Below are 64425 nucleotides of genomic sequence, written 5' to 3' on the forward strand. Positions count from 1 at the left end.
GGTGCACCCCTGCAGGGAAGTTAATCTATTCGAATAGCCGTGATCTTCGGTAACAGGACGACTTGGAGTTGTACCTTGACCTTATGACAACTAGAACCGGATACTTAATAAAACACACCCTTCCAAGTTCCACAGACAACCCGGTGATCGCTTTTCCACAGGGCGACGAGGGGAGGATCGCCGGGTAGGATTATGCTATGCGATGCTACTTGGAGATGCTACTTGGAGATGCTACTTGGAGGACTTCAATCTACTCTCTTCTACATGCTGCGAGACGGAGGCTGCCAGAAGCGTAGTCTTCGATAGGACTAGCTATCCCCCTCTTATTCTGGCATTCTGCAATTCAGTCCACCGATATGGCCTCCTTACACATATACCCATACATATGTAGTGTAGTTCCTTGCTTGCGAGTACTTTGGATGAGTACTCACGGTTGCTTTTCTCCCTCTTTTCCCCTTTCCCTTCTACCTGGTTGTCGCAACCAGATGCTGGAGCCCTGGAGCCAGACGCCACCGTCGACGATGATCCCTACTACCCTGGAGGTGCCTACTACTACGTGCAGGCCGCTGACGACGACCAGGAGTAGTTTAGGAGGATCCCAGGCAGGAGGCCTGCGCCTCTTTCGATCTGTATCCCAGTTTTGTGCTAGCCTTCTTAAGGCAAACTTGTTTAACTTATGTCTGTACTCAGATATTGTTGCTTCCGCTGACTCGTCTATGATCGAGCACTTGTATTCGAGCCCTCGAGGCCCCTGGCTTGTATTATGATGTTTGTATGACTTATTTTTGTTTTAGAGTTGTGTTGTGATATCTTCCCGTGAGTCCCTGATCTTGATCGTACACATTTGCATGCATGATTAGTGTACGATTGAATCGGGGGCGTCACAGTTCCCTAGATGCATAGACATCATCACCCTGCAGGCAAACATGACTTACCAAAGCGGATCAGTCAACATCCATACTTACCAATAAATCCAGGAAATGTGAAAACATCTGCGCTGTGACAGCAAGCACGACAACCACTTTAGAAATTTGAGCTTTAGTCATGTCATAGTATTTGGAACATTATAATGTTATTCGTACTGAACCTTGTGTCAGCCATTTGAATAATTACAACTAAAATGATATGTGACCTTCTATATTCCTTCTGTAAATGCAATGTTTTTACGAAATTTATATCTGGCTAAATTGACTGCCTAATGTCCATGCTTACATAGCACAAAAAGTGAACTCGATTAATGTCCGTGCTTATACAGCCCACCTTTCCCCCATACAAGGATGTACACGATTACTTTGTTTCTCGAAATATTGTTGACAGTGTACACGCACAACCTCAAATTCTCAGCTGGGAAAAAACAAACCTAATCATCACTGAAGCAGAAGATGCGGCTTGGGCTGGGCCTTGGCTTGATGCCGCGCCGGCTGGGGCGGCGGCCCATGCAGTGCTGCGCGCGTGCGGGACGAGCGTCGTCCTCGTACAGATGCTGGCAGGGACATGCAGCGACGGCGCTCCAGTGGCGGCGATGGCGGGGCCTGGTCGGATCCGGGCGTATCTGGCAGGGGTGGATCCATTTCCGGAGGATTTGGCGTGGAGGCGGCCGGATCCGGCGAGATTGAAGGTCGGCGGCGCCATGGCCATTCAGCGAGCAAGAGGGAGAGAGTTGAGAGGAGATCTAGAAGGAGGAGGAGAAGGGAGAGGGGCGAGGCGGCGGAGCGGCCGGAGGTCCAGCGGGGAAGGTCGCCGGCGGCGAGGCGTGGCGGAGATGTGGGGTCGCCGGCGAGGCGGTTTGCCGGTGAGAGGGGAGCGGGGTAAGATGGAGCTGCGGGCGGCGGTGCGGTCTGGTTCGGGCCTGGGGTTTACAGGGGCTTTTTTGTAAAAGGGAAACGTTATATAGAGACCCACTAAAAACAGGGACTGCGGGTTAATTTCTTACTTTTACGCAAAAAAATCGCTAGCGACAACGGACGATAGAAACCCAATTTTCTTTATAGATAAAGATATGTGTTCCTTTTAGAGTGATGATCTAAGCAATATTCAAAAGGGACAGTGCATTTTTCTAGATGCACTGGATTACTAAATCAGATGTGAGTTTGCCTTTGTCATTCACTTCACCGGAACTATCAATGATGTACACCAGATCATAGAGTATAAATGAAAAAATAGTTTGTGTAATTTCGGATCGAATTTGCTACCTGTTTCCTTAAATCTAATTGCACAACTCAGTGAACAGACTCGTTTTCCTGAAACTTGACTTTCTTGCCCACGGGGCAACATATAATGGTGCTTAAGAGAAATGCTAATCTACACTTACACTGCAATGTGGTGATTCATTCTTAGTTTTTATTACGGGTACCGTTCTTAATTATTTTACAGGCTATAAGAACTAAATTTTGGCTTTAGTGTTATAGCAGTGTAGTTGGTGGAATAGAATAGTTCATCGAGATGATAATTGACAAAACCAAATTATGGAATAATTATTTAGAATATGGTTTACTCCAGTAGTATTAGCTCTTATCCTTTGGCATGCTAACTAATTTGTTATACTCCCTCCGTCACGGTTTAGAAGGCACAGTTAGATTTACGTGTGTTTCCAAAATAGACAAGATTTAAGGCGCCAATGCAATTACTCCTACTAGTACTGTATGCATGCGTGTAAAAGCTAGTTCTGCATGCAAGGGAAAAATACCCGTGGAATTGGTCTCCACCAATGCATGCGTGAGGGCTGCTCGTTTAGTGGCCATTGGGGTTACTGTGCATTGATTTTTCAAGCAATTAGGCACTGTGCTATTAACTACGTTGCTATTTTTCAATCACATGCAAAGGAAACTAGAGCCAATCGTGAAACACCTTGGTCTGAGAGATTTCTGATGTACGCCTTCTAAACCGTGACGGAGGGAGTACTGTGTGTTGTTTCACATATACTTTAGCGGTGATGTGCCTTGCATGAGATTAAAATTTGTTTGACCATGCTCATGCCAACAATTTGACTATTGTATTTCTAGAAGTAAAGAAAAACATCTCTATTGTTTTTATGTCCACAATCTATGTCAATTAATAGTGACATCATGTCAAAAATCATTATGTCCTCAGCTAACATTGAACAGACGAGCATACCTTTATTATTGGCTGCTATTTTTGGTTCTTGAGCCATGCTTATTGAGTTATTAGGGGCTTGTGATAGGAAAAAAGATCTTCCGTTGCAACGCACGGGCATATTTGATCTCAGTAGCTTGATTTGAACCCCGTTGCAACGCACGGGCCCTTTTGCTAGTAATAATAAAGCACGAGTTGAGTATGTAAGGTTCACCGTCACGGCATTTTTATAAAAAGATCCCTATGTATTTATAGTATTCAACCCGCAATCCATGTTATAAGTCAATGCGAACCGGTAAAGGCGAAATAAAAAAACGCAGGCACCCGCACGACCCTGCCTGGCTGCCTCCCAACCCCATGTCCGCCTCCTGCGAGAGACCGCCCTGCCTGACCACGCGTCGCCGCACCACATCCGCGGCCTAGCCGTGATTGCCAAAGAGCGAGAGGGAGAGCACGACGTTCGATCTCGGCGCCCCAGCCCCCCTTCCCACACAGCCCTGATGCTCTCCGCGACCTCCTTGGACCTTGGGGACGAAGCCGCTTCTTCCACGACATCCGCGCAGATCGAAGTCAGGTCCTCCCCGCGGCTCTCCTTCAGTTCCCACTGGACTCAGGCCCAAGCCGCCGACGAAGGCTGTTGTGCGGCGAGCACGAGGCGGCTGGACGATGGCTACCACAATGATGCACGAGGAGGCTAGCCCAAGGCTGCAGGACGACGACAACCACGGAGATGCAAGAGGAGGCATGCCTGAGGCGGTCGAACGACAGCGATATGTCGTCCTCGACCACGGCTGGTTCCTTCTGATGGTGGGCGGCGCCATATCCAGTCTTTCTCCTCCTTGAGCTCCCCGTCGTCGTGCTACCATGGACGTCTACGCCAACATCTCGCGCCGGTGTGGCGTGTCCTGCCGGTGGTTCCTCCTGCTGTCATGACGTAAACAAGCAGAGCATGCGCGCACGGCGGAAGATGCTCTCGCTCCCGCGGAACGCACGCCTCCCCTATGGTCACGGACAAGGTAGACATCTTCCTGGTGCGTGATGTTTTTACTTCCCTGGTGTTTGCCGCGTGATGCTCCTGCTTCCCTGCTTTTTGATGCGTGTTGTTGCTGCTACTAGTACTTTACTACTGTTGCTAATTTGCCCCTTGGAACTCAAAAGGAACATATGAATTTTGCGACCGAAGCATATGTGATCAGCTGTCCTGTTATAAAAGTAGTTTTTTTTCTAGCATCGGGCAAAGAATCATAATGTGCACTCACTTCACCCCAGCATACAATCATTTTATTTGGGGAAACATATACGGAAATTGAATATACAAAAAGACACATATTTGTAAATTTCCAATAGAGACGCAATATGCAAAAACTTCAAAGCGGCCTCAAAGTATAGGCCTGTACTGCAGGTGGATTGTGTTCAGAACATATAAAACAAGTTGATATAATGGGTAAATCATGCTCAAAACATTTAAAACGAAGTGGGCATCAACAACCTTCACATGATTCGCCATATGCTTTAAGTCTGAATTAATGGAAATTGCTTGTTTCATAAAGCCATGCTGATAGCCAATTTCAACATTGGATCACCTCAACTGTGCTTTCATTTTAGAAGCATCAGATTTTATAGGAGTGGACTGAACCTCTGATTTGCCTTCTTGCAGATACATATGGAAATTTAAATATTTCCTCATGCCCAGTGTAGAGTATGCAAACTTCATAGTGGAAATAAAAGACTGACGACACTGACATTAGTTTTGTTAGTGGAAAGAGGAAAGAGTGATGCGCGCAGTCCGAATGCTGGATTCCGAAGGAATTGGCCTACTATTGGTACACTATCCAAAACATAAATGCTAACCCCTCATTTTCTTTACTGGAAAATCATTAGTCTTCATTAATATTGTTATCCATCTTTGTTGTTTCTCCAATTCAACAAATTCAAATTATGGCCTTATGCTTAGCCATCCATTCTTTATTATTTGTCTGCTATGTTAGGGTGTTAATTCAATTTAACATTATTTTGAGGCACTTCAGTTCAGTTTCCCTTTCATTTGCCAAGGCTACATCAATTTGATTGTCACTGTAGAGCATATTTTAACTGACTACAGTTTGTTTCCCATGCTGTTTTATGATAAATGTTTCCCCGTTTCATTGAAAATCCCCTACCCACTCCCACAGTTTGATGCTTACTCTTTTTCCGTACAGCCGAGATGGTCATAAATCAGGCTCTTTTCTGTGGCACAACTCTGAGTTACATCGACTGCTTCATATTTTTAGCGTTTTCCCTCTCCTGCTTCTCATGAGTACTGAGAATGTGCGTATATCAACTTATCGGCCTACTTTACTTAGTTGCAAGCATAGCATGCCAGTACTTTTAGAACAATCTTATTAGTTGTCCTGGTCCGTTGAAAAGTATGTTTTGTTTTCCATGAGGTGATATTTGCCATAATAATCTGGAAATAGACGAGCGTGGAGAAGGACTAGAAGGGCACAAAGGAGGACCGGCGGTACAGTGGATTGAACATTATTTTCGGTGATTATTTGTCAGGAACGGTCACTTGACTGATTGCAGTAAAGATACAGATAGACTGACATTTCTTCATAAATGTTGTCTTGAAGTTATGTACTCCCTCCTTCCCAAAATCTTAGGCGCTTAACCTTTTTTGTAAAATCCCACAATATTAGGCGCATAAGCCTCCCAACCCTTGTTTTTCTCACGTACAGGTAGTTTCTGCTAACTATCGCTAGTACTAGACCGGTCATATTCTCTCACGCCCGTTTGCTATTTTCCTGGATCACCAATCACTTCTGTTAGAGGAGAACATTTAGCTGTACGCTAATTTTCGTGCAAAAGTTTAGGCGCCTTAGAAAATGGGAAGGAGGGAGTACTAAAGACTACAGGCCTGCACATGGTCATTCAGCACTGAAGGTCAATGTTGCACTTAAGCCGGTTGGGTTCTGAACATGCAAGAAAAGGAGGGAAAATTAGTAAAATACAGATCTTGCTTCAACAAAAATGTTGACAATATGCTTTGTCGGATCATTAGCTCTGACAGGAAAAATAATCTGTCAGAATTGCAGGATTTCTTCAATCACACCATTAGCAAATGCCAAAGCCTTGAGGCTACCACTACGAATGAACCAAAATTGTGAAGAATGACTGGTTAAGCAAAGAGCAAGACTACACCATTGACTTTGCTTGCTATTGGCGAGAGTTTAACATGCTAGTTTCGGCCTTCCAGTTAATGCGCGACTCAGGTGTTAGAAATTGACTAGGAATAACGATGGCAAGTGAAAGAAATCATCACAGTGAGGATGAGCTTGAGGTTGCAGCGGCAGAGCCAAGAGTGAGTGCAACCTAATAGGCCCCAAGTTGGTGATGCTTGCACTAGAAACCGCCATGCATCAGCAGATCTCCTGCAAATATCGTCGTCAGTTCCCATCACTTTCAGTTCCATAAGAACACCAAATCCATCCGCATGAAGGAGAAATGGATGATCACTAGCCTGAGTATTTCTGATTTTTAAGTGCAGCCCATTGGCAATTTTATTTGATTCCAATTAATAATGTTGGTTGTACATTATTTATAATCATGACATGTATTATGTTATGCTATCAATGACTTGATTTCAAGGCCGCAATTCATAATTTTATTATCCATTGCAACGCACGGGCCTTTTTGCTATTTATATAAAACCATCATAAACAAACAAACAAACAGAGAATATAAGAAAATTATTTCATGAATGGGAGAAGGACTAATGCCATTGGGGTTCTACCAAGGTTTTGGTTACCGAATGGTGCATTTTTACCGAGGGGGGCCGGTAAACGTGGTTACCACGTTTACCATAAAATTTCGAGCAAATTTCGAACCAAAGATATAATTAAATTTTGAATTTAAATTCTTTCAAAATAGATATAGATAGCACTTAAACTTATATTTATCATAAAAGAGCTACTAGGTCACTGGAACATTGTCTACACGCGTGTTGTCAAGTGCTGCCATACTTTACTATACATTGAGAGTTTAAATTTAAAAAAAAATAAAAATTTCAAAAAAAATTGCTCAAAATACCCATTTACCGAGGGGGACTGAAATATGCGGTAACCGTGGTAAATCTCGAAATTTCGAGCGGTAACCAAAACCCTGGGTTCTACAACAAAAATGGTTTTTTTTTCAAGCTTTTATATGTTTTGACAAGAAATGTGAGCCATTTTTTGTCATTTCTGCTTACTTCAGTAGACTGCTTGGTTGATTTGTTCTACTAGGCCATGACTTCAGAAATATCCATTATTTATAGTAAATGTGCTAAGTTATCTTTATATGACTATATCATATAAATATAGTTCAATCGGTGGCAGCAATCTTTAAAGTGTGGTGTTGGAGAATTTTTTTAGATTTGGTTCAACACCTGACAAGTGATTAAACTCCATGTTGATTGCACTTTGCACATTTTGAATATTGTTAGATCTAAGTATGGGGAGAAGTCTCTAGGTTGCCACATTTACATGTATGAGCGGTCGACATGGTCAATGTTCAACCCGTAGCAACGCACGGGCACATTTACTAGTAATAAGAAAGCACGGATTGACTCCGTGGGTTCACCGTCGTCTACTTTTTTTCGAGTTGGCTTTGCCTAAGCAAAGATTGTGCACATGTTTGTGTGGCTTGGTCACGTTAATTTTCCCTCAAAATAAAAAGTTTGGTCTGTTCTGGACTCAAACCGGAGATCTCTTCTTGCGTCAGAGATTGAACGCAATGACCAACCGCAACAGGTAAATGTTGTGAACAAATTCGAGTTGTCCTATAATTCTATGAGCTCTGGAACGTGTAATTAAACTATACTGGGCGTAGGCCAGCGCTCCACCTGCTGGGCCAGTTGCACCAGCGCGCCCACACGTAAACCATCAACGTACAAAAAATAGAGCCCACCCCACGATATTAATGTTTGTGGATATTTCATGTTGAATAATCACATGGATCAAATCAAATAATTCTCATGTTGAATAATCATATATGTTTAACAAGATTGTCTGGTGTGAGCTAATTAGACGGGGTCTTACATGCAGGATGAGAGGTGCACAAGCTGCATGACACAGTGGGCTGGGATATATTGCAAAGTGGCCTAGGAAGTTGTGGCGCACATGTGCGCATGCATGCAATAATGAACAGATAGAAACTACAAGGAGGCTTAAGTAGCTGTGGTGCTGACGGGAGTGTGGAATGGAAGGGCCTGATCGAGAGAATAAAAGAAGTTGTAGGATATTGTAAGTGGCCTAGGAAGGTTGATCGTAGGTTGATCGTAGGGATGCTTGAACAAGACAACAAAGTTGGGGCTTTGTTGGGAATGGAATGGCAGGGGTGATCCATGCACGCACACAATAGTGCAAAAGAAAGATAAGCTATAAATAAATTAGTAAGGATCTCAAGAATCTCTATTCATTAAAAATAGAAGCCCAGTTCACATACGAAAAACCCGACTATCATTTTTTATCTTCTCCACTATTTAAAAAATGTACAACAGATCTGAATTTTTTGTAGAATTTAGCATGTCACAGGATGACACAGTCCGGATGCTGCACTGTTGGGCGTTTGCGGCCAATCATGATTCATGTCAACCGGAGATATATCATGCATGTTTCAACTTTTGCCCCAGCGCCACACCCATTCGCTTCGACAACACACATAGAGATCAACATCATAGACAATTGTGGATGTCTTTGTGACACGCTTTCAGCATCTCGACTGGAATTCTGCTCTCATACATTCCGGTACAATCGTAGAGCCGCATTCTCACCTGATTCATGGCAACCATGTTTGCTACTCCCTCTGTCTCAAAATAAGTGTCTCAACTTTGTACTAACTCTAATATAAAGTTGTACTAAGCTTGAGACATTTATTTTGGGACGGAGGGAGTACATTATAAACACACTTATGTGTTGCATTCTTTTGCAGGACGATGCAAGGACATCTTTTTCTCCCGTTGCAACACACGGGCATGTTTGCTAGTAAAATAAAGGCTACCAACAATGTTAGGATACCCAATTATGCTTGACCACCGACTATGACCAGTCTGAGGTAAAACTAACATAGGCATTTCGCAAACATAATGCTATTACTAGACAAAAATAATGCTTGTCTATCCAGTTTGCTACAAGGGTCAGGTTTCATGGACCCGCACATGTAAAACTAAGATTCAGCAAGGCAGAACAAGTTAGAAACAGATAAACAAAGGGAACCAAAAGAATTAACATAATACTGAAGCTCAATTATACAGGCTACACTGATGGTCAAAATCGATTGGGATGACCCTGCAGCATTTCATAGCGTTCCACCACTTGACAAACATCAACCTTCAAGTAAATTTTATTCAGACATTATACTGTTAAGCATCGAAGCAATTTTTGCTGTCTTGTAGTCATCCCGGAGTTGAATGAACCTGTAATTCAGATCCCAACTTTAGCCGCAAGTTTATCAAACAGTGGTATAAAAGAGACGTCTCACTATATATGCAGGGAGTCAGGTCCCTACCGTAAAGCATCCTTCCGGATGCTGGGGGTTCCTTCAAACAAGGAAGCTAGACTTTCCGGAGCAACAATAAAGACATTAGCCATGCTGCAAGCACATAATGCAAAGAAACGTCAAGGACAAAATTCAGACAAAACATCAGGGGAAAAAGAACTATAGAAAAACACACTTACATTCCAAGCAGTTCAAACTTCTCGTCTATGGAAGGGGCATTGAAGCTACGGACAAACTCCCCATACTCAGTAATGTCACGTTTCAACCGTAGCCCACCACTGCAAAAACAAACATTGCTCTGTACAATCAGCTCAGCCAAGAAAGACAACCTTTTAGACACCAACCTGGGCTGACCGGGCAATTGGCCAATAGTCCATATGCAGTGAACAACAATATGTTAGACCATATATAAGGATGTTAAGGCATAGCTATCTCGGACTATAGGGTGTCAACTTCATCCACACAAATATAGGTAATTGACTAGTGATTTAGCATGAATTTGTTCAAGCTAATATTACTTGGCATAAGTTTACATACTCAGCTGTATAACCGCTAAAGTTGTATCATTATCCTTTGCAGAGTAAATTTTGTATTTGATGGCAAAATCACCCTAAAACGGATACTACAGATCCTAATTGATGGGATCTAGCAATACAGACAAGTATGGTTATGCCACCCACACATCGTCCACCTTGTCAGACTTCATTAAATTTGGAGGGGTGGGGAGGCATAAATTCTCCTAATGTGTAGTTTGACCCAAGTTTTGACATCGCATAGTGTTATGTTTTTTTTTTGCGAGGATGGTGCTGCGAAATTTGTTGTTGTTGTTCCTGATAGGGCACAAGCCTTCCTGATGTTACAAAATGCAGTACTAAACATAAGAGTCATATGAATAAAAAGATCAAAAGGTAAAGATAATTCATATGATGATAGAAGAGTACCTCGGACTAAATGTGAACTTTTGCCAATGATTAAGCAGACCCTTGTGCAAGCGGTTTCCCTAAGGCACAGCTCAGTTATTTATGGTACATATTTACCATGCCAATATAACATTGAGTAAAGAATTACAAACAGATGAACATTATCAATATTGGAGCACTGTTACATGTGTTTACTCGGTATATTAGATCACAGTATAGTGCTTGCACGAGATGTCTCAGGCACTTACATGCGTTTGCTTGTAATAAAAACTTAAACATCCAGTTGCTATCATAAATTTTGATATGATGACTAGCGCAGAAATTGCAGAGTGAAACATGTTATGTCAACATCTAGATGCCCTTTACCCGAATTTTGATTCAATACATACAACAGATTCAAAGACACATCTAGCATAGTTATGCTAGGGAGTACTGAATATGCACATGGTTTTCAAGGCGTCGCTTCAGTGTTAAGGCGAACTAAGACCTAAGATGATAATGTCTTGCCCTCACTTAGCAGTATATCATATGGCGGCAGCGTAACTACCGCCACACATTCACCGCCGCATTATTAATGTGGCTGCTCCTGGAGCAGAGGTGACACAATAGGAGAAGAGGAAGTCAAGATCCTGCTGCTGCCGCCAGCCATCAAGGTCCTCCCATGGTGACCTCGAGCTTACCGCTGCCAGATCTCAAATCAATCTGAGCCCCCATGAATCCCTCTCAAATCAAAGCCACCATGAGCACTCAAATCCTAGACTGGATCTGAGCCTCCGGGTCGTTTTGTTGCCTTGTGCTGTGTGGTGTGTTTAGTGTTGTGTTTCTGCTCTGCACTGATTTTTTTTTTTTTGAGAAAACGCAAAAGCCTTGTGTTTCGATTCATTGATAGAAGAAGAGTTTGTACAAGCTCACAGACGAGCACCCAATGTCACAACACAATGCCACTAAATGCCAGACGTATCAGCAGCCGGGAGCAACGCAGCTAGGCCGCTCGCGCCCGCAGTCGCCCAATGCTCTGGCTTCCGTCCTAATCGTGTCAAGGAGGCTGGATAGGCTGAGTTGTGCACTGTCAAAAGGTGATCGCATTGCGGTGCTTCCAGATGCACCAAGCAACCAGCAGGATGGCTAGGACGTGCCCTTTCGGACCAAGGTCTGGACCGAGAGGCAAGCAGCCTGCCACCAGTCCACGAAGACATCCCCTGCCTAGGGAGGCCGAGCCGTCAATCAGATCCAGGAAAGCACCTCATGCCGCACCATGCGCGAGAAGGAGCAGCCTGTGAGGAGATGAGCCATCGTCTCCATAGTCTGATCACAGAAGATGCAACAGGGTGCGTGCTGCAGACCACGGCGCGCCAAGCGCTCAGAGGTCCAGCACTGTGCACTGCTTTTTTTGTGTGCGCTCGGTGATGCTCCTTATTTGCTGTTTGGTGCATGATATTTCCTGCTTTGTCCTGCTCTTTTGCTGTTTGGGATTCGCTCCGCTTGCACTCACTGGTTCTTCCCTCATGATTCATCATTAAATTGCCCCTCATCCTGCTAACTGCTCTGCTCCTAGGATTCTAAGGGCATGCTTTAATTGTGCCCAAAAGTGCAATATTTTGGTCCAAAAACTTGGGTATTTGTTTTGAGCATAGCTGATTTTTTGGCAAGCCAATACTATTTTTTCCACACTAGTTCAATTTTCTTTCCAATGTTGGCAGATAATGGGCTAGCAAACTTTCACCAAAATTTTGGCAAGGCAAGGTTGGGCTAAAAGCCAAACACACCCTAAGGCATCACATCGTTTCGCATTCCCACCTTAAAACCATGTGCATGCATCACGATGCAATATGCAAAAACATGTCCTATCCTTATTTCTTGAATCTGTAGTATATTAGTTCTGCATGACCTTGTGAATTTGCATATTCGTAAACAAAAGAAAACCAATTGCTTGAGATTGAAGGATTATCATTTAGTGACATACCAATTCAGTCAAAAAGGACTGTTTGTTTAGACCTTCCAAGGCGCTGAATGCAACCTCGAGAACACGAGAAAGGTAGGCTACAATTCTGGCATAAACCAACAATGATACGTTAGTTAATTTAGTTATCTTGGACCATGCGAAGCACAAATATACAAATGAGCACCTTATGCAAGCATTTGTTGGCCGATGATCTGGTGCAGCTCCATCATCTGGTGACCGATAATCTGTTGCTTTCTGTTCTGAAGATAACAATCTTTCAACCTGGGAAGCAAAGCAAAAGGCATTATGCTTATGAACTAAAAATTGCTGAAAAATACCCTGTGACGCCAGTCAATTATATAAATCATTCAACTATCAAGGCAATTGGGGATTATATTCATCAATTCACCGTATCAACTCATAGCTTCCAACATGAATACAGTTTGACAGATTATGTTACTGGTGCAAGTACTGTAGCATACATGCTGCAGCACAGTCGGCCCTACTCTTGGCAAACCAAATCAACAAAAAAGTGATATTTTTTAGAAGAAAGTTAAACATAAAGATTAAGGTAGCATTGGACATCAATCCCTTAAAGAAAATGTAATTATTTCATTATATTGCAATCACTTAAAGAAGAAATAAAGTACTCCCTCCGTTCCGAAATACTTGTCATGGTTTATTTCGGAACGGAGGGAGTACTTGTTTTCGTTCTGCATATGCCAGCTAGGTCTAATTTCATCATAAATCAAGAAATAAACGGAGTTTTCAAGAGCTCACTCATTTACATGTAGCCCTCTTTAGCTTTGGTTGGAGGCATAGATGACCAATCTAGGGTGAGCGCTCAAATCTCGCACCTCTGAGCCATGCTCGAGTTAATAAAAATAGGGTACACGATCAATTCAAAAAACATTATTAACTGTACCATGAGCATTAGTTTCCTTTCGTTCGTTATTTGCCCATGGTATTGATAATTATTGTCAAGTGTAACTGTTAGCTGTGTAGTTTCTCCTTTCTAGGGTTCTATTTTCGTATGTACTGAAGTGTATATGTGGATTGCCTAGCCCTTTCCATCAGTTCTTTCCATCAGTTCGGACTTTTGGTTGTGTTGGCTATTGCATGAAGCTTAACACGGTATCAGAGTCTAAGGTCTTGAGTTCAAGTCCTAGCTTTCGTAATTTATAATATGTCCACTTATAGGCCTCTTGAGCCATACTCTGAGTCTATTGATGTGTTGACTTCCCGCGTCACACGTGAGGGGTGTTTAAGTGTATATGTGGATTGCCTAGCTCTTTCCATCAGTTTGAACTTTTGGTTGCGTTGGGTATCAGAGCAAGGTCAGGACTAGGGTTACAGCACTGCCCAGCCTCCATCGGCCCACCAAAGATGTGCCACCGTGGCTTCTTGACTCACCCTCCTCTCCACTGATCGCTCCCTGGACCCTCCAATCGTCGCCTCGTGGCTCCACATCAAGCCGCCAGTGCACCCAAGGGAAATCTCGTCACCACCTGCTGCACACTGCAGGGTGTGCCGCCCTTGCTTCTACAATGCAGCAGATATGCTGCCCGGCAGCCACTGTGCTTGACACCCCAGCAGCCATCCATCGTCCTCGAGCTGGCTGCTCCTGGCGGTCGCCTCGGCGGCCTCGTGCTGGACAACACCAAGGTTGCTGCCACAGCGGATGACGGCACCTCAGCTGGCACCTCTCCTCTCTTGACTACCTCTATTCTCTGCTTCCCTGACAACAGCACGTCCTGCAGATCCCAAACCAGCAGCACCAAGTGCTGCCCCCCAGCCTTCTTGGCTCCATGGTGCCTCCCGTACAGGCATGATTACAATTCCGCGACCACTGGCCATCTTCAATGGCAATAACTTCCCAGAGTATTGGCTGCAAATGCAAGTTCACATGGCTGGCCAGCGGCTTCGGCCTTTCTTATGGTCGACCGCCCCTGTCCGCCTTGACCCACTTTGCCACCAGCTGAGCATGTCATCCAGCCGGATGTCGATGATGTCGTCCAGGAGAACATCCTTGTCTTTCAGCGTTGGAGACCTACCAGACGAACCTGGCTGCTTGATAATGCTCAGACGAAGGCCACTGCTGTTACTAGCATGATGATGTTCTTTCGATGCACATTGTGTCCCTTGCTACTTACTAGCTGATGTGGGCTTGTCTTCAGCAACAATGTGAGCCTCACAACGAGGCAATGCTCCGTGCCATTCTCAGGGAGATTCAGTCGCGGCAGCAGATGAATGCTACCATGGGTGACTTCTTTCGCCTGATGTCTACAGCGTGACGTCAGCTTGACTCTCAGGGTGTTGATGTCTGTCACACTTGTCATCGCTGTAAGCTGCAGCGAGCTCAGACAGAGATGATCTGTCTCTACGACGCCTTCATCCTAAATTTGAAGAGAGTTCAGCAGACATTGACCATTGCTTTTGGAGGCTTTACCTGAGCTGGCACTCCTTACGGTCTCTTCTGTGGGTACTGTCATAAACCAGGACACACTTCTCGGAACTGCTACAATGATAAACGGGGTCAGGGAAACATGAAGAGAGGTCAGCAGAGCTCCACTGGCTCTTCTCAGTCAGGCCCTCAACATATCTTCCCCACTGAGCAAGAGATGGTTGCGTTGGTTCGTTGTATGTTTGCCTCTGCACACAGGTCTTCCTCACACCACCACCACCTACAAGTATATCAGCTCCATGGGTTCCAGATTCTGGTGCTTCTTTTCACATAACAACGGACTCCACCTGTCCTCCTAGTTCTCCTGATACTCCTCTCCGTGTTCAGGCAGCAGATGGCACCTCTCTTCATGTTTTCATTGTGTTCAGGATCGACGCACAGGCCTTCTGGTGGGACTGGTCCTAGGCGCCATGAACTTGATTAGTGGCGCATTTCTTCCACTTCCTTGGAAAACCAGTCAACCAGCTCCACCGCCTGTTTCATCCACCATTGGCAGACCTAGAGGGTGTGGAGGGTATGGAGGGTGGGCCATGGCCCACCCAGAATTTTCAGAAAGAAAAATACTACCATATAATATTCTGGCTATTTTGGCCCACAAACCCCCACGTGACCACGTCACTTTGCATCATCCCCATGAGTAAGAGTCTGGCTGCCACCCAGAATTGAAGAAAAAAAATACTACCATATAATAAGCTGGCTATTTTGGCCCACAAACCCCCACGTGACCACGTCTCTTTGCATCATCCCCATGAGTAAGAGTCTGGCGGCGAGAGAGCAAGACCTAAATCACTCGACAACGACTAGTGCAAGCCGCCACTCCCCTCCGCTCGCCGTTCGACCAGTACACGTCATCGCTCCCCTCCCCTCATTACCGCTCGTTCAGTGCACGCGATGCACGACACCCGCCCGACGTGTGCAAGCCACCGCTCACCTGCTCCCCTCCCCTCGCCGATTCTTAGTGTCGCCTACCTCAGCGTCGCCAGAGAACTCATCCAGAGACTTAGTAATCGATGCAGTCGCCCACCCTGAGTCGCAGTTCTACTGCCCCAGTGAGGCAGCGCCCGCCGACTGGTGCACTGCGCTGCCGCCACTACTGGGCCACTCACCACCACCTGGCTACTTGCCACCGCCCGGCTGTAGGGTGGAGCTCGGCAGCTCGGCCTCTCAGCGCTCCGCCACCACCCACCAGAAACCAGTGGCACACGGTGCCACTAGCAGACTAGCATTTAGAAAATGGAAAGGAAGGGAAAGGGGTTAGCAAATACAAAGGGAGAGGTATATTTTCTGAATTTTAGTAGCATTTTAGAATAGCTTGTAATACGCAATGTAGTGATTTGAGTGACAATTTAATGCCGTAAATGTGGTACTAGTTCTAATCCAAGTACTCGTGAAAGTGGCAACGTTTCGGCACAGACCGCTCATCAAGATCAAGTGAATTATGCAGCAGGAGAGAATGCAAATTTTATGCCATATGATGATATGAACAAGTGGAAGAACAGATTACAGATTCTGTTGAAGCTACGGTGGAAGAGACGGTTGCTCAAGGTATAACGACATCTCCAAAGCGGACCCTCAAACCTCCTGTATGTCCGGACCACAGTGTCCGGACCACTTTTGCCATCCAACCGAGTCCCTAAAGTGTCCGCAGACCAGTCCGCATGTCCGAAATCCGGTACACGGGAAGCCTTTGCGGTGGCATGGCATGACACTGATCAAGGTGAGCCCCCTGCCATTACTCCTCAGAACCATACACAAGCAAGTTCTCACACCAAACTACGATACATGCATGGGATCAATTTGAAATAATATCACCCATTGTTCATTAGTCTGTTGATTCAATAGTTTAATCAACTCATAAATAACAGTACGCAAGTTTTCCTCATTATTTGTTTGCAGTACCTTCTTGTTATTCCATAGTTTATTTACAGTACTTATAATTTCCATGGCACCATAAATTTGTTTGGACATGAAAAGGGAAAAGAGAAGGTGCAAACCTCACACATGACTGTATCAATGCATTGTAACAGTCCTATATGAGCAGCAGCCTCCACAACAGACACTGCCGATCCCATATCTTCACAAGCAGATGGATGGGCACCATCGACGGGCAGCAGGAGACGTGATATAGTATTTGAGAAGTACTACACAGGAGAAGGATAAAATCAGCATGGTTCATCGCCTAGCAATCTAGGTTGCATGTTTAGCCAAATTACCTGCTGAAGATAAGCTACACTACTGGCACAACGCTGCACAGCGATCATGAAGGATCTAAAGCTACTCTCACCAGCAGCAGCCGCCGCTTCTGCCTGCAAATAGTTCAAATCTAGCTAACTCCATCCACGGATAATGTCCATGACCAGATGTGCCTCGTGGCCAAAAACTAGAAGTAGATTAAGGAACAGAAAAGAAGGCATACAGCAGAAGCAGCAGCCGCGGCAACCCTTCTACTAACACTTGTCCCGATAACATATCTATCCCTCATAGCTGCAGCCTCGTTCAAACTCTCTCTAGCACCGTCAAGCCCAACAGTTAGATATTGGCTGACCTATATAACAAAACAACGTTGTCATTAGACTAGCATCATACTTTAAAGACTGTCATATGTTATTACTGGCCCATGGTTCTTTACTTACTTGATCAAGCAAACACGCAAATATGGATCTGACATTAGCTGCAACAGTAGTAGGCTGCAAAAGATTATAGCTGTGAGAAAAGTAGAGTAGGTTCAAACAGAAAACAATACATTGGTCTCTTTACGTAATAAAAGAACACAGTTGAACAACTATGAACTTAACCTCCAGATTATAGGAGAAACATGACCTTGCCAATAACAGGCCAGGGCCTTGTGGCTTAAAATAACATGTTTATTCTTTTGCTTTTATAGGTTGTATTATTCTTGAAACTATTTTGGATATCAATTTTCAAAAGTTTAATGCAAACACAGAAATTATTTACCAAGCAACATATTAATAATTAGTACAAGGAAAATTAGTTTCACCTGAGAAAACAACAGTGTGCATCTCGATATTGCTTCCTCATTCCAACGAACAAATTCAGTCACTACAGTAACTGATATCAGCTGCTGGGGTGAGGTATTCAAGGATGCTCCTTTTGCACGGCCAATTGACCCAGTCGATTCAGATTGTTGCTTGGCCTCGGCTCTTAATTCAGCCATCTGCCAAGTACATCAATGTGACCAACTACAATATTCCAAAATAATACAATCTATAAAAGCAAAATTATAACCTTTGATTGATATAGCTGTCTGAGTGATGCATGCTCGAATTCCGTGTACTCGTCTTTGTGGGAAACATATATAGACTCAGTGAGACCTACAAGAAATATGGACATAATCATGATGGTACTACACATATCTGCAAGTGCGCTTCAGATGTAAGAGAATGGTTCTGACTACAGAGAACCTTCAATTAAAGTATGCGGGTAGGAGGAGAAAAAAACTTCTGTCTCCCAGGCGGCTCACGGGCCAACACGTAGGCACCGCTCCTCCTTCCCTCTCATTGCGACCGTCGCCACTGCTGGTGACGGCAGCAGGGCTTCTCCTGCGCTCTCCCATGAGTCCTCTCCTCGTCCTCACACTGCCCCTGCTCCCCGTGATGGTTGTCGCAGGCGCAGTTGGTGTGGCGTGGCGGTGGTGGCAGGGTGGCTCCTCGCCACCTTGCTGCGGGCAGCCACCGAGCTACGGCAGCTCCTGCCCTTCCAGGCGGAAAGCCGCCGGTTGACCACACTCGTGAGTAGCACCTGGGCCACGCCAATGGCATGCCGCAGATTCAGCGTTCCACCACTAAACTGGCCGCGAGCGAACTTCTTCAAAAGCATAAGCAGTTCCTCCAGGCACACTCTGGACACATGAGTGGTGTCCTCTGTCAGCGGTGCGGTGGCCGGTGGGTCGGCAAGGTTTGCCCGCCTCCATGGCTGCAGGCGATCCTGGCGGTCCGCTGCTGTGTCTTGACGTGGTTGTTGCAAATTTGACACCAGCCAGGGAATCGGCAAGGCAAGCTTGCTGCTGCGCCCATGGGGACCACCGTTTGGAGGCTCACTGAATATTGTGGATACCATCGTTGGCTCATGGCTTCGGCGCACATACATTCCAGGGCGCCAGCGCCATGTTGAAACTGCAACCTAGGGTGACATGGTCGACGCCTTGCCGAGGATTACCTACCGTTTGTCATGGGCTCATGGCGGGCGGCATGGCTCAGGAGTCTAGGTGGCCAATGCCTAAACACATCGGCAGTGTAAAGGCGTGGTGTGGATGGGTGGTGTTAAGGCCGGTGATTGTGTTGGTTGCGTCCTTTGTTATACTCGTCTATAACCATGAGTCGTTGTCTTGGGTGTTTGGTTGTGATTGCATATGAAGGGTTTTCTCTCTTGAGAAAACACAAAACTTATCTCTGGGTGCATTGATAGAAAGAACAGTTTGCTAGCCTAAGAAATTGGCATGTTTTAACTTGGTATATTTATTTAGGGCGCCACAACAGACCACACCAAAAGACAAGTTCATTCAGGAATATAGTAGATATTAATGATACTGCATGCGGAAATTAATTAAATCAAATATCCAAGCAATACTAAAGGTATGTACTATCCAACATATTTACCATTGTCCAGGCCAAGATTTTGCGAATAGTCTACTGCTAGCATTTTTGTTGTCAGAAATTTCACCAAAACCTTGGGCTTTCTGGATAGAAACCATTTCTCTGAAACCATAACTCCGAGTCTCCGACTATGTTGTCTCAACGTAGCTGGTCCCAAACCCAGGTAAAGGAGGAGGGTTGTGATAAGCTTGGCGAGCTAACGTCAAAACTCAGCCGTTCTTATGGAGATGAAACCCAGAAGTACATCGTCGGGGCGTAATCCTCTTAGCAACGCGCCATATCGGAACCCAAGTGTGGTGTTAAATAGGCAAGGGCCAGGCCATCACCCCCTTGGTGGCACGCCCGTATCTCAATCTGGATACAGTGATATGTGGTCAAGGATCAGGTCGTCGCATCCTTAGTGGCGCGCTACATTGACATCGCATCCTTAGAGGCGCGCTACATTGACGTCCAAGTGTAGTAAAAAATGAGCTAGGCTCTTCGCATTTGACTCGACGAGTGCGAAGGTTAAGGAAGCTAATCGAGCCTAGTAGGATCTGCATCGGTAGCTGGACGTAGGGTCCACGACGGGTAAGTTATGGGAGTTGGTGGATGCAGCGGTGAGGAGGGGCGTTGATATCCTATGCGTCCAAGAAGCCAAATGGAGGGGACAGACGGCTAAGGAGATAGAGGACACCGGCTTCAAGTTGCGGTATACAGGGACAACTACAAACAGAAATGAAGTAGGCACCTTGATCAACAAGAGCCTCAAGTATGGAGTGGTAGACGTCAAGAGGCAAGGGGGTGGATTATCCAAGCTGGTCGTTGGGGACTTGGTTCTCAATGTTATCAGCGTGTATGCCCCGCAAGGAGTCAGGACCTCTACCCATGATTAAGCACGAAGGAAGACGAAAGGGACATCTATAAGATGGCCAAGATCCGAGTGAGGAAGGCGAGGGATGTCAACCAAGTCAAGTGCATCAAAGACGGAGTAGATCGGCTTCTGGTTAAGGAGGAGATCAAGCATAGATGGCGATAGTAATTTGACAAGTTATTCAATGGAGAGAATGAGAGCTCTACCATTGAGCTGGACAACTCCTTTGATGATACGAAGACATGTTTTGCACGACGAATCCAGGAGCCTGGGGTCAGTGAGGCTTTAAATAGCATGAAAGGAGGCAAGGAATGGGCCCTGATTGTATCCCCATTGAGGTGTGGAGATGCCTTGGAGACACAGCGATGGCATGGCTAATTAAGCTTTTTCAACCTCATTTTTCGGTCAAACAAGATGCCCGAAGAATGGAGGCGGACTATATTAGTACCAATCCTCAAGGACAAGGGGGGTGTTTGAAGTTGTATTAATTACCTAGAATTAAGCTGATGAGCCATACAATGAAGCTATGGGAGAGTCACTGAGCAGCACTTAAGAAGAATGACAAGTGTGGCAAAAAATCAGTTTGAATTCATGCCTGGGAGGTCGACCATGGAAGCCATTTTCTTGGTACGACAACTTATGGAGGGATACAGTGAGCAAAAGGACTTGCTTATGGTGTTCATTGACTTGGAGAAGGCCTACGATAAAATACCGCAAAATATCATGTGGTGGGCCTTGGATAAACACAAAGTCCCAACAAAGTACATTACCCTCATCAAGGACATGTAAGAGAATGTTGTGACAAGTGTTCGAACAAGTGGTGGTGACACTAATGACTTTCCTATTGAAATAAGACCGCACCAAGGGTCAGATTTTAGCCCTTATCTTTTGCTTTGGTGATGGGTGAGGTCACAAGGGATATACAAGGAGATATCCCATGGTGTATGCTCTTTGCGGATGATGTGGTGCTAGTCGACGATAGTCGAACGGGGTTAACAGAAAGTTAGAGCTGTGGAGACAGACTTTAGAATCGAAAGGTTTTAGGCTTTTCACTGAAACTGAGTACATGAGATGCGGTTTCAGTACTACTAAGCACGACGAGGAGGAAGTTAGCCTTGATGGGCAGGTCGTACCTCAGAAGGACGCCTTTCGATATTTGGGGTCAATGCTACAGAAGAACCATGAATTGGTTTCCATATCTGATGGGTTTCGACTCTAGCCTAACCCAACTTGTTTGAGACTGAAAGGCTTTGTTGTTGTTGTTTCAAAAAAGTTTCAGTAATAATGTTAGAACATGCAGTAGAAACTAGCATATAGCTATTTTGATAGCTATGTTTTGCATTTGGGGGTATTAACGGTGAACCAGGCTCCAAAAATAAGTATGTGCCCAGTAGTTTCACGAAAACTGGGCAGTTACTTGCCAGTTCCCAAACCCTGCTTTAGACCCAATATATTAAATGGAACTTGATCTAAAATAGATGTAATCAAGGATCATGGGTCAATATTTCTTTCGCAAGCAAAGGAACAGCAAATTGCTCAAGATGAATATATAGTACTCCCTCCAATCCATAATAAGTGTCGCAGTTTTGAACTAAGGTTGAACTAACCTTAGTTCAAAACTGCGACACTTATTTTGGATCGGAGGGAGTAGGAAACAACTAAGAGATTGCAATACAATGTACCTTCAATATCCAAATCCCCACAGCCGATAGACTGCAACTCTTTGGCAAGTTCTTTTGTCTTGTCATATGCTACTGACAGAACTCTCAGATACTGCCATTACAATTCGACGAGAACAAGATCTCATGCTTCAGTGAATTATGTCAAAAAAAATACAATTTGGAAGTAGATAGTGTACAGAGTGCTTACATGTAGAAGGCCACCTTCTTCTATTGCAGGCAAGCTAGCAAGAGAAGGCCTTATCAAAAGTTTATCAAGAATTGCTGTGACCCTTTGTTCTAACACTCGCTGAAACGGAGTACATTAGTCTTTTGCTTTATGAATAAGCTAAGCAATGTTGGTCACAGAGAGGACTGCTTTGCAAAACATACCTGCACAAGAATTGACATGACCTCATTCGGAGAAGGAAAGACAGCCATTATTGTAGTTGCCTCTTTTCTCACAGTATCTGAAGCAGCAATAGGACAATCAGATTACCATAAATTATCGTCCAAGTACAACTTAGAAACAATAAAGGGCAGCCCGGTGCATGTAGCTCCCGCTTGCACAGGGTCCGACCACTTTGGGTCTATTGTACGCAGCCTTTCCCAACATTTCTGTAAGAGGCTGTTTCCAGGACTTGAGCCAGGGTCACAAGGCAGCAGCTTTTACCACTGCGCCAAGGCTCCCCTTCTACAACTTAGAAACAATAACTGTCAAAATACAATTTGTACATACCAGCAATTTCCTTGTACAAGATAGAGAGACCCTCTGCTATACTACTGGAGTCAGCTTGGGGACCATCGTCACCAAGAACAACTTGAATATCAGTATTCATAATTTCCACATCAATGAACATTGGTCGTGTTGCAACATAGTGTTGCATGGCACTGGTTCCCCGATTGAACTGCATTCAATGTAGCATGATAAAGTATGTTAAATCGAGTAAACTTAAATAATACTTCCTCTGTTCTTAAATATAGGACGTTTTTGCAGTTCAATTTGAACAGCAAAAACGTCTTATATTTAGGAGCAGGGGTGGTATTGTATACCTATGGAATCATCGGGAGAAACCATAACCAGGGGCCAAACAACCAGCTTATTTTCAGGCTTAATAACTCAATAAGCTTAAGCTACTATCCAGAAAGAACTAAAGAAGTTAAAGCTTCAAAGTCGGTGGGGGGTCTACTTATTTGGCTGACATGTTTGCAGTCTTACAGATACTCACAAACTGATATGTTTGCAGATGCTCGCATGCTGGTATGTTTGCAGAGGCTTATAGATACTTTTATCAAGACACCTTTAGGGCATATCTAATAATCAGGTGCCTGAGCTCATCAAGCTCAGTAAGCATTAGGGCATATCAAAGCAACGCTGAACAGGCCAAAAAGGTGCAGAGGTGCTCCCCATAGTCATACACTTAGCAGAAATATCAAATCAAGAATTCAAAACAGTGGTCCTTATCTTAACCTTGACTGGTGCTACATGTGGACACTATCACAATGGTCTAAAAAGGAGTTCTTTGAATCAGCCAAACTGAGCATGAAAAACAGTACCATGTCCCTTGCATCGAGTACAAACCTGAGACAAAATTTTTGCACATTCTGCCATTGTAGACAACTCTCGTCTCTGTGATGCAGTATCAAACCGAGATAATAATCTATTCTCCAGTTCTAAACATAAGATAAAAATTCATAAGTAGATGCAAAAAATAATAGCTAAGGGAAGTGCCAAGGGAACTTATGGGAAGAAAACAGACCATTGCAATATTCTTGAAGATTTGCAACTGCAACCTCCAAACCACGGCTTGCATTAGCAGAACCTACTGCCGACGTGACACCATGCCTTCCAACATCCTCCTCAGCAAACGATCCTACGATATTTTATTAGGATAAACATGAGTGCCGAGAGACCTCAAAAGATAAACAGAAAAACTACTATCTGAAGCTCAACATAGTTTTGCATTTATTTCTAACCGACGCTCTTGCTAAATAACAGAAAAACTACTATCTGAAGTCTACATAAAAATGATGCCCACCAGAAAAGAAGAGGATATTTTCATGGCAACTGAAGTAATTTTGGTAGTTGACCATTGTTGATCCGAGCAGTATAAGGGTAAGCATGTACAAGTGCTAGGAACAAATTGAAAATTCAGCTCCACACTATATGTCAACTTTCCAAGGTGTCTGTGCACGAAAAACGAATCAAGCAAATAAATGCGTAGTACAGATAAGATATGGAACATACTATAAGAGTGTATTACAGTTCCCATGATCTAGGTTTTTATTGTATGTTTCCTATTGGTCTAGGTCTAGTAAATTGACCTGCAGCCCAAGTGTCCTACTGTATAGTTATAGTTGCCATTTGGGCTGTACAATACAACAAGCTCTATTCATAACAACAAAAACATGACATCGCTACTAGATGAACGAAACAATGTGAAGTGCAACAAAAAATTGTACGTAGTTCACTTGATATTAGAAAGAAAGGAACCAAGTTATGAGAGCTTACGCAATTTCTGTGCAATTGAAGCAGCCTCAGCAACACGACTGTCATCGGAAAATAAAGGAGAAAGTTCCATAAGGTCCCCAGGTGTGCTGTTGAATTCCATCAAATACTAAAAAGAAGCATATTTCAATTAATGAAATCAATACCAGTAAACAGAACAACATTTGCCTCAAACTAGATTATGATACCTTGATGAGATCAATCGTCTGACTGGCAGTTTCCCTCTGAGATTCTGCACTCTGAGAGATGAAAAGTATTTTTAACGTTAGGATTGGAGAGAGCAACAGAAAAACAAACCAAAGAGTAAAGTTACGGTCAATGGATATACATAATAACAGAAAGATACTGCATAATATATGATCACCTGTAGATGGTCACCAATTTTGGCAGCAGTTTGCCCGACACTGGAGATTCGAGAATCCAACCTAGCAAAGCTATCAAATAAACCGTCCACACCTTTCTCAAGCTGGAGAACAATAAAACAGTGAACATATAAAATGAACCAGAATCACTAGTTCAGCAAAACTTGCAAATATTAGAGTAATATTCCATGGCATAGGTATAATTTATATTTCATAAAGTTAAGGGGACAAGAAATCAAACAGCCAGCTCTTCTTTTAAATTTGATGAGACAACAACATTGAACAAAGTTGCATATTGATCTTGGACATGCATAGAAAGTGCATCTAACAGACTGCCATAGTAAAGACTGGCAACATTTGGCAGTAATTCACAAAAGTTTTGCACAAAATAACCATCTTCATGTACTTTTTTATTCAAGACACATAGTCAAAACTTGTTTTCTGTTGAAAGATGTCAGCAATATCTGGTTAAAATTGGAATATCTCATTTTTCTAAAAAAAATGAAGTCATCAAACTTCGCGTTCACTCAATGATTAAGCTAAAATATAAAATATTTTCACTAATTACTTTGATTGCTTCGCTACAGAACATTACTGGTGTGTAATCATACTGATGATTCCATATCGATGTAAGAACCCACAAAAAATTTAAATTAATTCCAGATTTAAGCTTTACAATTTCTCAAAAGAGCAATTTTTCTCAAAGTCTGGAAACAGAAGTGATCAGTTGCAACTTGGAAACCAAATACATGGATTCTTGTGGTTCTTTTTTTTTTCTGCCAGACTCTCCGGTGCATTGTTTATAAGGTGCTAAGTCGCCCTAAGGCGAGCACCAACGCCCCGACGCCTAAGTGCCTAAAGCAGGCATAATTTCAAGGCGCTGTCAGGGCGCCTTGCCGCCTAAGCGCCGAATGCGGGACGCCTTATAAACAATGTTCCGGTGTTGAACTATAACACTGATTGCCCAAGCAGAATGTGGGCGGCTAATGTGTTCAGCTAAGGACAGTCCAAAGATTTTGTTCCGACTGGACACTTTATGCTAAAGGGTTCAGCTAAGGTGTTTTATTTTTACTGAACAGCATCTATGGTCAATCCAGAAAAAATTGTTCCAACTGGGCACTTTGTACTGAAGGGTTCGAAAGGAGATTATTGCACAAAGTAATTCATAGGGAACCTTACAAAAAAGTATTTCTCAAGGGACAACATGATCCTATTTGCCAGGATCCTAACTGACAAAAGCCTAGTCAGATCACATTAAAATGGTAAAGTATCGAAACATGCAGCTGGGTTTCTAAAATCGAACAGCATCCCCATTCCAGAGATGCATTTGACAGAATGATAGACCCTAAGATGCTGATAACCAAATGCAAATAGAAAAATGTGTGAATAGGATACAAATCTCTTCTGCGTATTTCCCTAGTTAGAAATTTCCTTCATAACTACAATTTGATGGAAGCATAGGAGTCACCATAAATATTAAACACGACAGTCATTCTTCTATAGAAGCTCATCAAATGCATGCCTTGCACTTTTTTCTGCTGTAGTTATGTCTCTTTGGATTCTCGCATCAGGGACTGCCCTTTTCAGCAATTATTCATTAGGTTCTCTACAGAATGGCCTACTAAACTTTGCCTCGGTATAACTGTATTACTAAAGGAAAATGTCCCTTCTTAGCAACTGAACAGGTCCAACAGGACAAGAGGGGTAGAAACACAGTAAGAAAAAATTATAATATATAAAGTCCTAGACATCTAACAGACAGTTGAATAGATTCGACTGGGTGAAGATCTTAAAACTGGGAACCTACTCGTCGTCATACGTTGACATGTATCATACGGCGATGAAAACAAAAGAACAAAGTTAACCTATATAGGTAACAAAAGATTCCCCCAACTTGATCATTATGTGTAATTGATGGCATATATAACTAATTAACTACGAGCCTAGAGTGGCACTTTCATCCCAGTGAATAGCACAACCAGAGGAAACAAGGAACACCTAAAGATAATATTCCAAATGGTAAGACTTTGCATTATGTTTTCACCGTATCAGAGTTAGTTGTACTTCCAATCTTTATATATGGCTCGTCTGGTTTCTCATCTGTATTGTTTTTCCATTATGGTCTCATTCATTTATCTTTCTATAATATACTAACATTAACAATATAGTCAACACGTAGAAAACTTGCAAGCATGCTAACTAACCTCCCCGAGTGTCTTGCGATGCTTGGCATCCTGTGTAGCCACCTCTTTCTTCAGATTTTGGAGCCTCTTATCAATCTATCCACAAAAGGAAGAAAAAGAAACACCAGCATCAGCATATACCATCACCGGACAACCACCCACACACCCAATCACGCAGGCTGCTACCACCAGGACCGGCGGCAACCGACCTGACGACGCAGGTCGACGAGCTCCTTGCAGGAATGCTTGAAGAGCCCGAGAAGCTCGTCGACGGCAGGGAAAACGGGTGGCGCGGCCCCGAGCAGGGGCGGCGGCGGGGGGGGTACCCCTGCCGCATCGTCCCCGTGGAACTCCGGCAGAAGCTCATCCACCAGGCTCCCGAAGAGCGCGTCGAAGGAAAAATCCCCCTGCAAAACCACGCAGCGCTTAGGTCTGGACGGAAGGAGGGGAGATACAGAACGAATCGAATAAGGGGGAGTACCTTGAAGTCCTCGAGGTCGAGGGTGAGGGGCAACGCCGCGGGCGGGTCATTCGGCGACGGCATGGCTGCCTGCCGGCCGGAGAGATCTAGGGGAGGAGGATGGGCAGCGGCTCTTGTGTATGATCTGGAAAATGGGGTGAGCTGACTGGGTTCGGGCGGGCCGGACGAGAAGGAAACGACAACGGCTCAGGCCAGGCGCATCTTTTTTTTTTCTTCGTCAAACTTGGGTTTTTTTTTTTTTTGAAAGGCGAACTTGGGGTTTTCTATTCAACAAAGGCACACCTTTTTCTTTTAACATACACAAGCGCTCATATACACACGCATACACTTATCCCTATGAACGCACACACGCACACCCTACCCCTATGAGCCCCTCCGAAAAATCGAGCCAGCATATCGTGTTGAGATTTATGAAGTCTCCGTAGGCGCCTCGTCGTCGACGGGAACGTCTCCTCCCACTGAATGCGCATCGCTGGAAATCCTGAAATAAATTCAGGAATAAATGTGAGCACCAGGATTTGAACCCTGATGGGTTGGGGATACCACAACCCCTCTAACCATCCAACCACAGGTTGGTTCGCAACGAAGGCACACCTGGAAGGTCGATACCCGCGGGATGGAATGATACTGCAATTGTCATGATCCCAAAGGTAACTCTTCAGAAAAGGTCACTCAGTTTAGACCTATTAGTTTATGCAATGTGGTGTACAAGGTTATTTTAAAAATAATTGCAACGCGTTTGAAATTAATTATGTCAAACATTATCAGCCCAGCTCAGAGTGCTTTTGTTCCCGGAAGACTAATCATAGATAATATTTTAGTAGCATATGAGTGTTTCCACAAAATTAAAAAGAAAAGAACAGGGAGGGAGGGGTTGTGTGCTATCAAGTTGGACATGCACAAAGCTTATGACCGAGTGGAATGACCTTTCTTAAGAGCAATTTTGTTGAAGCTGGATTTCAAGGAAAACTGGATGAATTTGGTTATGCAATGTGTGTCCTCTGTGGAGTATAGGGTTCGGTTTAATGCAGAGGAGACTGGTAGCTTCAAACCCACTGGAGGGCTAAGGCAGGTGGACCCCTTATTTGTTCTTGTTATGTACGAAGGGCCTGACGGCCCTTTTAGCAAATGCGGAGGAGAGAGGAAAGATCTCAGGCATAAAGGTTAGCAGGAAGCACTGTAGGACCTTGAGAAGAGGTGTCTAGAGGGGGTGTGATTAGACACTAAGTATCAAAGTTGTAGTTTTCAACTTCTTTATGTTTAAGTGGAGTTTAGGCACAAGTTTAACATTCAGAATACATAACAAGCAAGCATGCAAAGAGTATATGAGCAGCGGAAAGTAAAGCATGCAACTTGCAAGAATGTAAAGTGAAGGATTTTGGAGGATTCAAACGCAATTGGAGACACGGATATTTTTGTCGTGGTTCCGATAGGTGGTGCTATCGTACATCCACGTTGATAGAGACTTCAACCCACGAAGGGTAACGGTTGCGCGAGTCCACGGATGGCTCCACCCACGAAGGGTCCACGAAGAAGCAACCTTGTCTAGCCCACCATGGTCATCGCCCACGAAGAACTTGCCTCACTAGCGGTAGATCTTCACGAAGTAGGCGATCTCCTTGCCCTTACAAACTCCTTGGTTCAACTCCACAATCTTGTCGGAGGCTCCCAAGTGACACCTAGCCAATCTAGGAGACACCACTCTCCAAGAAGTAACAAATGGTGCGTTGATGATGAACTCCTTGCTCTTGTGCTTCAAATGATAGTCTCCCCAACACTCAACTCTCTCTCGTAGGATTTGGATCTGGTGGAAAGAATATTTGAGTGGAAAGCAACTTGGGGAAGGCTAGAGATCAAGATTCATATGGTAAGAATGGAATATCTTGGCCTCAACACATGAGTAGGTAGTTCTCTCTCAGAAAATGTATGCTGGAAGTGTAGGCACGTTCTGATGGCTCTCTCCACGAATGAAGAGGAGGTGGAGGGGTATATATAGCCTCCACACAAAATCTAACCGTTACACACAATTTACCAAACTCGGTGGGACCGAATCAACAAACTCGGTCGGACCGATTTAGTAAATCTAGTGATCGTTAGGATTTTCGGTGGGACTGACATGCAACTCGGTGAGACCGATATGGTTAGGGTTAGGGCATAACGTAATCTCGGTGAGACCGATTACACAAACTCGGTGAGACCGATTTCAGTAATTAGCTAACCAGAGAGTTGGTCAGATAAACTCGATGGGACCGATTCGCTCATCTCGGTTGGACCGAAACGTTACGAAGGGGAAACAGAGAGTTTCAATTGCAATCTCAGTGGGACCGATCACTCACTTCGGTTAGACCGAAACGTTACAAAGGGAAACAGAGAGATTACAATCCCATCTCGGTGAGACCGAGATCCCTATCGGTAAGACCGATTTGCCTAGGGTTTGTGGCAGTGGCTATGACATTTGAACTCGATGGCGCCAGATAGAAAGAATTCGTGGGGCCGAGTTTGACTTTGGGTTTAGGTCATATGTGGATGTGAGAAAGTAGTTGAGGGTTTTTGGAGCATATCATTAAGGAACACCTCATCCCTTCTTGATAGTATTGGCTTTTCCTATAGACTCAATGTGATATTGGATCACTAAAATGTAAAATGAAGAGTCTTGAGTTTGAAGCTTGAGCCAATCCTTTGTCCTTAGCATCTTGAAGGAGTTCCCACATCCTTTAGTCCATGTCACTCCATTGTTGAACTTATCTGAAACATACTAGATAAAAGTGTTAGTCCAACAAGAGATATGTTGTCATTAATTACCAAAAACACCTAGGGAGCACTTGTGCTTTCAATCTCCCTCTTTTCTGTAATTGATGACAACATACATCAAAGCATTAGATAAAGATATAAAAAATAGCAAGTAAAGCTTTGGAAAGACATGTAACAAGCATAGGCTCCCCCTACATGTATGCAATCATGTGAATATGGAATATAGAAGCATGTGAGAGCATAACCATGATAGAGCAGGAAATGTGTTACATGTATCTTGGCCATATGCATCAGAGCAAAGAATATTAAAGAAAATACCTTCATGCTCATGAGTCCTTCTTGCAAACAGTATGTACATCAACAAGAATTCCTCATACACATGATTGTGATGCATACACTTACCTTGTAGTCTTGAGTTGGCTTAGGATGGAATGAACCTGCGTAAACAAGGTTAGATAACACAGGTACATCTACTAGCCAGAGCAAACAGAAGAAACCACAAGAATACCAAGACTGGGATGACATGTAGAGAGTGAGTACTAAGTACCACATTTGATTAGACATGCCCCCAAGAGTAAAGATATGCAATGAATTTAAATGATTTCTTTCCCTTAGATGTCTTGCTCCCCCTGAATCTTGCATGGGATACTGGGAGAAGATAGGGAACAGAAAATCAGAGCTGAAAGATATAAATGAACAGAGCTAATACAAATAAGCACATATGAACATGTCTTTCCCCTCAAGAAGACATGTGGCATCTCTCCTCTTGAACACCAAGCATCTGGGATCCTTGAGAAATACTTTCTACTTTAGTATTCTCTCCCCCTAGAGATCTCTTTCTCCCCCTGAGGAGGTGATACTCTTTCTCTCTGATGTGATCTCTCTAAGTGATAAGCTTTGATGTGATCTCTATCTCCCACTTTGACATCAATTTCCAAGAAGGGTTTGATCCTTGAGTCACAGCACAAAGCATTTATATAAACTAGATGATTTCCCCGCGCGTTGCTGCGGGACATCAGTGTACAACTTGATGTATATTTTGCCATGGAAAATCATATGAACGATGTCTGAAATTTACTTATTTCAAGTCAGTTTTCATGTGGACTTAAACCCTAAGTATCTATTTAATAGATGAACTCAACTAATATCAAGATAGACTATGTTTAATTGAAAATGACACAATGATGGGTGCCAAAAAAAGGGGGTTGACCAACAGTGGAATATGTGTTCATATTTGATATTTCCAACTGAATTAACTTTGTTCATTCATTGTCAATTACAGCTGGATAGCGAAAGACATTATACTCGTACATGATTGATAGATGAACATGATGTTAGCTCATCAATTTAGGGAGTTGATGTCCCAATGGCATTGCCGGAGGTAAGACAAATGTAGAACTTAGTTGGCTAGTTTAGGGAGCTGATGCCATCATGTAGTTGAGAGTACGCCATATAGCTCCTAGCACGTAGCTGGCTAGTTGTAAAACTGGCATAATCATACCGGGACCTTACTAAGAGATAGAAACTATAGAAAATAAACATCCTCTAAATAAACTCTTCATCATAGAAAATAATTCCACAAGTTGGGACGTCCCGGTTAACTTTTCACGGTTGTCACTTTGGCAAGGTGAATGAAAGCAAGGTCCTCAAAATGACAACTATCCAAGCTTCAAAACGCTGATGGGTTGATTAGTAAGGAGGCACAGAGCCACATCCAGAGTTCAAGACATGCACAAATATTCAGATGCATCTATGATAAGCAAAGTATTATAGAAGCTGGACAAACAATACTCCAAGATGTGAAAAAAATATGAATTTTCACCATCTAGCGCTTGAAATCAAAATCAACCGGATAGGAGATATGAGAACGGTCCATCATATATCGATGCATGCTTGCCGACAGTGCTTATGTTACAGTGGTTCATGGATGCGACAAACTGGGCAGACTTGGTGCCAGTTTGACGTTGATGGAGCAAGAACAAAGCTTTCTTCCAAAAAGTGGCTCCCTACAACACATAAATCAGAGTTTTCAACTGAACGTAACTCAAAAAAATCAGTCAGATCTGAGGAGATATAGGAGGGAGAGCGCCTACCTTTGGTGCTTGTGATATTGGGGGAGGACACAGACCACAAGTCAGAGTTTCCAATCTAAGCTATGTCAAAATATGTTTGTAGACGCTCGAGATCGAAACAACGCTCCTGCAAGACGTGGTTGTCAATCAAGGCACAACCCGGCGTTAACATCGGCCATGCCCTTCGAGGCCAAAAAGAAGGCCTTCCACCGGTTGGGCAGTTGGCCGGTGCGGCGTCTGCTGAGGTGCCCAGGAGTGCGTCCTTCCAGGCAAGATTCCAGTGGCCTATCTGATTCCTCCCACTGACATAGGCCACCATCGCATGCTGCAGCCTACCACCCATGCCTTCCATTTGCGGGATCGGCAGATGAAGCAAGGCTCGGGGGAGTCCACCAAGGACAGCAGCGGGAGCGGAGGAGGAGGGGAGGCACCACAGACCGGTGACCGTGATAGAGGAGACGACCACACGCAGAGATCACTTCCTAGGTGTCGCACTCTATGTTATTGCCAGGGGAAAAGATTGGTATTTTATTTAGGAGACAGGTGAAAGGGTGGTGAGGGGCATGAAGGTTGTTCTCCTTCTGAGAATGAAACGATTAGGCTTTTCCCCCTGCGTGCGTAACTGAAACCACTGGACTTCGGATCGAAGAGCTCGACATGGATTGCAAGAGCTCCCCTCGCCTTGTTTTACCTGTCTGCAAGAGGAAGACAATGTGGAGCACATTCTTGCTCGCTGTGTGTATGCCCAAGAAGTCTGGTTCACGTGCTTGGACAGGCTTCAGTTGCCAACCACGGCTCCATCGACGGAGGACACTATTGTGGAATGGTGGCTACTGAAGCGCAGAAGCTTTCATGGCAAGGAGAAGCGAGGTTTTGATAGTTTGGTCATATGCACGGCGTGGGCGTTGTGGAAGCAACGAAACACCAGAGTCTTCAACAGAAGAGAGCAGCAAATGGCGGCTAAAGACCTAGTTGGCGTGATCTTAGAGGAGATTAGAGAGTGGTACTTAGCGGTTAGCGGAGTAGGAGGATTGCAATGTTTTGTGAGAGATTAGCCTAGATAGCCGCGTGGAGTGGGTGCCTGACGATGATGTTCGCATTGTCATGCGGGATCTTGTAAATCTTGATTCTCCTTCTTCTATAAAATTACGGTACGCAATTGCGTACTCTCGAAAAAAAACACTGGGCTTCGGTGGTAACTTAACTCTGGAAAAAGAGGGACGGCATGCACGTGTAGATGCTACGTACTAATAGAAACAGGTTAAATAGGACAAGAATTGATGATGTGGCGAGTTGCTGATGTGGATAGGCTGCATGTCAAGAGAAATAGGATAGTGGGGATGAACTATTTAGGTATTATAGATGTGATGCTTGTAGAGCACAAGATTCATTGAGTGGAGCTGGATCAGAAGAAACACTGAATAAGTGGCAAACTGTTTTTCTTGTTGTGAAATTGGTGGCACCGAGTGGTATGCTTCGGTTGGACCGAAAACAACAAATCGGTGAAACCAAGTTCATCGCAGAGAAAACATTTGTCACCTCAGCTCACTAGACTGGTAAGATCTCACAAAGATTTGCAAGGAATTTACTGAAAGATATGCAATGAATTGGATGCAGAAAATGCAGAGCAAACAGAAAGAAATCTAGATGAAGTTTTTTTATATACATGAGACAAATGCAAAAACACAAAAAAGAACGCAAGAGAACTTCATCTAGAGATGGTCGGCGACAAAGTCACCTATGTTAGAGTATATTGACTTAGGAGTCAAGTGAGATCACTTGATCATAGGTCATACTCATCGTTTAAGCTCAAAATGGGGTTGCCATTTTTCGTTTAAGCATCTTGATGTATTCACATCTTGTCGAGTTGCTTTAGCTCATGACTTGGAGTAAAGCTTCTCTAAGATGGAATAACATACCTTGGTTGGTGGTGTTTAACATGTAGTTGAACTTGTGTGGGTTGCTCAAGGTTGATGTAGCTCATCAAGAATTGGGAGCACCACTTGGAATTTGAGTTCATCTACCTACATGGGTTAGTTATTGCAAGGAAGAGCACTTGTGTATCCAAAATGACAATCATGAAACTCAACATAGAATTTGTCAAAGGATATGTTTGAATGGTTCCGTGCTTCCTTGTCTTCAACCACCATTGTGTAGAGACTTGGTGATGTAGAGATTGCTCAAGATGTGAGTGAGTTGCAAACTCATAGAATTTGATTCAACCAAGTACCTACATGGGTTATATAACATGCAAGATGCAAATATATCCAAGATATAAGATCTTCATCATAAGAGAAATATCAAGGATTAGTCATAAGCTCATGTCTTGCATGTGTCCAATGGAGTTTCTACTCCAAGTTTGAAGCATCTATGATGTTCAATTCTCCTCTCAACCTGCACAACACTTTCTCATCAAGAGGTTTTGTGAATATATCCGCTAATTGCTTTTCGGTGCGAACATGCTTAAGATTAATGTCACCCTTAGCAACATGATCTCGAATGAAATGATGACGAACTTCAATATGCTTAGTTCGAGAATGTTGTACGGGATTATGACCAATTTTGATAGCACTTTCATTGTCACAAAGCAATAGAACATGTTTCACATATATCCCATAATCTTTAAGAGTTTGGGTCATCCAAAGTAATTGAGCACAACATGAACCAGCGGCAATGTATTTCGCTTCGGCAGTGGATAAGGATACCGAGTTTTGTTTCTTAGAGGACCAAGACACAAGAGATCTACCAAGAAATTGACAAGTACCCGAAGTGGACTTTCTATCAAAAGTAGCCAACAAGATCGAAAGAGGCCCTCTTAGGATACCAAATGCCAAAATTTGGTGTATGGATTAAGTATCTCACTATCCTTTTCACGGCCTTAAGATGACATTCTTTAGGAGCAGCTTGATATCGTGCACACATGCACACACTTAGCATGATATCGGGACGTGAAGCACATCGATATAACAATGAACCAATCATAGAGCGATAAACCTTTTGATCAACCGGTTCACCATCTTTGGTCAAGTCAAGATGTCCACTATGTTGGGGAACGTAGTAATTTCAAAAAAATTCCTATGCACACGCAAGATCATGGTGATGACATAGCAACGAGAGGGGAGAGTGTTGTCCACGTACCCTCGTAGACCGTAAGCGAAAGCGTTATAACAACGCGGTTGATGTAGTCGTACGTCTTCACGATCCGATCGATCCAAGCACCGAACGTACGACACCTCCGTGTTCAGCACACGTTCAGCTCGATGACGTTCCTCGGGCTCCAATCCAGTAGAGCGTCGGGGATGAGTTCCGTCAGCACGACGGCGTGGTGACGATGATGATGTTCTACCGGCGCAGGGCTTCGCCTAAACTCCGCGACGATATGACCGAGGTGGAATATGGTGGAGGGGGCACCGCACACGGCTAAGGAACGATCCGTAGATCAACTTGTGTGTCTATGGGGTGCCCCCTACCCCCGTATATAAAGGAGCAAGGGGGGAGGCCGACCGGCCCTAGAGGGCGCGCCAAGGAGGAGGAGTCCTCCTCCTAGTAGGAGTAGGACCCCCCTTTCCTACTCCTACTAGGAGGGGGAAAGGAAGGGGGAGAGGGAGAAGGAAAGGGGGGCGCCGCCCCCCCTCCTAGTCCAATTCAGACCAGAGGGGCAGGGGCATGTGGCCCATGCTGGCCGCCCCTCTCTCTCTCCACTAAGGCTCATAAGGCCCATTACTTCTCCGGGGGGGGGGGGTCGGGTAACCCTCCGGCACTCCGGTTTTCTCCGAAAACGCCCGGAACACTTTCGGTGTCCGAATATAGCCGTCCAATATATCAATCTTTATGTCTCGACCATTTCGAGACTCCTCGTCATGTCCGTGATCACATCCGAGACTCCGAACAAACTTTGGTACATCAAAACTTATGAACTCATAATGAAACTGTCATCGTAACGTTAAGCGTGCGGACCCTACGGGTTCGAGAACTATGTGGACATGACCTAGAACTGTTTCTGATCAATAACCAATAGTGGAACCTGGATGTTCATATTGGTTCCTACATATTCTACGAACTTGTCACATTACCGTCAGCGTCAGTCTTCTTCTTAAAGATCCATTTATTCTCAATGGCTTGCCGATCATTGGGCAAGTCAACCAAAGTCCATACTTTGTTCTCATACATGGATCCCATCTCAGATTTCATGGCTTCTAGCCATTTTGCGGAATCTGGGCTCATCATCGCTTCCTCATAGTTTGTAGGTTCATCATGGTCAAGTAACATGACTTCCAGAATAGGATTACCGTACCACTCTGGTGCGGATTTTATTCTGGTAGACCTACGAGGTTCAGTAGAAACTTGATATGAAGTTTCATGATCAATATCATTAACTTCCTCACTACTTGGTGTAGGTGTCACAGGAACCGATTGTGATGAACTACTTTCCAATAAGGGAGTAGATACAGTTATCTCATCAAGTTCTACTTTCCTCACACTCACTTCTTTTGAGAGAAACTCCTTCTCTAGGAAGGATCCATTCTTAGCAACGAATGTCTTGCCTTCGGGTCTGTGATAGAAGGTGTACCCAACTGTCTCCTTTGGGTATCCTATGAAGACACATTTCTCCGATTTAGGTTCGAGCTTATCTGGTTGAAGTTTCTTCACAGAAGCATCGCAGCCCCAAACTTTAAGAAACGACAACTTTGGTTTCTTGCCAAACCACAGTTCATAAGGCGTCGTCTCAACGGATTTTGATGGTGCCCTATTCAATGTGAATGCGGCCGTCTCTGAAGCATAACCCCAAAATGATAGCGGTAAATCTGTAAGAGACATCATAGATCGCACCATATCTAGTAAAGTACGATTACGATGTTCGGACACACCATTTTGTTGTGGTGTTCCGGGTGGCGTGAGTTGCGAAACTATTCCGCATTGTTTCAAATGTAAACCAAACTCATAACTCAAATATTCTCCTCCACGATCAGATCGTAGAAACTTTATTTTCTTGTTATGATGATTTTCCACTTCACTCTGAAATTCTTTGAACTTTTCAAATGTTTCAGACTTGTGTTTCACTAAGTAGATATACCCATATCTGCTCAAATCATCTGTGAAGGTGAGAAAATAACGATATCCACCACGAGCTTCAACATTCATCGGACCACATACATCTGTATGTATGATTTCCAACAAATCTGTTGCTCTCTCATAGTACCAGAGAACGGTGTTTTAGTCATCTTGCCCATGAGGCACGGTTCGCAAGTACCAAGTGATTCATAATCAAGTGATTCCAAAAGTCCATCAGTATGGAGTTTCTTCATGCGCTTTACACCGATATGACCTAAACGGCAGTGCCACAAATAAGTTGCATTATCATTATCAACTCTGCATCTTTTGGCTTCGACATTATGAATATGTGTATCACTACTATCGAGATTCAATAAAAATAGACCACTCTTCAAGGGTGCATGACCATAAAAGATATTACTCATATAAATAGAACAACCATTATTCTCTGATTTAAATGAATAACCGTCTCGCATCAAACAAGATCCAAATATAATGTTCATGCTCAACGCTGGTACCAAATAACAATTATTCAGGTCTAAAACTAATCCCGAAGGTAGATGTAGAGGTAGCGTGCCGACCGCGATCACATCGACTTTGGAACCGTTTCCCACGCGCATTGTCACCTCGTCCTTGGCCAGTGCTCGCTTATTCCATAGTCCCTGTTTCGAGTTGCAAATATTAGCAACAAAACCAGTATCAAATACCCAGGTGCTACTACGAGCTCTAGTAAGGTTCACATCAATAACATGTATATCACATATACCTTTGTTCACCTTGCCATCCTTCTTATCCGCCAAATACTTGCGGCAGTTCCGCTTCCAGTGACCAGTCTGCTTGCAGTAGAAGCACTCAGTTTCAGGCTTAGGTCCAGACTTGGGTTTCTTCTCTTGAGCAGCAACTTGCTTGCTGTTCTTCTTGAAGTTCCCCTTCTTCTTCCCTTTGCCCTTTTTCTTGAAACTAGTGGTCTTGTTGACCATCAACACTTGATGCTCCTTCTTGATTTCTACCTCCGCAGCCTTTAGCATTGCGAAGAGCTCGGGAATTGTCTTGTTCATCCCTTGCATATTATAGTTCATCACGAAGCTCTTGTAGCTTGGTGGCAGTGATTGGAGAATTCTGTCAATGATGCTATCATCCGGAAGATTAACTCCCAGTTCAATCAAGTGATTATTATACCCAGACATTTTGAGTATATGCTCACTGACAGAACTATTCTCCTCCATCTTGCAGCTGTAGAACTTATTGGAGACTTCATATCTCTCAATCCGGGCATTTGCTTGAAATATTAACTTCAACTCCTGGAACATCTCATATGCTCCATGACGTTCAAAACATCGTTGAGGACCCGGTTCTAAGCCGTAAAGCATGGCACACTGAACTATAGAGTAGTCATCAGCTTTGCTCTGCCAGACGTTCACAACATCTGGCATTGCTCCTGTAGCAGGCCTGGCACCCAGCGGTGCTTCCAGGATGTAATTCTTCTGTGCAGCAATGAGGATAATCCTCAAGTTACGGACCCAGTCCGTGTAATTGCTACCATCATCTTTCAACTTTGCTTTCTCAAGGAACACATTAAAATTCAACGGAACAACAGCACGAGCCATCTATCTACAACATACATAGACAAGCAAAATACTATCAGGTACTAAGTTCATGATAAATTTAAGTTTAATTAATCATATTACTTAAGAACTCCCACTTAGACAGACATCTCTCTAGTCATCTAAGTGATCACGTGATCCGAATCAACTAAACCATAACCGATCATCACGTGAGATGGAGTAGTTTTCAATGGTGAACATCACTATGTTGATCATATCTACTATATGATTCATGCTCGACCTTTCGGTCTTCGTGTTCTGAGGCCATATCTGCATATGCTAGACTCGTCAAGTTTAACCTGAGTATTCTGCGTGTGCAAAACTGGCTTGCACCCGTTGTAGATGGACGTAGAGCTTATCACACCCGATCATCACGTGGTGTCTGGGCACGACGAACTTTGGCAACAATGCATACTCAGGGAGAACACTTCTTGATAATTTTTAGTGAGAGATCATCTTAAAGTGCTACCGTCAATCAAAGCAAGATAAGATGCATAAAGGATAAACATCACATGCAATCAATATAAGTGATATGATATGGCCATCATCATCTTGTGCTTGTGATCTCCATCTCCGAAGCACCATCGTCACCGGCGCGACACCTTGATCTCCATCGTAGCATCATTGTCATTTACACCATCTATTGCTTCTATGACTATCGCTACCGCTTAGTGATAAAGTAAAGCAATTACAGGGCGTTTGCATTTCATACAATAAAGCGACAACCATATGGCTCCTGCCAGTTGCCGATAACTTTGGTTACAAAACATGATCATCTCATACAATAAAATATAGCATCACGTCTTGACCATATCACATCACAACATGCCTTGCAAAAACAAGTTAGACGTCCTCTACTTTGTTGTTGCAAGTTTTACGTGGCTGCTACAGGCTTAGCAAGAACCGTTCTTACCTACGCATCAAAACCACAACGATAGTTCGTCAAGTTAGTGCTGTTTTAACCTTTGCAAGGACCGGGTGTAGCCACACTTGATTCAGCTAAAGTGAGAGAGACAGACACCCGCCAGCCACCTTTAAGCATGAGTGCTCGTAACGGTGAAACAAGTCTCGCGTAAGCGTACGCGTAATGTCGGTCCGGGCCGCTTCATTTCACAATACCGTCGAACCAAAGTATGACATGCTGGTAAGTAGTATGACTTGTATCACCCACAACTTACTTGTGTTCTACTCGCGCATATAACATCAACGCATAAAACCTAGGCTCTGATACCACTGTTGGGGAACGTAGTAATTTCAAAAAAAATCCTACGCACACGCAAGATCATGGTGATGACATAGCAACGAGAGGGGAGAGTGTTGTCGACGTACCCTCGTAGACCGTAAGCGGAAGCGTTATAACAACGCGGTTGATGTAGTCGTACGTCTTCATGATCCGACCGATCCAAGCACTGAACGTACGGAACCTCCGTGTTCAGCACACGTTCAGCTCGATGACGTTCCCCGGGCTCCAATCTAGTAGAGCGTCGGGGATGAGTTCCGTCAGCACGACGGCGTGGTGACGATGATGATGTTCTACCGGCGCAGGGCTTCGCCTAAACTCTGCGACGATATGACCGAGGTGGAATATGGTGGAGGGGGGCACCGCACACGGCTAAGGAACGGCCCGTAGATCAACTTGTGTGTCTATGGGGTGTCCCCCTGCCCCCGTATATAAAGGAGCAAGGGGGGAGGCCGGCCAGCCCTAGAGGGTGCGCCAAGGAGGAGGAGTCCTCCTCCTAGTAGGAGTAGGACTCCCCCTTTCTTACTCCTACTAGGAGGGGGAAAGGAAGGGGGAGAGGGAGAAGGAAAGGGGGGCGCCGCCCCCCCTAGTCCAATTTGGACCAGAGAAGGAGGGGGCGCGCGGCCCATGCTGGCCGCCCCTCTCTCTCTCCACTAAGGCCCATAAGGCCTATTACTTCTCCCGGGGGGGGGGTCGGGTAACCCTCTGGCACTCCGGTTTTCTCCAAAAACGCCCAGAACATTTCCGGTGTCCGAATATAGCCGTCCAATATATCAATATTTATGTCTCGACCATTTCGAGACTCCTTGTCATGTCCGTGATCACATTCGGGACTCAGAACAAACTTCGGTACATCAAAACTTAGAAACTCATAATGAAACTGTCATCGTAACGTTAAGCATGCGGACCCTACGGGTTCGAGAACTATGTGGACATGACCTAGAACTGTTTCTGATCAATAACCAATAGTGGAACCTGGATGTTCATATTGGTTCCTACATATTCTACGAAGATCTTTATCGGTCAAACCGCATAACAACATACGTTGTTCCCTTTGTCACGGTATGTTACTTGCCCGAGATTCGATCGTCGGTATCCAATACCTAGTTTAATCTCATTACCGGCAAGTCTCTTTACTCGTTCCGTAATACATCATTTCGTAACTAACTCATTAGTTACAATGCTTGCAAGGCTTAAGTGATGTGTATTACTGAGAGGGCCCAGAGATACCTCTCCGACAATCGGAGTGACAAAACCTAATCTTGAATTATGCCAACTCAACATGTACCTTTGGAGACACCTGTAGAGCACCTTTATAATCACCCAGTTATGTTGTGATGTTTGGTAGCACACAAAGTGTTCCTCCGGTAAACGGGAGTTGCACAATCTCATAGTTGTAGGAACTTTGTATAAGTCATGAAGAAAGCAATAGCAACATACTAAACGATCAAGTGCTAGGCTAACAGAAGGGTCAAGTCAATCACATCATTCTCCTAATGATGTGATCCCGTTAATCAAATGACAACTCTTTTGTCCATGGCTAGGAAACATAACCATCTTTGATAAACGAGCTAGTCAAGTAGAGGCATACTAGTGACACTATGTTTGTCTATGTATTCACACATGTATTATGTTTCCGGTTAATACAATTCTAGCATGAATAATAAACATTTATCATGATATGAGGAAATAAATAATAACTTTATTATTGCCTTTAGGGCATATTTCCTTCACACTAGTAGGCATGGGTGTAGTCATACCTTGGCATTCTTGCATATTGAACTTCTTGAATAGGTCCTTGGTGTACTACGTTTGAGAGACAAAGGTACCTTCCTTAGTTTGCTTGATTTGCAACCCAAGAAAGAATTTGAGTTCACTCATCATAGACATCTCAAACTTCTCCGACATTAGCTACCCAAACTTTTCACTAAAATGAGGGTTAGTTGAACCAAATATAATATCATCAACATAGATTTGGCACACAAATAGTTCTCCATTGACCCTTTTAGTAAAAAGAGTAGAATCTATTTTTCCAATTTCAAAGCCTTTTTCAATAAGGAACTTGGTCAAGCATTTATACCACGCTCTAGGAGCTTGTTTAAGACCATAAAGAGCTTTGTGAAGTTTGTAAACATGATTGGGTTTCTTAGAATTGACAAAGCCGGGAGGTTGCTTAACATAAACTTCCTCCTCTATTTCACCATTTAGAAAAGCACTTGTAATGTCCATTTCGTACAAGGTGATATCATGATGATTAGCATAGGCAAGTAAGATGCGAATGGACTCAAGTCTAGCAACGGGAGCGTAAGTCTCACCATAGTCCATACCTTCGACTTGTGTGTAGCCTTGGGCGACGAGACGTGCTTTGTTGCGAACAACTTGTCCATCTTCATCTTGCTTGTTGCGAAACACCCATTTGGTACCGATGATGTTGTGGTTGTTGTCGGGCTTCTCAACCAATGTCCACACTTGGTTCCTCTCAAAGTTGTGTAGCTCTTCATGCATAGCATTTATCCAATCCGGATCTTCCAATGCTTCTTCGACCTTCATAGGTTCAATGCTAGAGATGAAAGAATAGTTTTCACAAAAGTTAGTTAAACGAGTTTTAGAGCGAGTGATTCTCCCGGTTTGAATATCATTGTAGATTTGCTCGACGGGATGATCTTTAGCAATTCTTGCTCGAACTCGTGAAAGCTTTTGCTTGGTTCTTGGTTGAACTCCTTCTTCATCTTGTTCTTCTTCTTGGCCTTCTTCATTGTTGGCATTGTCGTTCTTTTGTCGTGGTGGAGAAGGAGGTTGTTGATGTTCATCTTGATGCACTTCCTCGTTTTCTTCATCTTGGTGTGTTCCACTTGTGGATGCTTCTGTATCAACTCTTAGTTCACCTTGTCGTGAAGTAGAAGCTTCCACTTGGACGGACGAGGTACTCTCCTTCACCTCCGTTGGACTGATCTTTCCAATAGACAAGTCTTGGATTGCTTCTGAAGGATCTTTGTCTCCTACATCAATTGGCAATTGCTCTACTTGCGAGCCATTAGATTCATCAAACTTCACATCTACCGTCTCTTCAACCTTTCGGGTGAAATTGTTGTAGACACGGTAAGTGTGAGAGTTTGAGCCATAACCTAGTAGGAAACCTTCATGAGACTTAGGAGCAAATTTAGAACGACAATGCTTATCAAGAATGTAGCACTTTGAGCCGAATACTCGAAAGTATCCAACTTGGGGTTTGTTACCGGTGAGGAGCTCGTATGCCATCTTGCCGAGTAGCTTGTGAAGATACAAGCGATTTGTTGCATGACAAGTTGTCTCAACCGCTTCTGCCCAAAAATGCTTCGGTGTCTTGTACTCATCAAGCATCATTCTCGCCATTTCGATGAGCGTCTGGTTCTTCCTCTCAACAACTCCATTTTGTTGAGGTGTGTATGTAGCCGAGAACTCGTGTGAAATCCCTTCTTCGTCAAGAAAGGTGTCCACGTTTGCGTTCTTGAACTCCGTTCCGTTGTCGCTGCGAACCTTCTTGATCTTCACTTCAAATTGGTTTTGGGCCTTCCTAGCGAAGTTTTTGAAGATCTTTTGGACCTGCGATTTATCATCGAGAAAGAACACCCACGTAAATCTTGAAAAATCATCAACTATAACTAGACCAAAAGAATTTCCACCGAGACTCTTGTAAGCGTTGGGACCAAAGAGATCCATGTGAAGTAGCTCAAGTGGCCTCCTTGTGGTCATGATGTTTTTCACAGGATGCCTTCCTCCAACCTGTTTACCTGCTTGACAAGCACTGCAAAGTCTATCCTTATCAAATATGACATCGTTAACACCAAGGATATGATTCCCTTTAATAAGCTTGTCAAGGTTTCTCATGCCAACGTGACCTAGTCGTCTATGCCATAACCAACCTTTTGAGGATTTAGCAATGAAGCAAGTTTTAGGTTGAGCCTTTTTAGAGAAATCAACAATGTAAAGATCACCTCTACGTATACCAGTAAATACCATTTTATGATTGTCTCGACGAAACACTTGGCAATCTACTTCAGTAAATAGGACATTGAAACCGAAATCAGCAAGTCTAGATACTGAAAGTAAGTTGTAGCCAAGAGATTCAACGAGCATAACATTCTGAATGGAGCTATCATGTGATATGGCCACCTTACCGAGGCCAACCACCTTACCCTTTGAGTTGTCACCGAAAGTGACATACTTTCGAGGAGCATCGTTTTCAGCAAGCTCACGAAACATGTCTTTATCTCCGGTCATATGATTGGTACATCCACTATCAAGAACCCATTCCTTTCCTCCTGACATATATCACCGAAGATTTGCCATAAGACCAAAATGTCTCATTGCATCATTAAGATCGAAGTCACTATCATCATCCTCATCATAGTATCCATGTTCAACATCATCATGTGGTGGATCAAGTCCTAGAGAGGGTAATTCGTTAGAGTGAGTTTGACAATGATCTTGCTTATGAATTCTTATAGCTTCAGAAATAATATCACCGATAATTCCAACATCTCCTTTGGCACGCATAAGGTTTGTAAGTTCAAATAGACGATCACCAAACATAGGATCACTAGTATTCATCTTACTCAAGCCAATAGACTTATGGAGAATTTCATCTAGATTTTTCAAGGAATAATTTGGAAAGCGTTCCTTAAGAAATTTCCATATAGTGTAGGCACACTCAAGAGTAGGCAAGTTTCTAATTAAGTTTCTAGGCAAGCCTCTAGTGATGAGATTAACAGTTCTAAGATTCCTAGTCATGTCAATTGATTCATCAAGGGTAGGATGCATAAGATCAACATGAGGTGCACAAGGGCTAGCAATGTACTTGTTCAAATGATATTGATTGAAGATTACATGCATCTCATTTTTTCACTCATGAAAATAATCTCCATCAAGAATAGGCACTCTATGTCTAAGACTCCCCAAAGTAGACTCATCCATCTTCCTCCAATGGTGATTAAACCAAGGCAATGGAGACCAATGCTCTGATACCACTTGTAGGACCTTGAGAAGAGGTGTCTAGAGAGGGGGTGATTAGACACTAAGTATCAAAGTTGCAGTTTTCAACTTCTTTAAGTTTAAGTGGAGTTTAGGCACAAGTTTAACATTCACAATACATAACAAGCAAGCATGCAAAGAGTATATGAGCAACGGAAAGTAAAGCATGCAACTTGCAAGAATGTAAAGGGAAGGGTTTTGGAGGATTCAAACGCAATTGGAGACACATATGTTTTTGTCGTGGTTCCAATAGGTGGTGCTATCATACATCCACGTTGATGGAGACTTCAACCCACGAAGGGTAACGGTTGCGCGAGTCCACGGAGGGCTCCACCCATGAAGGGTCCACGAAGAAGCAACCTTGTCTATCCCACCATGGCCGTGGCCCACGAAGGACTTGCCTCACTAGCGGTAGATCTTCACGAAGTAGGCAATCTCCTTGCCCTTACAAACTCCTTGGTTCAACTCCACAATCTTGTCGGAGGCTCCCAAGTGACACCTAGCCAATCTAGGAGACACCACTCTCTAAGAAGTAACAAATGGTGCGTTGATGATGAACTCCTTGCTCTTGTGCTTCAAATGATAGTCTCCCCAACACTCAACTCTCTCTCATAGGATTTGGATCTGGTGGAAAGAATATTTGAGTGGAAAGCAACTTGGGGAAGGCTAGAGATCAAGATTCATATGGTAGGAATGGAATATCTTGGCCTCAACACATGAGTAGGTAGTTCTCTCTCAGAAAATGTATGCTGGAAGTGTAGGCACATTCTGATGGCTCTTTCCACGAATGAAGAGGAGGTGGAGGGGTATATATAGCCTCCACACAAAATCTAACCGTTACACACAATTTACCAAACTCGGTGGGACCGAATCAACAAACTCGGTCGAACCGATTTAGTAAATCTAGTGGCCGTTAGGATTTTCGGTGGGACTGACATGCAACTCGGTGAGACCGATATGGTTAGGGTTAGGGCATAACGTAATCTCGGTGAGACCGATTACACAAACTCGGTGAGACCGATTTCGGTAATTAGCTAACTAGAGAGTTGGTCAGATAAACTCGGTGGGACCGATTCGCTCATCTCGGTTGGACCAAAACGTTACGAAGGGGAAACAGAGAGTTTACATTGCAATCTCGGCGGGACCGATCGCTCATTTCGGTCAGACCGAAACATTACGAAGGGAAACAGAGAGATTACAATCCCATCTCGGTGAGACCGAGATCCCTATTGGTAAGACTGATTTGCCTAGGGTTTGTGGCAGTGGCTATGACATTTGAACTCGGTGGCGCCGGATAGAAAGAATCGGCGGGGCCGAGTTTGACTTTGGGTTTAGGTCATATGTGGATGTGAGAAAGTAGTTGAGGGTTTTTGGAGCATATCACTAAGCACTGTGGAGCAAGAAACTCATTAAGCAATACCTCATCCCTTCTTGATAGTATTGGCTTTTCTTATAGACTCAATGTGATCTTGGATCACTAAAATGTAAAATGAAGAGTCTTGAGCTTGAAGCTTGAGCCAATCCTTTGTCCTTAGCATCTTGAAGGAGTTCCCACATCCTTTAGTCCATGCCACTCCATTGTTGAACTTATCTGAAACATACTAGATAAAAGTGTTAGTCCAACAAGAGATATGTTGTCATTAATTACCAAAACCACCTAGGGAGCACTTGTGCTTTCAAGCACCTTCAGTTTCCAATCTTTTGTTTGCGGATAATTCGTTGATCCTCATGCAAGCAAATGCTACGAACGCAGAGGCTCTTAGAGCAGTTCTGGATTCTTACTGTGTCGCTTCGGGGCAAAGGGTGAGTGCCGAAAAATTCAGTATATTTTTTAGTCCCAATACCAAAGTGGAGGACAAAGTGCAAATCTGTACAATTTTAAATATTATGACCGAGGCCCTTAATGATAAATATTTTGGATTACCGGCCAATGTGGGCATGGACAAAAGCGATTATTTTCAGTTCTTGATTGATCGTATTATTATGAAGATTAGTTGATGGAAAGAAAAGTTGTTATCAGCTGATGGAAAGGAAATTTTGCTTAAGTATGTTGTTCAAGCTATCCCAACATATGTGAGGTCCGTCTTTAAAATTCCTAAAAAAATTACAAAGGAATCATAGACGCGATGTCGCAATTATGATGGGGTGATGAGGACAATCAAAAAGGATGCACTGGATGGCGTGGTAGAAGATGTGTGTCCCAAAAGACCAAGGAGGAATGGGTTTCCGTGATATACACTCTTTAACCTAGCCTTGTTAGCGAAACAAGCTTGGCATCTCTTAGATAATCCTGAATCGTTATGTGCAACAATTCTAAGAGCCAAGTATTTCTCGGAGGGCGATTTGATGAGCGCAATACTAAAAAAAGGGCTCCTCTTTTACTTGGCAAAGCATTATGGCGGGAGTGGATTCTCTCAGGAATGGATATATATGGAGAGTGGGAACAGGAGAAAATATTGACATATGGAAAGATGCATAGATCCAAAATTGTGCAGATAGGAAAATTATTACACCTAGAAAAGGGAATCTCCTGACGAAAGTTTCCGATCTTATTGACCCAGTTACGAATTGTTGGGATGAAGAGTTGGTGAGACAAATGTTGTGGCCAATTGATGCTCATAGAGTCCTAGCGATCCCAATCCCTATGCACAATATGTCGGATTTTATTGCTTGGAGCTATACCAAAAACGGTTTATTCACTGTTCGATCAGCTTATGTGGATGAATGGAACAAACAACATGGGAGGAAATTGGAATATTCAAATGGCATGGGTAGAAGTAAGGTTAATCCTATTTGGGGTAAGATCTGGAAATTAACTCGTCCAACGAAGGTTAAATTTTTTATTTGGTGGACGCTTCACGGGACTCTACCGTCTCGCGTTACACTAGCCAACAGACATATAAAAACTCAAGCAGTCTGCTAGCATGTTTGGATGGATCGAAGGACACGAAACATGTGTTGTTTCTGTGCCAGAAGGCAAAGAAGTGTGGAGACATTTGGGGTTGTATGAAGTGGTAAAAAAAGCATGTGTCATTGATCATGCAGGAGAGGCAGACCTCAAATTCTTACTCCTCATTCATGATCATGAACTACCTATCTTGGTCTCTCGGAATGCACGAGAACTGATCGCCATAGCTACATGGTATTTATGGTGGAATAGACGGAAGCTAGTCCATGAGGGTAAGTCTCAAGAGGCGTCCCAAACCTCAATGGGGATTTGGGCTATAACAACGAATTATGTAATGGCCCAATCACCTAAAGCAAAGAGGAAGACTGAAGGATGGTACATATGTCCCATGGGGTTTGTTAAATTGAATGTGGATGCTTGTTTTGATCATGATCAGCTAAGGGGCACAACGGGTGCTGTTATCAGATACGACAAAGGAAACTACATAGTAGGTGATAACTCGAAGATTCAGTACTGTGCGGATGCTCTAACAGCGGAGGCGTTAGCACTCAGGTTTGGCACAAAGGGCAGGCTGCAATCATCTCATTATCAATTCTGATAATATGGAAGTCATTGACACAATGAAGAAGGGAGGACAGTCGATGGGAGCGGCGGCTGCAGTTTTGGAGGACTATTTTTTATGGCCTGTGATTTTCCTCACACCAGTTTTGAACATTGTCATAGAGAAGCGAACAAAGTAGCTGATGAGCTTGCTAGATTAGCAAAATGTTCCATGACTAGGGATTGGATAGAGGAGCCCATGGAAAATCTTGTAACTCTCCTTATGGACGATGTAACCATTATTTCTAATTAATAAAGTTCAAGTTGTATTTCAAAAAGAAGGCACACTTGGAAGGTTGGAACGGTTAGGATGGTTAAAGAAACTCCAACGAGCCAACCCAAATGGACGGTGAATTTGTCTATTTTTTGTCCGTTTGGGTCGCCCGCCTGCTCGGCCCGTCCTGTTTTCTTTTTGGGTCGGTCGTGCGTCCAATGCAAGCGATCCATTTCATGTTCGTGTACAAATTTAAAAGGCCTGCAACCATAGATCAATGTTAGCGGCCATGTCGTCGCCCAAAGTTCACGTCGACACGCCTACGGCCGACATACAATGCCAGCCCAAAAAAATCATCACACATTTCTTGCTGGCGCGCTTGCCAATGGCCAGCAAACATGCCAGCACACAAAAAGGTCGGGAGTTCGACCACGCAATCTCGGTCGTGGTCATGCCAGCACACTTGCCGGCATACAAAAAGGATGGCGCATGCCGCCATAGATCACTCATCGTCGAACTTGAGCATGTCGGCCTACATCTTCTTGGACCATGGCATCTTTGTTGGTGCAATGATAGGCCCCTTATGTTTTGGAATTTGTTGACATAAATAGTATGGAACTTATGTGTTTGCTACCGCACACAGAGTAACAGGTCCCTGAGATGTCGAGGAGTTTGAGGAAAACGACAAAGATAATCTCCATGTGTTGCAGCAAAGGTTATCACCGAAGATGATGCTAACAAGAGTGACCCTTAAAAATTGTTGAAGTGAAGCAATTGGTTTGGTGTCTGTCCGAAGAAAATGACTGCGTCCGAGGAGAATGAAGACGAAGTGAAGACGTAGCATTTGTTTCATTGTTCTTCTTCTTTTTATTGAGTCACAGGACCACCGTACTATTAAGAGGGCTGTACTGTTCGAAACTTTGATTCTCTGATACTAAACCCAAATCCTATGAAAGTTGTGAGAGAAGTCTCTTTGTGTTCTGAGCAAATACTTGACAGCAAGAGATTGTGATCTTCTTCGCTGCGAGAGATTTGTCTCGGACCGAGGAGTTAGCATTACTTGTTCCTCAAGTAATGTTATCGTTGCTCCGAAATCTGACTATTGTGAATGTGACGGTTGGCCATTGGCTTGACCGCGTGTCCAAAATGGTCATTTCCCATCTGGGAAGGTTGCGGCTATAAATAGCCACCCGCGCCGGCTTTGTCCGGTGGCTGCTCCGTTTGATTCTGAGAAGATTGTTGAGCAACCCACTCTTTGAGCGATTTGAGTTTAAAATCCACCAGGAGAAAACCCCTAGAGCCGAAGAATTAGATAGTGGTTCAGCGTCACTCAAATCTAAGTCTAGTACGCTCCGCCTATTACTCTTGAGAGCTGTAAACTCTCTAGACGGTTAGGTGTCAATTTCTTCAGAGACCAAGAGTGATTGTGGTTCTCGAAGAAGAAGTTTGTGAAGGTTTGGATGTCTCCTTCAAGTATCTACCATGAGTAATCAACATCAGTTGACGAATCGATTGTCGAGGAGAATAGGGTGAGAGTTTATCTTCCGTATTAAGTCACAACCCCTCCAACCAGACGTAGTCCTTGTGCAAAAGGACGAATTGGTCGAACAAATACCATGTCGCCATCGAGCACCACTAGTTATCTCTGTCACCCATGTTTCCATTCGACATGTTTTCCATCATATGATTTGTTTTGGTGCATGTTTAATTTCCATTTGGTACTTAGTGTTATCTCATTGTAGGTTGTTTTTCATTCGTTTTTGTTGCTGGGTTCTGGGAGTTTTGAGTTTTCTGAAGAAAATTTAAAACTCCCACCCCCTGTCTGGTAGACATACTTCATTCCTACAATTGGTATCCGAGCAAGGTACTCCTTAACTCTGCTCATTTTAGTATAACGACTTTGGAGTTTAAGTATGTCTTTAGTGAGCTACAAGTCACATCTCAAGATCCCCATCTTCGATGGGACGGACTATCCCTTCTGGAAGGAAAAGATGAAGATCCGTCTCCGAGCAATAGATGATGACATGTGGAATGTGGTACAGTTTGGGTTCACCGTTACTATACCTCAATCCCCCATTGACGAGGAGAAGAAACTCATTCAAATGGATGCTCAAGCCAAAGATGAAATTGGTGGCCATCTCTCTCGAGCGCAATTTCTTCGGTATCACCAGTGTGAAACTGCGAAGGATTTGTGGGATGTCCTCGAGAAGATCAATGAAGGAGTTTCAACTCAGAAAGAAGCTTGAATCGATACTCTTCGAGCGAAATTCAATCGCTTCAAGCGCATTGGAAATGAAGCTGTCAGCAAACCTTTGTCTGTCTCGGTGACATATCAAATGAGCTTCAAGGTCTCGGTGCCAAAGATATCACTGACCATGAAGTTTGTGAAGAAACTGCTCCAATCTATTGACAACTCATTTGACACTCTTGTCTTGATGATCCGTGAACGTTCTGATTTCAAATCCCTTGACTTTGCTGATATCATGGAAAGATTGAACACTCACGAGGAACAAGAAGAAGAGAAAAGAGACCTCTATTGCTCCAGCCGGTGCAAAAATCATGCTCTCAAGGCTATAGTTGATTCTTCCCCCGATGGAAATGCCGAAGAAGATTCATATGACCCAGACATGCTTGGTAAGGATCTGGCATTAATCACAAAAAAGATTCCAGCGTCTCAATAGGAAGAGCCAGTTCCAGAAGAAAGGTTCAAGCAACTATGGCAGTTCAAAATCTTCATCAAAACCTGCTGGAGAATACACCCGCTTCAAGTGCAAAAGGCATGGACGCTTCATTTCAGACTGCCCTCTCTGGGAAGTTGAAATCCGTGCAAGTGGGATATTATTCTGGCAACTATCAAGGCAAAAGCAAGAGCAAGAACTATGACTCCGATGATGAGAACAAAACGGAGAAATTCTTCAAGAAGCAGGACAACTCCACCTTAGAATCTTTGTCAAAATCATCATCAAGGAACCCTTCTAAGTTCTCCTCCAACCGCAAGAATAACTCTCGCAAGGAAAAGGCATACATCGGCAAGGAAATGGACTCTGAATAAGAAGAATCGTCAGAGCCCAAAGAAGTTGATGAAGCCGATGAGGATTCCGACTCAAGCATGGCTGACATAGCATATGCTTCATCCCCTATGACAAACTTCTTCGGGAATCCATCAAGCGATGATGAATCTCCTGCCTACTGCTTCATGGCCAAGGCCTCGAAAGAAAAGGTATCCTCCAAACATCACAAGGTTCACTCTAGTGATCATTATTCTTCTGATGAGGATGACCATGCTAAGTTCATCAAAATTGCCAACATTCAACAAAACTCTCTTGAGAAAATTGATAAAACCCTCAGGAAATCTGAAGGGTTGTTGGTTGAGGAGATGGAGAAAAATCAGTCATTGACAGAAGAGTATGCTACTCTCTAGTCACGAATGGAAGAACTGTCAAATCATCATGAATTTCTCTCGGCCGACCACGAAAGACTGACTTATGATTACCTGAAAAGGAAACAGGAACTCGGGGCGTTGAGAGAGGCTCATCAGGATTCGATCAGAGAAAATTCTCTTCTCACCCAACAACTTAAGGATAAACCTGAAGTGTTTGTGCCATCTTGCTTAAAATGACTTGAACGAACCAATGCTGAATCATTTGTTAGTGCTAACCCCTCTATCAAGGAAAATGGTTCTGTCTCTGATGAGAGTGCTAGGTTGAAGGATCTTCTCCAGACAGGAATGTTCAAATCTCTCAAAGGGCATCAAACCCTCTGTGATGTTTTGAAGAAATCCATTCTTCACAAAAATCCCAAGAAAGAAGGCATCAGTTTCGAAAGGAAATTAAATGAGGACGGTTCATACTGGGAACCTCATCAATATCCTTGCACTGTGTGGGTGCCTGCCAAGAGCAAAACACTTGATCCAGCATTACTTTCGAGATATAACTCTCCCATTTCTGAATATCCTAATGATGATTCTCTGGACAATTATAAGTTGTTCAAGAATAAACATGGTGAGGATGTTGCTTGCTATGTTGGATCAAACTGCAGAAATGACCCCCCAAAGAAAGCTATTTGGGTGCCTAAGAAAACTATTGATGCTTTGCCTATTACTACTCAACTAACTATGTAGGCAAAAAGGGTTTGATAGAATGAGTATATGCATACTTCATACAATCACTATGCTCATTCATCTGGAAGGAATTTCAATGCTTATTCTTTCAACTATGCTCGCACTTCATCGAGCAACAACTATGTTTACTGAAAGAAATCATATCCTGCTCGTTCATTTGTTTCGAAGCCACCTACAAAGATGTGGGTGGTTAATAAAGCCTAATTCTTCTGCAGGACTATGTCTCCGGGTGTACCAAATGGATAATGGATAGTGGATGCGCTAGTCATATGATCGGAGGCAAGTCGTTGTTTGTCGACCCCAACTTAACTGCTTCTCCTCTGAAGTATGTTACTTTTGGCTACAACAACAAAGGAAATGTAATTGGGCTAGGTAAAATTGCCATATCTAAAGACAAGTCCATTGATGATGTTCTAATTGTTCAATCTCTTGGTTTCAATCTTATGTCAGTTGGCATGCTATGTGATCTAGGCATGCTAGTTCTATTTTCCATATCCAAATGCATTGTCTTCATGGCCTCTGACAATTCCTTCGTCTTTGAGGGAATTAGAAAAGGTGATCTTTATATTGTGGATTTCTCTAAGGGTCCCTCAATCCAAACTTGGTTGCTTGTAGAAGCAACCGAAGGTTGGCTGTGGCACCGAAGACTTGGTCATGCAGGTATGAGGAATTTGTAGACCTTGGTGAAGAAAAATCATCTTCATGGCATTCCTGATGTAAAATTCGACAAGGATCGTCTTTGTGCTGCATGTGAGGCTGGTAAATTGGTAAGAAGCATCACTCATCCAAAACTATTATGACCACAACAAGACCTCTGGAAATTCTTCATATGGATTTATTCGGTCCTCAAAATTATGCAAGCTTTGGTGGCAGTCATTATGGTCTGGTTTGATGATTCCTCTCGATACACATGGGTATTCTTTCTCGAAGACAAAACCTGCACTCAAGATATCTTCAACTGCTTCGCCTAGAAAGCCCATAATGAGTATGATGTGTGAATTAAGCATGTCACAAGTGACAATAGAACCGAGTTCAAAAATACTTGTATCGATGAATTTCTCGATGATAATGGTATTACTCATGAGTTCTCTGTGGCATACACTCCCCAACAGAATGGAGTTGTTGAACGAAAGAACAGAATTCTCATTGAAATGGCGAGAACAATGCACAGTGAGTATAAAACTCCCATTCGCTTCTGGGCTGATGCTATCAACACTACTTGTCATGTTATCAATCGAGTTTATCTTCACAAGTTCCTTAAGAAAACCTCATATGAGCTTATCACTGGCAAGAAACCAAATGTTTCTTATCTACATGTTCTTGGTGCACCCTGCTACATACTTGATATGAATCATTCTTCTAAGTTTACACCTAAGGCAAATGAAGGTTTTCTTCTTGGTTATGGCTCGAACTCGCATACTTATCGTGTCTATAACTCTCACCACGAGAAAGCTATGGAAACGGTAAATGTGTGATTCGATGAATCTAACAGCTCCCAAAAGGAGCACCTGCCAAATGTGATAGATGAACCAACGATTTCTGATGCTATTCGGCAAATGGCTACTGGGAGCATCAAGCCTGTTGAAGGAAATGCATCTGAATCCTCTAATGATGATTCCCCAGTGACTCGAAGCAGAACACATCAAGCCACTGCTGAAGCAAATGCTCCTCCGAATGCAAATGGCAATCAAAATCCAAATGTCGGTCAAAATGGCAATCCCGAAGGGAATGATGATAAAAATGCTGATACTGATGAAAATGACAATGATCATCATGAAGAAAATGCTCATCCTTGAGTGGCTATCGAGTTGATCCTTCTTTAATTCTTGATGAACTTGAGAATCCAGGTTATCGACTGATATGTCTCCAATGTATCTATAGTTTTTGATTGTTCCATGCTATTATATTATCTGTTTTGGATGTTTAATGGGATTTAATATGCTCTTTTATATTATTTTTGGGACTAACCTATTAACTGGAGGCCTAGTGCCAGTTTTTATTTTTGCCTATTTTAGAGTTTTGTAGAAAAGGAATACCAAACGGAGTCCAGACGGAATGAAACCTTCGCGATGATCTTTCTTGAACCAAAAGCAAACCAGAAGACTTGGAGTTGAAGTCAGAGACGCAATGAGGCGTCCACGAGGCAGGAGGGCGCGCCCAGGGGGGTAGGCGCGCCCCCACCCTCGTGGGCCCCTCGTAGCTCCACTGACCTAGTTCTTTTGTCTATATATACTCTTATACCCTAAAAACATCAGGGGGAGCCATGAAACCACTTTTCCGCCACCACAACCTTCTGTACCAGTGAGATCCCATCTTGGAGCCTTTTCCGGTGATCTGCCGGAGGGGGAATCGATCATGGAGGGCTTCTACATCGACACCATTGCGTCTCCGATAAAGCGTGGGTAGTTTACCATAGACCTTCGGGTCCATAGTTATTAGCTAGATGGCTTCTTCTCTCTCTTTGATTCTCGATACAAAGTTCTCCTCGATGCTCTTGGAGATCTATTTGATGTAATATTCTTTTGCGGTGTGTTTGCCGAGATCCGATGAATTGTGGATTTATGATCAAGATTATCTATGAATATTATTTGGTTCTTCTCTAAATTCTTATATGCATGATTTGATATCTTTGAAGTCTCTTCGAATTATCGGTTTAGTTTGGCCTACTAGATTGATCTTTCTTGCCATGGGAGAAGTTCTTAGCTTTGGGTTCAATATTGCAGTGTCCTTTCCCAGTGACACTAGGGGCAGCAAGGCATGTACTGTATTGTTGCCATCGAGGATAAAAATATGGGGTTTATATCATATTGCTTGAGTTTATCCCTCTACATCATGTCATATTGCTTAATGTGTTACTCCGTTCTTATGAACTTAATACTCTAGATGCATGCTCGATAGCGGTCAATGTGTGGAGTAATAGTAGTAGATGCAGGCAGGAGTCGGTCTACTTGACACGGATGTGATGCCTATGTTCATGATCATTGCCTTAGATAATTATGCGCTTTTCTATCAATTGCTCGGCAGTAATTTGTTCACCCACCGTAATACATGTAGGGATGTAGATGGTACGGATAATTTCCGCTCCGAATCCGCATCCACACCCGTTTTTGAGGATATGTTATGCAATTATGTGAATCCGCCGGATATGGATGCAGATACGGATTTTGATCAATCGGATATCCGGCGGATATGGTAGCGGATATGGTATCCCTACTATCTGGCGGATATGGATTATCCGCTATTTTTTGTGGATTATCCGAGGTATGTAAACCGGATTATATCCGACAAAATAAGCCCAAACGTCCGGTCCATATGTATGCCCATTTAGGTTAGTGATTGTTGATTTGCAGTCACCCCATATACTCTACCATAATCGTACGCAATCACCGCATCCAAAATTGGTAGCATAGCAACGATAGTGCGTACATATCTTTCTTTCCATCGCCATCTTGCATTGTTGCTTCTCCTCGGCCGCTGTTTGCATCTCTGTTCTCTCTGATAATCTCACGGTTCAACGATGGTCAAAGATGCGCGTGGTCTCGTCCCAACAACGGAGGTAAGTGATTTCGTAGATGCACAGAGTCCTGCACAAGTTTAGAGCCCGAGGATCTTTTATCATGTCCGGCTGTCAGTTGATGCCGTGAGCAGCCGCACACCTGCGCCACGACATCAGGCACGCCATAGAGCCTAGACGGCCGACAGGCGTGGCCGACGCTTACGGCGGCCATGCTCGGCAGCCTGGATACGACGATGGGCAGCGTCCGCCCGTGCGACCCACGCACGTCAGGACAGCGGTCCGCCATGGATCTGACGTGGGTTTGCATCGGCGCGGCCGTAAAATCTGATAGGAACGTGACTACTAGCAGTCTAGCATGTATGCTGTATGCTCGTACTCCTCTACACTCACGTGATTGAAAGCAACGAATCTAGCAGCTAGAAATCAATTCAACTGCTTGCTTGCTTGGGCCTTGGGTTAGCTTCTTGCACTTACATGTCTCGCTGAATCGATGTAACTATGGTCAGACCGTCGGTCTCTCTCATATCTGTTTGTTTTCTTTGGACTCACACACATGTTGTGTTTCATAAAGATTGTTTGCTTTAGAGTTTCAGGTAAAAACAGATGAGACAGACAGAGACAGTAGTATTGTGTTCCGGGCAACACATACCCTTTTCTTGTTAAAGTTTCAGTAAGCCTTTTCTGCAACAAAGTCCTGAACATTTATACAAGATCGATTGCGAACATAACCTGACTTAAACATTGAACCGACGTACCCAGCTGGTTCAACTCAGTAGGTATATATTATTAAATATATTTCCTGGACTTCGCAGCAACGAGAAGAAGATGCTAGTGATGATGACAGATCTGATTATACCATGAGTACTTCAACTTTAGGGGAGAGGCTAGCTATGCAAGTATGTCTGTTTATCTCTTGATCATTACTGCTATTTTATTTATGTAAAGTTATAACATATTTTTTTCGTAAATTTGCATGCTGCTGGTACATAGGAGGATCAAGGAATGAATATTGGATAAGTGGCTGATCAAATGCATCATGAGCAAGTAATTCAGGTAGCAGTTATACCGGTGATCCGCTAATATATATTAAGTATATATTACCTAGCTTTTATCCTCTTTGCACATATAGATTACTTTTACTAATATATACCTACTCGTTGCTTGAATATGTGCGTTGCCGTTGCTACTTGCTAGTTACCAATCATGTATATATACTTGCTGGTTACCAATCCCTAGTCCTGACAGTGAATATGTGTGTTCCTACTTACCGATCAGATTTTATAATATAATTTAATTAGCCATGCATCATCTCATGCTAGTTTTTGTTGCATGTGAGAAAGCATACAAGATATAACAACCATAAGTGTGTGCATGTCGTGTGTATACATCAATACATGTATATATAGTGCGTGCATATAATATGTGATGCCTCATGTTTCTCTTCTCTCTATATATACACACGCTAAAAAATTGCAAGTTAATCAGGTGGATGCATACACCTTAGAATAATGCGTGTGTGTTCGAACTAATTGATTGTTAATTGTCCACAACTAATTATCATTTCTTATTGTCAAGTATAGCATCTAAATATCTCTTATCATTCTCACATGAAGTTGCAAGTGGACTGGAAGAAATACCATGTTGAAGAGAAGTCAAGGATGTGCTATGGGCTATGGGCTTCTACTTGACCGACCACTTGCCTTTTATAATATATACAAACTTCAATTGAACATTGAATTAAGTATTTCTTATGTATGACCTTTGTTTTGGACGTGTGTAATGCTACCATTATTTTACCGGTACTATTTATTGTTGCCATATGGGTGTGAGTTATGACTTTAAAATTTTTGGCCAATCTCTAGTGTAATGCGGTTGGATCAAAACATGTTTTCATATTGTTTGGATAAGTAGAAAAAGGTTCATCTTTTTTTGCATGTATCACCCGATATTTTTTGTCCGTTTCCGGTCCGAGTCCGCTTCGAATCCGCTCCGAGTCCGTAGTACGATATAATCTGCATTCGAATCCGCATCCGGTCAATATCCGCTCCGCTCTGAATCCGACAAAAAAATATGGTAAAGGATATGGTAAAAGCATTATCCGATCCGATCCAATCCGTTTACACCCCTATACATGCTATCTCGAGAGAAGCCACTAGTGAAACCTGTGGCCCCCCGTTCTCTTTTCCATTATATTAAAGTCTCTTTTCCATATTATCAAATCTCATTTACTATTTTGCAATCTTTACTTTTCAATCTATGCAACAAAAATACCAAAAATATTTACTTTACTATCTCTATTAGATCTCACTTTTGCGAGTGATCGTGAAGGGATTGACAACCCCTTTATCGTGTTGGTTGCAAGTTCTTGATTATTTGTGCAGGTATTTGGTGACTTGTGCGTCGTCTCCTACTGGATTGATAGCTTGGTTCTCAAAACTGAGGGAAATACTTACGCTACTTTGTTGCATCACCCTTTCCTCTTCAAGGGAGAACCAACGCAAGCTTAAGAGGTAGCAAGAAGGATTTCTGGCGCCGTTGCCGGGGAGATCTACGCCAAGTCAAGCCATACCAAGTACCCATCATAAACTCTTCTCCCTTGCATTACATTATTCGCCATTCGCCTCTCGTTTTCCTCTACCCCACTTCTAAAATGATTTTCAAAAACCTTTGCCTTTTCTTCGCCCCTCTTCCGTTCGTCTCTTCTCGCTTGCTTCTTGTGTGCTTGTGTGTTGGATTGATTGCTTGTCACGATGGCTCTAGATAATACTAGATTGTTAGACTTTTCCAATACCAACAATAATGATTTTGTTAGCACTCCTATTGCTCCTACTACCGATGTTGAATCTTGTGAAATTAATACCGCTTTGTTGAATCTTGTTATGAAAGATCAATCTTCTGGCCTTCCTAGTGAAGATGCCGCAACCCATCTAAACAACTTCATTGATTTGTGTGATATGCAGAAGAAGAAAGGTGTGGATAACGATATTATTGAAATGAAGCTATTTCCGTTTTCGCTTAGAGATCGTGCTAAAACTTGGTTCTCTTCTTTGCCTAAAAATAATATTAATTCATGGAATAAGTGCAAAGATGCTTTTATCTCTAAGTATTTTCCTCCCGCTAAGATCATCTCCCTTAGGAACGATATTATGAATTTTAAGCAACTTGATCATGAACATGTTGCACAAGTTTGGGAGAGGATGAAATTAATGATACGTAATTGCCCTACACATGGTTTGAATTTGTGGATGATTATAGAAAAATTTTATGCCGGATTGAATTTTGCTTCTAGAAATCTTTTAGATTCGGCCGTGGGAGGCACTTTTATGGAAATCACTTTAGGAGAAACTACTAAGCTCCTAGATAATATTATGGTTAATTATTCTCAATGGCACACCGAAAGATCCACTAGTAAAAAGGTTCATGCGATTGAAGAGATTAATGTTTTGAGTGGAAAGATGGATGAACTTATGAAATTGTTTGCTAATAAAAGTGTTTATTCTGATCCTAATGATATGCCTTTGTCCACTTTTATTGAGAATAATAATGAATCTATGGATGTGAATTTTGTTGGTAGGAACAATTTTAGTAACAACGCGTATAGAGGCAATTTTAATCCTAGGCCGTTTCCTAGTAATTCCTCTAATAATTATGGTAATTTCTAAAAGAACTCTTATGGAAATTTTAATAAGATGCCCTCTGATTTTGAGAATAGTGTTAAAGAATTTATGAGTTCGCAAAAGAATTTCAATGCTTTGATTGAAGAAAAATTGCTTAAGATTGATGAGTTGGCTAAGAACATGGATAGAATTTCTCTTGATGTTGATTCTTTGAAACTTAGATCTATTCCACCTAAGCATGATATCAATGAGTCCCTCAAAGCCATGAGAATTTCCATTGATGAGTGCAAAGAAAGAACCGCTAGGATGTGTGCTAAAAAAGATTGGTTTGTGAAAGCGTGTTCTTCTAGTTTTCATGATAATAATGATGAAGATGTAAAAGTGATCGATGTGACTCCTATTAAATCTTCGTTTTCCAATATGAATCTTGATAAGGATGGGACTGGAGATGAGTCAACTTTAGCTAAAAGGCGTCCCAATAATTCGGAGTTTTTAGATCAAGATGCAAAAAATGATAAAAGTGGGATTGAAGAGGTCAAAACTTTAAATAGCAATGAACCCACTATTTTGGATTTCAAGGGATTTAATTATGATAATCGTTCTTTAATAGATTGTATTTCCTTGTTGCAATTCATGTTAAATTCTCCTCATGCTTATAATCAAAATAAAGCTTTTACTAAACATATCGTTGATGATTTAATGCAATCTTATGAAGAAAAGCTTGAACTAGAAGTTTCTATCCCTAGGAAACTTTATGATGAGTGGGAACCTACTATTAAAACTAGATGATGCCCCGCGCGTTGCTGCGGGATTTTTTGATGATTTTTTGAGAAAAGTCATGATCCAATTTGAAATAACAAAACCTTACAGTTGACGTGTACATTCTTTAGAGCTAGCAATCTACATTGATGTAAGGGCAATAGGCCAACGCATGCCTCACGGTGGAGGATTGCAGAAAATGCGCAGATTATATCAAATCAACAATTGACGCAGATACATGTACTCTAGTATGATGATATATTTGTAGTCTTGTACAGCTGAAAAACATGAAGTATGTGAATCTTTCTCGCTTATAATAGGTGGCGACCAAAGTTAGTGGTTAATGATACTATACATGGTGTGGAAAGAACTGAAGCATGCATCTTCATTGTAGCATATTTGCCATGCATAATACCTTGATAGATATTCTTTTCCTTGTGGCATTAATATGCCTGTCCTGAAATGCCCATCGCGTTTGTGTGGTTTGTAGTGTTGCAAAAAGACACCAAAAATTGTGATACATGTTTGACAACAATAGCTGCCAATGGTCTTCCCTTTTAAAACATTGTAGGGGAATTTGCTGCTAGCATCTTCACTAAAGTCGGCTTTTTCCTTTTGCACCAACTTTCTGTGAAAGAAAAATTTGTGTTAAAACATCGATCGAGGAATTAAATAAATATGCATATCTATGAGCAGTACCATGTTTCATTTTTTCTGTATCATCAGAAGCAGCTACAATAACTGGTGTTGTATTATCTTGTGAGAGCCCTTGCCTAAGGATAATTGGACTATAAAGTAGTGTTCATTAGAAAAAGTTTAAGTATTTATTGAAACAGAAACTCAAGGAAAGAAAGGCACAAACGATCAGTGGGTCAAGTGCATGGTAGTAATCTAAAAACAAAGAAGCCACATGGTTCATGAAGATAGGAAAATGGAGCAATTAGGGAGAACGTTGTACATAGAGGGGATTGAAACAGGTTGCAGGAAGCTTCGAGGGCGCAGATATGACCATCCTCAGGACGTTTCCTACCTCTGCCTAATGATTGAAAGAGCAATCTGTAGAAAAATATGGCATGCATATTTCCAATTTAACACCACACAATATGTTCAGTTTTGGAAGCAATTTGGAACAACAACTTAGTAACTTGTTGTATGACTAAAAATAATGTATTCATCGAAATAAAGAGATGCTAAAGCATGTTTCTCTTGTTGTTGCCAGTTTACCTAACATTTAACACAGTGATTTCTCCTACATCGATTTTACTAAATTTGTACCCATATTAGGTTTACAAGAAAAGTTTTATAGCCATATCACTGCCCTCTCTTCCTCCATATTTAGATGTAATAAGAGCTAGCCAGATCGTAGCAAGCTTCAGCCTCTCAGACATAGTTCTGCAAACCAATCAAGAAAACAAATTTTAGTTGTCTAGATTTATAAGAACTGAACCTGTAGGCATGATGAGGAGGCTACGGGGAGATCCAGGTACAAAGAGGGGACGTGACGTAAGTACACAAGCGGAGATTGCAACGGTGGCGGCGAGGAGGCTACTGAACCATTCTCGTAGGCCGACAGGGTCGGCGAGCGTGGTGGTGGCCAGAAACGACACTGACATCCCCACGAAGCCACGAACCACTCAACCACACCATCTGCTTCGCGTCCCGTCGGTTCACTTTTCTACCTACATGCACAGACGCCATGATAAGAGCCCAGATCCAGCTGACGATAGATGCCACGGTAGGGTGGATGAGGCATGGGAAGAGGCGTACCTGATGGACTTGGTGATCTGATGGCGAACGCGAGGACAACGACGGGGAGAGGGTATTTTCCAAACACGGCCGGTAGGAGAAGAGGGCGCCGCCACAGGCGATGGCTGTGCGATGGAGGCAGCATCATCCACCGATAGTCGGCTGGTTCCAGAAGCTTCCAGCCCCGCCTCCTCTTCGAGACCTGCACCAATAGGTGACGGACGTTGAGCATCAGGGCATCAAATTCGTTAGCATCCAACTAATCTTCAAGGCCAAACCTGAATACGTGATGAATCCTCTCAGGCCGAAGCGGTACTTGTGGGGAGAACAACCCATCTACTCCTCCATTTATTCGATAAAGAAGAAGAAAAGGCACCGGTGTAGAAGATGAGAGATTGATGGAAAATCAATTGGTGGGGAGTTAATTAGGAAGATAATAAATGTGTGTATTAGATATTGGGCTGGGAAGCCAGCGTGCAAAATGCAGCGGCCACCAGCATTTTCCTGGCTCAGTCGCGTGTAGAAGGAAAAGCCTGTTGGACGCCCAACGCGTAAAAGAACGAAAAGGTATCTTCACTTAGCGGTGGCAACTCTTCATAATTTGCTCAATCTTTAATCAGACGGCTGCAGACTCCTCAGCTTTACTGAATCAACGGCTATAATAATTGAAGTGATGTGGCTTCATGAGAAGGCTGAAAAATCACCTAGTGGGGTGCCCCTATTTAGATATAGAAGATTAAGATTAAAGATTATGAACGTTATGCTTTGTGTGATTTGGGTGCTAGTGTTTCCACGATTCTAAAAACTTTATGCGATGTGCTAGGTTTCCGTGAATTTGATGATTGTTCTTTAAATTTGCATCTTGCGGATTCCACCATTAAGAAACCTATGGGAAGGACTAGTGATGTTCTCATTGTTGCAAATAGGAATTATGTTCCTGTAGATTTCATTGTTATTGATATAGATTGCAATCCTACATGTCCTATTATTTTTGGTAGACCTTTCCTTAGAACGTTTGATGCAATTATTGATATGAAAGAAGGAAATATTAGATTCCAATTTCCATTAAGGAAGGTCATGGAACACTTTTCTAGGAAGAAAATTAAATTACCTTATGAATCTATTATGAGAGCCACTTATGGATTGCATACCAAAGATGGCAATACCTAGATCTATTCTTGTTTTTATGCCTAGCTAGGGGCGTTAAACGACATCGCTTGTTGGGAGGAAACCCAATTTTATTTTTGTTATTTGCTTTTTTGATCCTATTTAGTAATAAATAATTCATATATCCTCTGTTTAGATGTGGTTTTATGTTTTAATTAGTGTTTGTGCCAAGTAGAACCTTTGGGAAGACTTGGGTGAAGTCTTTGCGATCTTGCTATAAAAAATAGAAACTTTTGTGCTCACGAGAATAGCTGTAATTGTTTACATAAGAGTGCTTTTAGGTTGATTCTTTTTGCAGATGATTAATAGAGAAATTCCTCAGGTCCACCAATTTATTTCAGAATTTTTTGAGTTACAGAAGTATTCTAAAGTTACAGATTTCTACAGACTGTTCTGTTTTTGACAGATTCTATTTTTCGTGTGTTGTTTGCTTATTTTGATGAATCTATGAGTA

The 64425-nt window shown here is 43.0% G+C and overlaps 1 protein-coding gene across 1 annotated transcript; it reads right to left on the reverse strand.

Moving 5' to 3' along the window:
* Positions 1-9101: 9101 nt before the first annotated feature.
* Positions 9102-27754, reverse strand: LOC119308064 (exocyst complex component 5-like). Its single transcript, XM_037584184.1, has 24 exons — positions 27595-27754; positions 27323-27520; positions 27135-27209; positions 24933-25034; positions 24757-24807; positions 24572-24677; positions 23820-23933; positions 23642-23733; positions 22799-22967; positions 22453-22529; positions 22271-22369; positions 22084-22174; positions 18182-18267; positions 17934-18110; positions 17569-17622; positions 17352-17480; positions 17149-17241; positions 16930-17076; positions 12656-12753; positions 12493-12577; positions 10551-10609; positions 9789-9887; positions 9619-9702; positions 9102-9526 (listed from the first exon to the last, which is right to left on the reverse strand). Exons 1-24 carry the CDS (start codon positions 27655-27657, stop codon positions 9454-9456), a joined length of 2421 nt encoding a protein of 806 aa, XP_037440081.1. The 5' UTR covers positions 27658-27754; the 3' UTR covers positions 9102-9453.
* Positions 27755-64425: the final 36671 nt, after the last annotated feature.

This window comes from Triticum dicoccoides, chromosome 5B, assembly GCF_002162155.2.
Source record: "Triticum dicoccoides isolate Atlit2015 ecotype Zavitan chromosome 5B, WEW_v2.0, whole genome shotgun sequence".
NCBI classification, from domain to species: Eukaryota; Viridiplantae; Streptophyta; class Magnoliopsida; order Poales; family Poaceae; genus Triticum; species Triticum dicoccoides.

Bases quoted from the DNA above. Each gene is read 5' to 3' on its own strand.
- LOC119308064 (XM_037584184.1), bottom strand. From the start codon at position 27,657: ATGCCGTCGCCGAATGACCCGCCCGCGGCGTTGCCCCTCACCCTCGAC. The intron at 27,210-27,322 runs GTCGGTTGCCGC...TTTTGTGGATAG, and splicing joins TCGTCGACCTGCGTCGTCAG to ATTGATAAGAGGCTCCAAAA. The intron at 12,578-12,655 runs GTGCTCATTTGT...GGTTTATGCCAG, and splicing joins CCAACAAATGCTTGCATAAG to AATTGTAGCCTACCTTTCTC.